Source organism: Oncorhynchus gorbuscha, linkage group LG18, assembly GCF_021184085.1.
Source record: "Oncorhynchus gorbuscha isolate QuinsamMale2020 ecotype Even-year linkage group LG18, OgorEven_v1.0, whole genome shotgun sequence".
In the NCBI taxonomy this organism is placed as follows: Eukaryota; Metazoa; Chordata; class Actinopteri; order Salmoniformes; family Salmonidae; genus Oncorhynchus; species Oncorhynchus gorbuscha.
The window spans coordinates 67,788,177-67,851,534 of record NC_060190.1 but is presented as its reverse complement, the minus strand read 5'-3'; the positions used below and the strand labels follow the sequence as shown (position 1 = coordinate 67,851,534).

Genomic DNA, 63,358 nt, shown 5'->3' with positions numbered 1-63,358 from the left:
CAAATGAAACCTCAGTTTAAAATAAGCAGTCTAAGGCACTGTGTCTCAGTGCTTGAGGAGTCACTACAGACACTCTGGTTCGAATGCAGGCTGTATCACAACTGGCCGTGATTGGGAGTCCCCTAGGGTGGCGCACAATTGGCCCAGTGTCATCCAGGTTTGGCCGGTGCAGGCCGTCATTGTAAATAAGAATTTGTTCTTAACTGGCTTGCCTAGCTAAATAAAGGTTTGAAAAAAGTCCCGTTACTTGAAAGCTGCAGCTCTACCCTTAAGCTCAGTGTAGATGTTGCCTGTAATCCATGGCTTCTGGTTGGGGTATGTACGTACAGCCACTGTGGGGACGACATCATCAATGCCCTTATTGATGAAGAAAGTGATGTGGTGTACTCCTATATGCCATCGGACGTATCCCACAACATATTCCAGTCTGTGCTAGCAAAACAGTCCTGCAGCTTAGCATCTGCTTCATCTGACCAGTTTTTATTGACTGAGTCACTGGTGCTTCTTGCTTTAGTTTTTGCTTGTAAGCAGGAATCAGGAGGATAGAATTATGATCAGATTTACCAAATGGAGGGCGAGGGAGAGCTTTGTACACATCTCTGTGTGTGGAGTAAAGGTGGTCTATAGTTTTTTTCCCTCTGGTTGCACATTTAACATGGTGGTAGAAATGAGGTAAAACGGATTTAAGTTTCCCTGCGTTAAAGTCCCTGGCCACTTGGAGCGCCGCCTCTGGATGAGCGTTTTCCTGTTTGCTTATGGCCGTATACAGCTCAATGAGTGAGGTCTTAGTGCCAGCATCAGTTTGTGGTGGTAAATAGACAGCTACGAAGAATATAGATGAAAACTTTCTTGGTAAATAGTGTGGTCTACAGCTTATCATGACATAATCTACCTCAGGCGAACAAAACCTTGAGACTTCCTTAGATATCGTGCACTAGCTGTTGTTTCCAATTATACATACACCGTCACCCCTTGTCTTACCAGAGGCTGCTGTTCTATCCTGCCTATAGAGTGTATAACATAGACCGTCACCCCGTGTCTTACCAGAGGCTGCTGTTCTATCCTGCAGATAGTGTATAACCCGCCAGCTGTATGTTATTCATGTCGTCGTTCAGCCACGACTCGGTGAAACATAAGATATTGCAGTTAATGTCCCGTAGGTAGGATATACATGCTTGTAGTTTGTCCTATTTTATTATCCAATGATTGTACGTTGGCTAATAGGACTGATGGTAAAGGCAGATTACCCACTCGCAGCGGGATCCTTACAAGGCAACCCGACCTTTGTCCTCGATATCTCCATCTCTTTCTCCTGTGAATGACGTGGATGAAGACCTTGTTGGGTGTCTGGAGTAAATCCCTCTCATCCGACTCATTAAAGAAGATATCTATGTACAGAAGCTCTTGTTGGTCATGAGAGATGGTAGCAGCAACGTTATGTACAAAAGTTACAAACAATGTGAAGAAAAAACAAATGCACAGTTGTTTAGGAGCCCACAAAACGGCAGCCATCCCCTCCGGCGCCTAATAGTGAGTGAAATTTTTGGTTTTCTTGCTGGGGAGCGTAACACAGAGTCAATTACAACCAATTGATTACAGCAACACCCCCAGAAAATGGAGGAGGCAGCGGGAGTAGGTCAGGAATTGGTCTTTCTGCCCAATATAAAGAATCAAAACAGGCAGAGGAAAATGGCAGAAATAGGACAGTATACCAGTTCCTTTTGAGGGCCAGGATGTGGACTGCTGTGCTATACAGATTGCAAAATAGCTGAGAAGAAAATAAATACACTGATTCCATGGCACAGGATGTATGAGTTGATATTTCAACCGACGCAAGATTCAACACTTCGTACAGCTCCTGCTCAACCCAGTCAAAGCTCTCCCTTCCGTGATCTAATACTTGCACTTAACTCTTTCCACCTACTAGCTTGGAGGATAAATGTAGTTAATATGACTGAGATGTGTGGTTGTCCAACCTAGAGATCTTAAGGTGAACGCACTAATTGTAAATCGCCCTAGATAAGTGCGTCTGCTGAATGAGAAACATTTATGTAAAATAAATATGCTCAAACTTTATGTTCACATTAATTTAATGATGATCCCATCAACTACAGCAGTGGAACTGTGTGTAGAAAATGCTCATAATATCAAGGCACAAGGTGAGGCCCAAATGCAAACACAGGAGGCAGATGGTTGGTCTTACAATGTCTATTCATCCAGAGGAAGGGAAGAGAATTGTTGTGGATGGGCAAAAAGGTCAATCAGATCAAAGTCCAGGGGGTACAGAGTGGCAGACAGGCTCATGGTCAAGGCAGGCAGAATGGTCAGGCAGGCAGGTACAAAGTCCAGAAACAGGCAAGGGTCAAAACCAGGAGGACTAGAAAAAGGAGAAGGCAAAAAGCAGGAGAACATGAAAACCGCAGGTTGACATGGAAACATACAGGATGAACTGGCACAGTGAGACAGGAAACACAGGGATAAATACACTGGGGAAAACAAGCGACACCTGGAGCGTGTGGAGACAATAACGAGGACAGGTGAAACTGATCAGGGTGTGACACATAATGCAAATCACTTGTCTGATCTAAAACATGGAGTTTTAAGTTCTGTGCTTAGTTTTCTAAGATAACGGATTGTGTTGTCCGTCACCTCTTGTCCTGTGAATTGTTATTTAGTCATATTTCATGTTGAAAACCTCAAATGAAAAATGTTACCATCTAAAATGGGCCGTAAATGCTTTCACTAAAGCAGCACAACAGCATGTGAAGATAAGATTTATCATGCCGGTATAATGAAGGTAAGGTCATACCAAAGCGTTCAGTGAAAGGGACTGAAAGCAGAGAATAATTGTGTTTTTGTCCATCAACACGGTTTTACACATTCGACACAAAATGTGCAGACAATGCAGATGAAATTTACAGACACAAAACATCAAGAGGCGCATTTTAAGGTGCGCTCCATTAAAGTGATATACAATAATCTGTTTCTTTATTCAAATGTCCCTTTTACTTTTTGCTGTGCTAGCCAGCATTTACACACAAATACACATTTGGCACCAAATCAGATTATTTGCCAATCAGCATATTTCTACATACTGGTAAGTAAAACGCTTTATGGTTAACGGTTAATGATGACAATAGTTACAGCATAGTATTTGGTGCAACTTCTTTATTCCTTTGAATTATACATGTTCTTACATATTGTATAAAAAAATATAGCAAAAAGCTAAAGGAAGGCATGTGGGCGGTAAGGAGGAATATAGGTATATTATATATTAAGTTGGCCGAATCACTGATAGTGGATACTGATTGTGCTCTGCTTGTTCAGGCCTGATTAAACCTTTGTACAAGTACATCTCTTTCCAACAGGAAAGCTTGCAGGGAACAGAGCTGATACTCAGAACCTTTTTAAGGGAGTGTACTAAATGTAGTCACTTAGGAGTATACACCTCACTTGGAGGAGACCTTGGGTTACAGATATATAGGTCTTGGCTAATCTAAAATATAGGTCATAATTCAATCCAATGACCTATGCACAGCGATAGGCTTTTAAAGGCAATTTCCCAGACATCACGCAGCGGATGGCAGCAGAGTCAGAAATCGCCTTTAAAGGCGATCCACAATGCACCGGGTCGTTTATCTGCATTTGTTTGAATCCCGGCCATAGTGGGTTACAAAATGGGCTTAAACGGATGACTACCTGTGGCCCCAAGACACAAAGTCAACCAAATGAGGGGTATGAGGATATGACTGATTTTTGAAGCATCGGTGTGTGAGAGCGAGGTTGACCCATGTAATCCAAACTTTCAGTGTCACTAAAGGCATTTTGTTCAAATGAAAAATTAGCAAATGAGCGAGAGCTAAACAATCCAAAATGTCCTCTTAAAATGAAGCCATCCCTCCTAATGCGCCTGAAGAAAGCATACCAACTCCATACACCAAATCAAACCGTGGCATTCTTTAACAAACACAGAATAGAGTAGCATTTTTTCCCCCTTTGATGCCTCTTTTCCCCCTACCCTCTCTGTCTTTGCAGTAACACAGTAACAATGGCTGACACATTGTCCTCTAAGCATTCTGCATCTCCTTGCCAATCTTGTAGCTGAGGATCTTGTTCCAGTCAATCTTGGTGCGGGTGACAGGAAGCTGCCGGCGCAAGGCTTTGAATGTGGTGTCAGACATGGTCTGGTAGTTCTCACTGATGGCCGTCTGGAAACAACGAAAACAAATGTTTAGACTCTTGCCCCCCTCATTGAGGGAAAAAAATACATTCAACTGATTTATTCCAATTATGATAATATTACTGTGAGGAAACATGTTGCATACCTGGTATTCATTTTCTGCATCCTCAATGATTTTCACAAACTCCTTTGCAGTCTGAGTCTCACTCTGCCAAAACAAGACAATGAATGCTTTTGACAATTGAATTGCCTGTAAACTTGACATATTGAAGACCATCCTCTATCATATAAAGGACATTTCACTTGTTATTTTACATCATCCTACTTCTCTTGCACTAATGAACAGCACTAGGGTTGCAAAATTCCTGGAACATTCAATACATTTGAGGATTCCCAGAATCAGGAGGAAATAAGCAGGACATCCGGAATTCTACAACCAGGATTTCTGTAGAACCAGGAAAAGGTTTTACACCCTTCTCCCTTTGAATGCTTATGTTCAGGTCCAAAATATCCCACTGAAAGGGGAACTCACATTTACAGTGAGGGATTCCTGTACTTCCTTGTGGCTGACCAGCTGCACATTTCCATCCTCGTAGTAATGCACCTGCAAAAACAAGATGGCGGTTGAGGGAGGCTATATACCATATGACAAAACAATATCCATTTTCAGTTCATCAATTTAACTTGCATGGGCCTGTGCCCTAGTCTCGTACGAACAATCCTGATCTCACAAGCTAACATTCTGCAGGCTACCTGTGCCCAACCAGTTGTCTTTGAACAGGCTTTTAGACAGCCTGACAAAATGGTGGACAACCCTTGGAGATGGACACTACTAGCCTACCTGTATTTTGAGGACCCCAACGACTTGAGCTGTAGATTGGGAGATGCTGAACTTCCATTCAGACCGACAACGACCATTCCTGAGAACAGAAATCAAATATTAGTCCTTTCCCAAAGGTATAGTGCATTTGTGTTATGTCTAAGACACTATTATAGACAGAATTACATGTTTAATACAAACAATGGACATATAGTATAATGCTTCAAAATGCACATTTTAGCATACTCCTTCCCTGATAAATGAAAGGTTAGATAGAAAAATGATTAGTAACCATGAGACTACACTTACCAGAAGTTCTTTGGTTGAAATTGATGACCTTCAATACAAGCAATTATGGTTTGCTGGCCGTCAATAGTTTTCCCATAAACCTGTGATAAATAAAACAAGGTCCTGTCATTGTTTAACATGCTCATGTTAAAGATAACGTTATTGTGTCCTGCAGGTGAAAGACGGGACGTACAGTGCAGACGCCGCTGGGGTAGTGCTCCTTGACGTAGGCCCTCAGAGCGCTGTCACACGCGTCTCTCCAGGGTCTGAGAGCTGCCTCTCCCTCGTGGGGCTGGGGGTCACTGGCCTCCTTCCTCAGGTGGTCAAATTTGAATGACCGCTTGTTGCGGGGGTCAAAGAAACGGCCATTGCCCAGGTCTCCATGCTCTGTGATCAGAACCTGGAGGGGAAATGGATCACAGGGACACAGATAGAGGTCCTCAGTTGCTGCATTGATCTTACAGGGATTTTTCTGCCATAAAAACTCTTGGGCAGGCCTCCTAAGCATTTTTGCAGGACACCTAAGTCCAAACTGTCTGTAAAAAAAAGTTTATAATGTATAATGTATATATATTAATTAGAAAAAAGTTTTTATATATACACACTTTCGGGATGGAAAAACGCTTTCAGCATAAACGCTTATAGTGTGAATTTAAATGACTAAAACCAGATAAAAGATAATGGACCTATATTTTTTATTATAATATAATATTTGAGAACTAAAACTACCAAGATAAAAGCTAGACAATCAGTGGAATTGAAATCCAAAAACAATGACTTTAACAGTATTGATTTTGCTATTATGTCTAAGCAAAGGAAAACAGCATTAGCCATGGCAAAATGCACAGGAAAATAACTTTAAATTGCGAAATTCTCTCTCAGTTCCATTGCAGAATATGTAGAATCCCTGGAAATGTGCTTTAAACTGCAAAGATTTCTTGGCTCCATGGAGAAATTCCAGGCTTAAAAATGCTTTATCACCAAGATGGGGGGCATTAAAATTCAAAAATGTTGCAACGGCAACCATTGCCACGCCCCCTGCCACACCCCCTGTCACGCCCCCTGCCACGCCCACCACCTAAGCCACCTTTTTATCCAGAAGAAAAACTGTATTTTAATGATGCGTTCAATCTACACTGACTGCAAAAAACATTAAGGACACCTACTCTTTTCATGTAAAAGACTGACCAGGTGAATCCAGGTGAAAGCTACGATCCCTTACTGATGTCACTTGCTAAATCCACTTCAATCAGTGTAGATGAAGGGGAGGAGACAGGTTAAAGGAGGATTTGTAAGCCTTGAGACAATAGACATGGATTGTGTATGTGTACCATTCAGCTGGAGAATGGGCAAGACAAAAGATGTGCGCCGTTGAACAGGGTAGGTATGGTAGTAGGTGCCAGGCACACCGGTGTGTGTCAAGAACTGCAACGCTGCTGGGTTTTTCACCCGCAACAGTTTCCCGTGTGTATAAAGAATAGTCCACCACCCAAAGGACATCCAGACAACTTGACACAACTGTGGGAAGCACTGAAGTCAACATGGGCCAGCATCCTTGTGGGATGCTTGACACCTTGTAGAGTCCATGCCCCGGCAAATTGAGGCTGTTCTGAGGGCAAAAGTGGATGGTGCAACGCAATATTAGGAAGGTGTCCTTAATGTTTTGTACACTCATTGTATATATCACAGTATGAAACCAACAAGACTCAAAACAGCTGGGAAGGAGTCACAGCTCAAATGACTGAGCATCTTACCTGATCATCATACCCTTCAAGTTTGGCAAGGGTGAACTGATCCATGTTGTACTGGGCAAAGGCACTGTTTTCCAATGGAGAAAAACAAACAAAATACAGCATTTAACACACAAATTTGCACAACAATACAGTAAATAAATCAATAAAATACTTCTCACTGTGCTGCACCCTCCCTGAGAAGATTGTCATTGTTGAGCAGTAGCCGCACATCTGAAACCAAGAGACTGCCTTATAAAAGAGATTGCCAACGCCTTAACAGACTATAACAAATCAAGTGTATTGGTAAATAAACAAGTAGTACAAAGAATACGATTTCTAAGCACACTCACCGTTGAAGACTTCATTGAATTCTCCAGGTGGAGCATGGACAACAAAATTAGCCGCAATGCGCACCTGAGGGAAAGAAAATACGAGGTAAATAGACAACTATATCCACTTTTTGGCTAGACAGCTTTTACACCTGAGTGCCAACGGAACATTTTTGGTACTATATGATAAAATGTTTACTCTATTCTACCGAGTCATTTGCTTTATGTTCATATTCTTAACTTTTCTTATTTATGTTGCATTGTCGAGAAGAGACATGCAAGTAAGCATTTCATTGGATGGTGCATTACATGTGTATCCTGTACACACGACTAATAAAACTTGAAAAGATATTGCATATGCAGTATACGAATATTTCTACCACTGATATGAGACCCAGAGACAGTGTAATTATGCAGCCAAGTCATTATTACACTGGCCACCAGGGTGAAGCAGAGAGCAGTGACTAACTTGGCTTCCTGACTAGCCTACCTCTGCTCTGCCCACGCCACTCCTTAGACGGCAAGAGCTTTTCTTAGCAGCTGTAATGCATGTGTAAGCATGTGGTGTCAGATCAGAACCAAAAACAGTGAGGAGGAGGGGGGGGACTAGGCAATCTTCATTAGGGCTCCCCTGAACCTGAAAGTCTAGAGTTGCACTGAAATCAGTACGCAGAACGTCAGTATTTTAGGCCCTAATGTATGTCTTCATGTCCAGAAACAGACCCAAAGGTTGCATGGGTTACACAAAACACTTCACAGTACATTGTAATACTACCAACAGGTTCTGGAACTTCTGGTGTGTGTGTGCTGTTGCCATATAGTTAGATGCTCCCAAACACTGTTCCTTCCCATGCTAAGTATTGTATTTACAAAATACCTATGCCCATTCTACTGGTCTGTACATGTATCTGACCGCATCCCTGCTGTGGGCCTGCCATTGAAGCATACGGAATGCGAGACACCAGTAGGCAGCCTCAAACATGTATCTATCTGCATGCTGCTGACAGCAACAATGGTCAAACCCAAGCTCTCATATTAAGGTTGTTTAGTTTTTGGTGATTCAATCTCAATTGGTTGAAAATGCCCACAATCACTTTTATCGTGTATGACCTTCAGAAGGCTTGTAAATAGGGTTGTATGTATTTGTGGACTTTTTCATGAAATCATGACTTCAATGATTCCTACACCAAATAATTGGTCAATCGAAAGTTTGTGTTGTAATGCATTACAGTCAATAGGCCAGGGGCCATCCCAAGACAGAAAATTGGATTATAAAGTATGCCTAATTTATTCACAATTGTTTCTAGCAGGGTGTGGAGGCTGTTGCAATCAATACAGGAAGTAGTGGCCTTTTCTAGCATATTAGTTCATATGTTTTTAGACTAAAGCCATTTGCAAATAACCCATGAACAATTGTATGATCATGTATTGCTAGATAGTAACTACCTGACCCAGGGGGACAATTGCCATTGTAATGTTAGCTAGGCACCGTGCAAAAGCCCAAATGTGGCAAAGCCCAGTTAAAGTCAGACTTGACAATGCTAAGGCACATACTGTACTAGCTAATATTTGGCTAAGGAACATGGCTAACATTTACAAACATTTTAGCTAGCTAAGCAGTAAGCAAACTGCTTCTTCTGTATGGTATGTTTTAGCATGGTGTATGGAGTTGTATCTAGCTACTGTATTTAACTAGGTGATACAATGTATTCCCGTGTCAGTTTGTTCGCTAACTGTAGCTAGAGTGTGTAGTGTTAGTTTAGCGAGCTAGTTGTAGCTTAGCAAACACTTTTTTTTTGCGGCAAAAATATTTGAGTAAGGACACAAACATCCGAATTTACTAAACTTCGTAAAACAATGTGCAAAGCTTCTCAAGACTATACCTTCTCTTCCTCAGTGAGCTGTTCTTCGAAATCGGCCATCTTGGCTCATGAGACAAACCTCTTCTGATCCGCGACTGACTGCAGCGGACGGTGAGGAAGCGGATCTTGACAGTGCCACTGGCACATGATTCCTCTGTTTACAGCCATCCGTTAAAAACATGGAGGACGCGACCAGCAGTAATCCTCAATCTCTTGGATTTACAGATAAATTAAAATCATGGTTGTCCTGGTCATGGACATACATATGTGCCGTTTGGTTTGCTATGGTTTTAACTATGATCTATGTTCTGCGAAGCCCCTTGAAACTGCAGGACACTCTTACCTCAGGTGAGTTAGCTAACGCTAGCTTTCTAAGAGTGGGCTAGCTAGCGAATGTAATGTAGCTAGTTAGCCAGCCTTCTAACGTTAGCGAGCTAGCAAATAGAAATCGAGAGACAGTGGAGGAACTGAAAGTTTGACAGGAGGCTGGCTAACTGTATGACAACACATTGCACAAAAACATATCCCAGGTTGGTTTATTTATTGAATGGTAGCGAGACATATTAGCTAGCTAATATGGCTACTAGCTATCTACGTTAGCTATTTTAGCTACTAGCTGTTAATGTTACTATTGTGCATAACTAGCCAGCTAGCTAACGTTAGCTAACATCATTCAAACAATGCATAATACTAGCTAGAAGTGCATTAAAAAAATATATATTTAACTAAGCAAGTTGGTTAAGTCTACCTGCCGTCCGCGGAAGTTTATTTGTCAGTGTGTCTATTAGCTTGTTACATAACATTAGCTATAGCTATAACATTAACATCATGGTACTTCAACATCACACACCGAATCAGTCAGCATCTGTCAGTGTGGTGGGCTCTGCATGATCAGCAAGCTACTAGCTACCTTCAGAGTTGCCAGTCTGAATCTCTGTTAGGCAAGTGTCATTCATTTTTTGTGCGATGTGTTTGAGCTAACTTAGCGTTCATTGTTGTTTCAGCATCTGTGTTCTTGAATACACTGACCCCTAAATTCTATGTTGCACTCACTGGAACATCCTCTCTCATCTCTGGCCTAATCTTGGTGAGTTGTAATGATCAGAGTTATTTGTAGTTTGATTATAGACACTACATTTGGAAATGTGGATTTCAAATACCAACACCAAAGGTAGCATATATTCATTGTACAGTTAGTGCACAATAATGATATGATAATCAAATAAATTGTTTGTGTAGAAGATTTGTGTACCGGTACATTGCTCTCTGTATGACTGTCCCAATCCCCTGTCCCCAGATATTTGAGTGGTGGTACTTCCGTAAGTATGGAACCTCATTCATCGAGCAGGTGTCTGTTAGCCATCTGCGACCCCTCCTAGGTGGGGTGGAGAGCAGCTCAACCACTGGCCTGTTCTCCTCAGTCAATGGAGAGGCTGAGCCCAGACCCAGTGTCTCAGGTAAACATTTCACCAACTAAAATGTTTCCCCGTTTTGCAACAGAAAACTAAAATGGCCGTGGGTTAAATATGTGATTCGGGTTTGCAAGGCCATCAATGTAACAAAGTAATGATACAATGACACTGTCTTTTGCAGAGTGTAAAGTTTGGAGGAATCCATTAAATCTATTCAGAGGAGCAGAATACAGCAGGTAGGGTGAGACCCCACAGAATGTCACTGTCTTCATGTTGTACTTTAGCCTAATACTGTCTTCATGTTGTACTTCAGCCTAATACTGTCCATGTTCATGTTGTACTTCAGCCTAACACTGTGTTGTACTTCAGCCTAACACTGTCTTCCTGTTGTACTATACCCATCTAAAGGTACACCTGGGTGACTGGAAAGGAGCCTTTGACGTACTACGATATGAACCTGTCTGCTCAAGACCACCAGACTTTCTTCACTGGTGACACTCAGCAAATCAAGGCTGAAGATACTGGTTAGAATCCAAACTTTTTCATCAGCATATCATTGAAAAGTGTTAGCCAAAGTGTAAATGTCTGCGAAGGAATAGAACACTTTAATTCCTTTTGAAAGACTGCTTTGGTCCTCATCGGCCTCATTCCTACTCCTGTGTTGATATTTTTCTGGATCCGTCTCTTTATAATGCATTCAGTTGAGTCTTTGTTGTCTGGTTCTGGCCTGTTACAGTGATGCAGAAGGCCTGGAGGGAGAGGAATCCCCAAGCCAGGATAAGAGCAGCTTATCAGGCCATAGAGATGAACCACGAGTGAGTTCCACCGTAACAGTTTCTGTTTAAAAGACTGCATGCTCATTCAGGAAAATCCCAAATTAAGTTTCTCATTCAGTAAAACAAGTATGCATATTCCTATGAACTAGATTGCATAGCAAATGTCTTCCCCGTGGTTTTTAGGTGTGCTGCTGCCTATGTGCTACTGGCAGAGGAGGAAGCCACTACCATCACAGAGGCTGAGAGGCTGTTTAAACAAGCCCTGCGAAGTGGTAAGAGAGAACAGAGTACAGGACACCGTCTGACCCTTAGTTTAAAAGCATTAGTCAGGGTTGCGATTGTTATAATAAAATGTATTCATTTTCCTCTCTTCCATAGCTGGCAAAGACATCAACTTGCTGGTATACATCAAACGCAGACTGGCCATGTGTGCACGCAAGCTGGGACGCATCAAGGAGGCAGTGAAAATGATGAGAGATGTGAGTGTTGCCATTTCCTTAATCAGGGGTGTTCAAATCAGGGCCTTGAATTCTGCATTATGGCTGCTTTTCTTTGCTCCCTAGTAGCTGATGTCATTGATTGGCTAGGGGGAGTGTTCACACACATGTTGTCCCAGGTCTGAACCAGTCGCTGTTTAGAGAATAGAAGAACAACCATAAGTATTGTTGAACTGGAGGCCCTGGGGCGCACTCAGCAGGACGCAACGTTTTGGAACCTTTGGATATAAATATGCTATGTAGAACAAACATGCCTTTGACATGTAGAATGACAAGGAATCATGATGGCTCTATTAGAAGAATTTCCATCTGCAACGTTCATGAACGTTTGACTACTGAACGTAGCCCTGATATGTGTAGTTGTGTCTTTAGTCCTCTTCTAAGCTCCTTTAATACTGGTTAGTCCTGCCATTTTTATGATTCCTTCGTTCACTCACTGTTCCTTACTTCTCCCAGTTAATGAAAGAATTCCCACTGTTGGGAATGTTGAATATACATGAAAACCTCCTGGAGGCACTACTGGAGCTGCAGGCCTACGCTGATGTACAAGCAGTCCTCGCCAAATACGACGGTAAGATATGTGCCATGTAGCAGATGCTTTTATCCAAGGCGACAGTAGTGAGTCTGTGGCCGGCAGTGGGAATCAAAGCCATGATCATGGCGTTGAAAGCATCATGCTACCAACTGAGCCACGCAGGACCACATCAGCAAAACAGGATTCAAGCCAACTAACTACTACAACTTTGAACCAGTCCTTTGTCACTTTACCCCTACCTACATGTACTAATGACCTCCGCTAACCTCTATCCCCGCACATTGACTCGGTACCGGTACCCCCTGAATATAGTCTCGTTATTGTTTTTTGTTGTTTTGTTTTTTTTACTGTCATTTATGTAGTAAATCTTTTCTTAACTCTAATTTCTTAACTGCATTGTTGTTTAAGGGCTTGTAAGTAAGTATTTCACGTTAAGGTCAACACCTGCTGTATTCGGCTCATGTGACAAATTTGATTTTGATACTCATGATTTCCAGACTCCTCGTTTGAGTTTAAAGTGAAATAACCGTCATGTGTTCTCGTTGTAGATATCAGCTTGCCAAAGTCAGCCACTATATGCTACACATCTGCACTGCTGAAAGCACGGGCTGTATCAGAGAAGTATGTCCCTGTGGAAAGACAGAACTGTGATTTAACATTTTTAAGATATAAACAAACAGTATGATCTATACTTGACATGGATGCATCTGTCTTTATAGGTCAGACTAATCTTTAAGACTTGTTTGTGGGACATCAAACCCCCTATTTGTGACTGAAGTGCATGACATCTCCTACTTAAAGCTGTCCTGACTCCTGTGTCTTACCATGGGTGTGTCTTCTCTTTCTCTTATCTCCCAGGTTTTCTCCTGAGGCAGCATCCCGGCGGGGCCTGAGCACTGCAGAGATGAACGCTGTGGAGGCTATACACAGAGCCGTGGAGTTTAACCCACATGTGCCAAAGGTCAGTCCAGACCCTCAGTCACAGATCTAGTATCAGTTTACCCAATCCAAATCCTAACCTTAACCATTAGTGGGGAGAAATGTACAGATCTAGGATCATCTTAGCGTATCCTATCTAACTCCTGACCTAAACCAATGGTGGGGTTAACACGACTGATATACGACATTGTCTGTATATACAGTTCGCTTTATTTGAGCAAAGTCTCATATTTTACACAGGTGATAGCTATTTTAGTTGTCTCTCTACGCCATACTCTTCTTGAGTGATAACTGCAGAGCTGACTTTGCTCTACTGTATTACCTGTAATGATCTATGTTAGCCAGCGGGTGTCAATATTGCACTGCATAGTAAACGTAGCTGCTGTTGTCAGGACTGGACCTGTGAGCCACTTCTACTCTCTCTCTCTGCTGCACAGAAGAACATGGTACCAAACACTTCGTGGATTTTACTAAAAGAGACACTATTAGTCTAATTATTATTCCTTTGTCATGGCTATCTATCAGTGGACTATAAAGAGTTCATAGTGAGATCTGGGTCGTGTTCAGTACGGCACATTGTAGCAAAATCTTTTGCAATGGAAAATACAAATCTGTGTTATTATTGCACAAGGTCAGGTAGTACATCCCCAGTTTCAAAACGTTTTCTACCTACTGAACAGGAAGTGCACCCTCCCTGATCATACGTCTGTCTGGGCTCTGGGCGACAACAAGGGGCCCCTACCTCTCTGATGTATCTCCCTGCAGTAGACGGACAGAAACAATTCCTGCACATCTCTTCCCACAGGGATTAGGCTTCGATGCCCCATACTAAAACACACTCACTCTCACACTCACTCATATGCACACACACACAGGTCGCAGTACCCCCTACAGCAAAATGTAGTCTGTGTGTGTTGCATCCTGTGTGCTCCTTGTGTGTGTGTGAGCTGCAATGTGTGGTAGTCACAGGCAGAGAGGGGGAAACTCAGCTCTTTGATCCAGGCTTTGATGACAGGTCCCTCATCCTGAGTGTCACCCGCCCCCAGGGGCACTGCTGCCCCCCCGTTACGGCGTTGACATACACACAGGGAGGGTCAGACTATAAAGTAGTGATCCCAGAGATAGTTCACATCTACAGTACCTCTGCTTTCAACTGGTGATACCCTAGACCGTTGAGGTAGAAGAGATTAGTCTCTCCTATCTGTCAATCTCTGTCCCATTGAAGCACAGCCTCTCCCTCAGTCTTTCACATGGGCTTCACGTCTCATAATAGACAGGCAGACAGACAGACCGGCTGAGCTCTGAGTCTGAGACAACCCGAGGAGGAGGAACTCAGCTGTGCTGTCAAAATGGCCGCTGACATGCAGCGCTGTTGATGTGACGACCTGTAAAGGGTTGTCGGTCTGAGTATTCTAGGGAGTGAAGCATGTTCTGTGGCCTCACCGTGTCAACTCACCTCATTGACTCCACTAATGTTCTTATAGTGAAAGCTTTTGCCTGTTGTTGACTGAAATTTAGCAGTTAGTGGGAATATTTCCATTTATTTGTGTCAGACCTGTCTTTCTTTCTTTATCAAGTTGAGTCCCATTGAGATCTTCTGTATCTCTTTCGCAGGGGAGCGCTGTCTATGTCTGTCTAAATGGTCAGTGAGTGCATCTGTAGCCGTAGAGCCTGAGGCATGCCTGGCGTGGGCTGTTTTCTGCCCAGAAGCCAGTGTTCACACACAGATACCAGTGGTTCACTAGACTGGAGCGAGCTGATCTGGCTCTGTTGTGGGTGGGCTTCCATTCACAGCAGCTTCCCCACATTCTCCGCTTCAATCAACGAGTAAGACCCCCCTCCCCATCCACCCCAATTCCTTTCTTGGCCTTGGCAACTTGACCCCTCAGCAGCCAGCTAACCCCCCCCACCAGCCAGCTAGCCAGCCAGCCCCCAGCCAGCTAGTCCCCCAGCCAGCCAGCCAGCCCCCCCCAGCCAGCCCCCCAGCCAGCCCCCCAGCCAGCCCCCAGCTAGCCAGCCAGCTCACCAGGCAGCCTGGGAAGGGCAGTGTAATGAAGGCCAGATTTCTGTGTATTCTGGTTCAGGCGTGGGGAGTGTTAGGGCCAGCATCGCAGCAGGCCTGAAGGGATAATATATGGACATCACGCTACATCACATGAACAGACGGCACTAAATGCTCCACACACCCAGCTGTTTCAGTGCTCAACAGCCATGCTTGCTCCACCTTTAGCCTGTCTGTCCCAATCAATCTATCTCCCCCTTTCATTTTCCTTCTCTCTCATGCACTCTCTACCCCCTACTCCAAGGTACGGTAGAAAGGTTGAGCAACCGGACTGAGGGCAGCCTGCTGGTCATGTGTTAAGGACACCTGAATGTGTTTTAAATTTATCACACTCCTGTGGTAACAATTCCTCACGCCTTTGGAGTGGGCTTCTTTGTGCCTGGTAGCCTGTGTTGTGGCGATGGCCTCCTCAGCTCTGTTCAGGATTCAGGGGGATGGAGGCTTCACATAGGTAGTAGCAGGTGTGACGCTACACCTGGGACAGAGAGTAGTAGTTATAGACTGACTCTAGTAGGAAGAAGCCTTAGCACAGATCTAGGGTCAGCTTCCCTTCACCAGACCCTAATCATCGGATGAAACCATTCAAAACTGACTTAAGATCAGTGTCTATGGTCAATATCATTCTCCTACTCTGCCCAGTACCATCCACAGATGCCTGAGGGTGACCTAACATGGTAGATGGCCTCAGAGGTCATCTGTATCCTCACCTGCACTGTGAGCCAATGAGACGATGGCTAGATTATGTCATTAATGTCGAAGTGTTCCATTGTGCTAAATGCCGAAGATAGAGGCTTATGAGTTAAACTCCAGTTCATCAGTGTTCCAAGATAAAAGGGGAGTCAATGAAACACAATCTCTTCGTCAAAGAGGCGACTGGGGATGGGCTGGGGGGGTGTTACCCACCCTTATGCCAGGACATGCCAGGCAGGACAGCTGCCAGTCTAATGCTTTGGTAAACATCACCTCTACCCTCTTATTAAACTCTGGGATACCTGGGTAAAGATGCTGCTTGCAACAGTATAGAGAATGACCAGCACCTTTTTGTAGTAAGTGCTGACCCACGTTAAAGTCTCAATTTTGGAGAGGACATGAAAGTCGCACGACTTGGCAGTCAAATAAAACACAGCAGTGAGGAGTGGTGTGTGTGCAGAACACGTTTGAACACTTATCCAAGCATACCCATCATCACCACATCCACACTGTAGCCAGCTAGCTACCACCACCTAACTGTCCCTGAGAGAAGAGCAGAGGGTTGGGGCTTGTCTCCCTCTCCTGCCCCTGGGTGCGCCCCAGGGCGGCTCTTCACTAGGCTGCTCTGCACTGGGCTGGCTGGTTGGCTGAGCTTGTGACCATGGGGGGGATTAGACAGGATTAGCATTATGGTAACCTTCCCAAAGTGTCAGACTGAGACTCATAGTCCTGTGAAGCAGGCGGCCTGGGAATCCAGCAGGCCCAACGCCAATGGCCCCCGCGGCCTCTACAGCCCAGGGGACCAGTTCAGAGGGGATTAACACCACAGCCACGCCGCCACACACACACACACACACACACACAAAACACACACACACACACACACCGTGTCTGCTAAATAACTATGATGTAAATGCCTTTGACTATAATGTTATCTAATCGTGTTACTTTCCTGTCTCCCTCTGTCTAGTATTTGTTAGAGATGAAGAGTCTGATCCTGTCTCCCTCTGTCTAGTATTTATTAGAGACCAATAGCCTGATCCTGTCTCCCTTTAACTGTAGTATTTATTAGAGATGAAGAGTCTGATCCTGTCTCCCTCTGTCTAGTATTTATTAGAGACCAATAGCCTGATCCTGTCTCCCTTTAACTTTAGTATTTATTAGAGATGAATAGTCTGATCCTGTCTCCCTCTGACTGTAGTATTTATTAGAGATGAAGAGTCTGATCCTGCCTCCCTTTTTGATTGTAGTATTTATTAGAGATGAAGAGTCTGATCCTGTCTCCCTCTGTCTAGTATTTGTTAGAGATGAAGAGTCTGATCCTGTCTCCCTCTGTCTAGTATTTATTAGAGATGAATATTATGATCCTGTCTCCCTTTTTGATTGTAGTATTTATTAGAGATGAAGAGTCTGATCCTGTCTCCCTCTGTCTAGTATTTGTTAGAGATGAAGAGTCTGATCCTGTCTCCCTCTGACTGTAGTATTTATTAGAGATGAATATTCTGATCCTGTCTCCCTTTAACTGTAGTATTTATTAGAGATGAAGAGTCTGATCCTGTCTCCCTCTGTCTAGTATTTATTAGAGATGAATATTATGATCCTGTCTCCCTCTGACTGTAGTATTTATTAGAGATGAATAGTCTGATCCTGTCTCCCTCTGTCTAGTATTTGTTAGAGATGAAGAGTCTGATCCTGTCTCCCTCTGTCTAGTATTTGTTAGAGATGAAGAGTCTGATCCTGTCTCCCTCTGACTAGTATTTGTTAGAGATGAATAGTCTGATCCTGTCTCCCTTTGACTAGTATTTGTTAGAGATGAATATTATGATCCTGTCTCCCTTTAACTGTAGTATTTATTAGAGATGAATATTCTGATCCTGTCTCCCTTTAACTGTAGTATTTATTAAAGATGAATAGTCTGATCCTGTCTCCCTCTGTCTAGTATTTATTAGAGATGAAGAGTCTGATCCTGTCTCCCTCTGTCTAGTATTTATTAGAGATGAAGAGTCTGATCCTGTCTCCCTCTGTCTAGTATTTATTAGAGATGAAGAGTCTGATCCTGTCTCCCTCTGTCTGTAGTATTTATTAGAGATGAAGAGTCTGATCCTGTCTCCCTCTGTCTAGTATTTATTAGAGATGAAGAGTCTGATCCTGTCTCCCTCTGTCTAGTATTTATTAGAGATGAAGAGTCTGATCCTGTCTCCCTCTGTCTAGTATTTATTAGAGATGAAGAGTCTGATCCTGCCTCCAGAACATATCCTGAAGAGGGGGGACAGCGAGGCGGTGGCCTACGCCTTTTTTCACCTGCAGCATTGGAAGAGGGCCGAGGGAGCCTTAAACCTGCTCCACTGCACCTGGGAAGGCAGTACGTACTAGGTGTAGGACATTGATTGATTGATGAATTAGTGGGTTAATTGGTTGATTTAGTTAAAGGATTATGCACTCGCATTAAAAGTCATTGATGTGTTTTTTTTCTTCATTTCTCTCCTGCAGCTTTTCGGATAATTCCCTACCCTCTAGAGAAGGGTCACCTGTTTTACCCCTACCCTGGGTGCACAGAAACAGCAGATCGGGAACTGCTGCCCTGTAAGTAGTAGGACAAGTCACTACTATACAGTATACTCAATGCAATGGTCAATTCTGCTGTCCACTCATGATATGTGCCTCTCTACCCCCACCCCACCTCTCTCACTCTCCTTCTCTTCTGCAGCCTTCCATGAGGTGTCTGTGTACCCGAAGAAAGAGCTTCCCTTCTTCATCCTCTTCACAGCAGGCCTTTGCTCCTTCACTGCCATGCTGGCCATGCTCACACACCAGTTCCCTGAGCTCATGGGTGTCTTTGTCAAAGCAGTAAGTCCTGCACTTCTCTTCCACTGATCCTAGAATAATTGTTTGATATTGGCCTGGATCTGTTTAAATTAGAAGTTAGAGTTTTAATGGGAACAATTCAATTACTGAGATGTGTATACATGGCTTCAGTGCCTCTCATTACCAAATACACATAGCATCAGCAATCCAGCAAAACACCGTTGGTTGTATGCATGTTATTATGTACTCTGACCCGGTTGACCTCTGGTGTAGTCGCTGCCTCTCGTCTCTGTCAACAACGAGGCTCATGGGATGCCTGGGTCTGGTGGTCGAGGCGCCGGTTTGTTTCACTGCACATTCACTCCCTACACCTCAACTGCTGCTCTCCAACAACTTGTTGTGCATCGCAGTTAAGCAATCCAGCCAAAATCGTGTATGATTTAATATCTTATTTCATGGGTCTGTTTTGATTCCAAGGTTTGAGAATGAAATGAGGCCTAACCATATCCTTTTGTAGATTTCAAGAGTACTGTATGACTTGGCGCAGAATAGGGATGGCACAATTACCGTATAATTGTGTATCCGACAATTATGGATGAAGACCATAATGAAAATAAAATAACTGTCATAACCGGTATGAAAAAAATAAACTGGAACGAGCATCTGACTGACGACGGGATGGCCGGAAATTTGTACGGTTGAGTCCATTTCCGCGGTAACATGGACACTTTACAACGTGATGAAAATGTGTTGCTCCTTGCTGAAGCAAGCAAGGTGTTGTAGCAATCAAGTCTTTGGTTTCCTAGGCAACGTCCCCTCCCTGCAGTCAAGAGCGGAGGTGGGGGGAAGAATGTGTGTAAATAACAAACTGACAATTATAACGGTGACCTGCGGTCATTTGACTGACAAATAACTGTCCTCCAAAATTCCATGAACGTCACAGCACAGAAGCAGCATCTCCATCTAAGTTCTGTCCCAGCCAGGTAGTTAGTAGTTCAGTTCACTGTATTGGATAGCAGGACTTGAAGACCATCCAAGAACCAACAGCTAGGAGGGCCACTCGTGGGTACTAGTTCAGATCTAGGATAGTAACAGTCTTAACTGTTCCAAGTCTCATGGGAAAGACGGAAACGTTGGTTCAGAACAGGCAAACGACACCTCTGTTCAACAGCACTGTACTTGGATAGTATATCAGACCTGAGGATGTAGCTTGCTTTGATGATGCCAATTTTTCACAGACCCGCACCCTGTCAGGAGTGTCAGCTTCAGGATGATAGAGTGCCTGTCACTACGACAACAGGCTAACACCGCCACTCAGTCATTTTCAAAGGGCTGTTCCCAGGCCAGCCCAGGCTCAATTTCTTAGGGCACAATGCCAGTTAAACATCAAAAGCAAAGAAAACTGCAGTCCAATTGCCCCCATAGACGAATTCACTAAGCCCCTTTTCCTTGACGTTATGGCCATATATGGTGGCCGAAAGAGTGTGCAGCAGCTGATAACACAATGCAACATATACTCTATACCCTTGACAGACAGAATTAACGGTATGTTGCCAAAATAATACAAATCTGGCAATGTTTTTTAGAGACAAATTCATACAGTCCCATTTTGACCACATTCTTTCCGGGACAAGCCTTTTATATGTACCTTGTTTGTGCCTGCGAGTTTAGGAGTGTGCCAATGTGGGTGGACATATATTTGAATAAATCCATTGAATATACACCATTACAAAGAAATCCATTTATTAATGTGTTTTAGGCAGGTTTTAAGAAACATTATTAGACTAAAATATATTTTCAAAAGTATAGAATGGCACATTTTTTGTTAAATGATGTTACTGGTCTGTGCAGCCTATAGGCTACATGGCTGCACAGGAAATCAATAGTGATTTTGTTCATTAAACAGACAAGACACACTTAGGCTACCCTGATCACAGTCAACACATATTTTATAATGGGTTAAGAATATAAGGAAATATAACAGAATCAAATACAAGTCATATTTTTCCCACACAACTTTTGTGTCACGGCAACATTTGGAACCGCTGTCATATAAAAAAAAGTGATATTTTGAAACAAGCCCAGGCTTTTTACCCACGTTTCATCTGTTTCCTACCCTCGCATTCACTTTGTTAGGGAGCAGGCGTAGGGTCTTACATTGAGAATATCATGATACCGATAGAAAATAATAGGCCTACACTTGATTAAGACTACATTATTGCATGCTAAATGGTTCTGATCAGCGATCGATGAGTAAACAAATAGATGAACTACCACCTCCAATTGTTTGCCAGCCAGAAAATTAACCAAATATACAGATGGAGAATCAATGAGAATACAAATCCCATTGATTAAGACAAATACAGGCTTTTGGCTGCCTGCAGGCCTAGGCTACTGTGAGTGAAGTGAAAAACAATCCACTTGTTAAACTACATAACATGCTGACAAAATGTTCTGATCAGTGCTAATGAATGAGCCAACTCGACATTTCCACAGCCTAATTCTAGCCTAACTTATATCCAAACAGATTCAGTAAAAATACAAATCTGACATCGATTGATTATCAAGATGACTCTCCACGGTAGTCTAAAAGCAGCAGGAAATGGTGCTAAATAGTGAACACACTGGCAGGCTATTGTTTCAAATGTATTATAACATGTGGATGACTTTGGGAGATTCAATATACGCAACAATTTGCCTTCCACTTGCATTCGCCTTCTTCATTTCTTCCACTTGCATTCGCCTTCTTCATTCCTTCCACTTGCATTCGCCTTCTTCATTCCTTCCACTTGCATTCGCCTTCTTCATTCCTTCCACTTGCATTCGCCTTCTTCATTTCTTCCACTTGCATTCGCCTTCTTCATTTCTTCCACTTGCATTCGCCTTCTTCATTTCTTCCACTTGCATTCGCCTTCTTCATTCCTTCCACTTGCATTCGCCTTCTTCATTCCTTCCACTTGCATTCGCCTTCTTTATTCCTTCCACTTGCATTCGCCTTCTTCATTTCTTCCACTTGCATTCGCCTTCTTCATTTATTCCACTTGCATTCGCCTTCTTCATTCCTTCCACTTGCATTCGCCTTCTTCATTTCTTCCACTTGCATTCGCCTTCTTCATTCCTTCCACTTGCATTCGCCTTCTTCATTTCTTCCACTTGCATTCGCCTTCTTCATTCCTTCCACTTGCATTCGCCTTCTTCATTCCTTCCACTTGCATTCGCCTTCTTTATTCCAATATTTACGTCAACCAGTGATATTTATTCCCCCAGTAATTCTTTATGGATCCATCCAGTTGTGGTTAAGAAAACAGTGCCTCTGGTGGACTATGTGAAGAGACTGGTGAGGTGACATGCCTCGCAAAGTTTAGAACTGGCAGGAGGATAGTAGTAACGGGCGCTGCCTAGCAACCATCAAGAGCTTAATTAAGAGCGTAGTTGGTGCGTGCCAATGCCGCCTCAGCATTACGACTACATTTCATACTAGGCTGTAGGCAGAATTTTGCAAAATTCATGACTAGGTTGGTTGCTGGAAATACACTGAACAAAAATATAAATGCAACATGCAACAATTTCAATGATTTTACTGAGTTCCAGTTCATATAAAGAAATTGGTCAATTTAAATAAATTCATTAGGCCTTAGTCTATGGATTTCGCATGACTGGGCAGGGGCGCAGCCATAGGTGGGCCCGGGACGGCAAAGTCCACCCACTGGGGAGCCAGGCCATGCCAATCAGAATGAGTTTTAGCCCCACAAAAGGGCTTTATTACAGGCAGAAATTCTCCTCATCAGCTGTCCGGATAACTGGTCTCAGATGATCCCGCAGGTGAAGAAGTGTGGAGTGGAGGGCCTGGGCTGGTGTGGTTACACGCGGTCTGCGGTTGTGAGGCCGGTTGGACGTACTGCCAAATTCTCTAAAACAATGTTGGAGGGCGGCTTATGGTAGAGAAATTAAGAACATTAAATTCTCTGGCAACATCTCTGGTGGACATTCCATTCCAGTCAACATGCCAATTGCGCTCCCTCAGCTTGAGACATCTGTGGCATTATGGTGTCGGGCAAAACTGCACATTTTAGTGGCCTTTTATTGTCCCCAGCACAAAGTGCACTTGATATACCACACCTGTCAGGTGGATGGATTGTCTTGGCAAAAGAGAAATGCTCACTAACAGGTATGTAAACAAATTTGTGCACAAAATTGGAGAGAAATATGTTTTTTGTGGGTATGGAACATTTCTGGGATATTTTTCTTCAGCTCATGAAACATGAGACCAACATGTTTTAATGAATGTGATTTAGTCCAATTTCTTATGTGTTCATAAGACACGTGTTGCAGACTCTGCGTTTCTGTTTTTAGCTTGTTTGGCTAGGCCCTCTCTCACACTAGGCTAATCCTCTGTTTACAGTGGCCCTGTTTATTAGCTCTCACCTTACACAGCAGGGCTATTAGCCTGGGTAAAAGCAAGCCCTCAGAGACCGTCTCATGCTCAGACTTTTGTTATGGGAAAGGCTACCTCTAGATAGTGGAGAGCCTGGTTTTTACATCACGGCGGAGAGCCTGGTTTTTACAGCCCGGTGGAGAGCCTGGTTTGTGTAAGGGCCAGATAGAGAGAGGCACTACATGAAAGCCTCAGAGGCTGGAGGGAAGAACGGCCAGGCCCCCACCATTCTCTGAGGTTAACTGCCCCCCTGGCTTCCTCTTATTCACTCCTATTCCCACTACATGACAGCTGTAATCTACTCCTAGTCACACTACATGTTAGCCATAGCTGTCCTCATCTAGGACTGGGCGGTATACCGTATTTTACTATATACCGGTATTGATGCATGGACCAGTTTGGGTTTTTACTTTACCTTCTATAACTATTTGAATGTTTGGTTTGTTAAATGTGATATTCCGTGTGTAACGTCCATTTTTATTGTTTACACTGCTACAACTTAGACCGCTGTGCCACTCGGGAGCCCTAAGGCACTGCATCTCAGTGCTAGAGGCATCACTACAGACCCTGGTTCGATTCCAGGCTGAATCACAACCCGCTGTGATAAGGAGTCCCATAGAGCAGCGCACAATTGGCCCAGCATCGTCTGGGTTAGGGGAGGGTTTGGACAGGGTAGGCCGGCATTGTAAAAAAAAACAAATGTACTCAACTGACTTGCCTAGTTAAATAAAGGTTAAATAAAAAACATAAAATAAAAAAAAAAAAAAACTTGAGTCATCCCCCCATCCTTTCCATCTCTCCATGCCGCTTTCCTCACATACTTCGCCCCGCCCCCTATCACGCAAGGAGCGCATTTGTTGTTGCTTGACCACCAGACACTTGTGTTCAGCCTGCATCGTCAATGAAGCACATGCAACAATTTTGATGACATTTGCTTAATATAAATCCACAAGCGTTCTATAATTACACTTCGTTTCTTACATCTGCAAACATTTAGTTTCTCTTTTCTTAGTTAAGCTAAATCGTGTTATCCGCTAATTCTAATTGTTAGTTAGCTGGCTAGCTAGCTAATAAATGTACTGAGTCAGAGCAAACGTAGCTTGCTAATACAGCCAAAGATTATAGTGTCCCAGATGAAACACTGATCATCACGTTGGTTCTTACCCTGTCACAATAACTCCTGCCTGCAATTTTAATTCATTGTCATGTCAAACAACACTATACAAAGTGCCCACTATTATATTCTAACTATAGAATTAGAATGATTATTCTAGTTCCATGATTCCTACAGTTCACCCAAGTGTTTTGACCTAAATCGCAAGTCAAATTGCAATTGTTGGTTAGAAATAAGGCTTAGTTTTTCCCCCATATTGTGCAGCCCTACATGGCAGTGTGAAAATGACCTCAAATAAGTGCAGTAAATGCAAAAATGTATGGAAATGCAGGAAATTGAATTGAACAGTATTAAACAGTCAGAATGGAGAAAGACCCATTTGAAATCACTTAGAATGTATGTGTTACCACCCTAGGGTCACGCACTACTCATAAAGCAAGTTTAGAACTTTTATTATTTAAAAGAAACATAAAATATCATCATACTGTCAAAAAATAGGTAGCCTATCATTGGTGGCAGTTGGTCAGTAGAGACTCGCCTAACTCAATGTGTGCTTTGTAACTCTCTCCATCTTATGGAGGATGTTTTCAGTTTTCAGACGTACAGTGTTCACCCCCTTGGCATTTTCCCTATTTTGTTGCCTTACAACCTGGAATTAAAAATAGATTTTTGGGGATTTGTATCATTTGATTTACACAATGACTATGACTACCACTTTGAAGATGCACTTTTTAAAAAAAATTGTGAAACGAACAAGAAATAAGACAAAAACGGAGAACTTGAGCATACGTAACAACCCCCCCCCCCCTCCCAAGTTAATACTTTGTAGAGCCATCTTTTGCAGCAATTACAGCTGCAAGTCTCTTGGGGTATGTCTTTCTAAGCCTGGCACATCTAGCCACTGGGATTTTTGCCCATTCTTCAAGGCAAAACTGCTCCAGCTCCTTCAAGTTGGATGGGGTGTACAGCAATCATACCACAGATTCTTAATTGGATTGGGGTCTGGGCTTTGACTAGGCCATTCCAAGACATTTAAATGTTTCCCCTTAAACCACTCCAGTGTTGCTTTAGCAGTATGCTTGGAGTCATTGTCCTGCTGGAAGGTGAACCTTCGTCTCAGTCTCAAATCTCTGGAAGACCGAAAAAGGTTCCCCTCAAGAATTTCCCTGTATTTAGCACCATCCATCATTCTTTCAATTGTGACCAGTTTCCCAGTCCCTGTCGATGAAAATCATCCCCACAGCATGATGCTGCCACCACCATGCTTCACTGTGTGAATGGTGTTCTCAGGGTGATGAGAGGTGTTGGGTTTGCAACAGACAGCGTTTTCCTTGATGGCCAAAAGCTACATTTTAGTCTCATCTGACCAGAGTGTACCTTCTTCCATATGTTTGGGGAATCTCCCACATGCCTTTTTGGTGAACACCAAATGTGTTTGCTTATGTTTTTCTTTAAGCAATGGATTTTTTCTGGCCACTCTTCCGTAAAGCCCAGCTCTGTGGAGTGTACGACTTAAAGTGGTCCTATGGACAGATACTCCAATCTCCACTGTGGAGCTTTGCAGCTCCTTCAGGGTTATCTTTGGTCTCTTTGTTGCCTCACTGATTAATGCCCTCCTTGCCTGGTCTGTGAGTTTTGGTGGGTGGCCCTATCTTGGCAGGTTTGTTGTGGTGCCATATCGTTTCAATTTGTTAAGAATGGATTTAATGGTGCTCTGTGGGATGTTCAAAGTTTGATATTTTTTTTATAACCCAACCCTAATCTGTACTTCTCCACAACTTTGTCCCTGACCTCCTTTGTCTTCATGGTGCTGATTGCTTGGTGGTGCCCCTCGCTTAGTGATGCCCCTCGCTTAGTGATGTTGCAGACTCTGATACTGAGATCATGTGACAGATCATGTGACACTTATATCGCACACAGGTGGACTTTATTTAACTAATGATGTGACTTCTGAAGGTAATTGGTTGCACCAGATCTCATTTAGGGGCTTCATAGCAAAGGAGATGAATACATATGCATGCACCACTTTTCTGTTTTTTAGTTCATAGAATGTTTTTGAAACAAGTAATCTTTTTACATTTCACCTCACCAAATTCAGCTATTTTGTGTATGTCCATTACATGAAATAAAAATCCATTTAAATTACAGGTTGTAATGCAACAAAATAGGAAAAGCGTCAAGGGGGATGAATACTTTTGCAGGGCACTGTAGGTGATTGAGTGTTATGACGAAAGAGAAAGTTGTTTCCTTGTAGATCTTATCTGATGGAGTGTCTTTAAACACTTTGAAACATCTGACTGCTCGTCACTGCACACTGTTCTGTTTGGGTCTGGGTGGACGTGTCTGTATATTTCTGATTATTGAAATGTTTACCAAGAGACGTGTTTTTATAAACACAAGCAAATAGTTGGCCAAAATACTCTTCAACAAGGAATGTATGAAGACCACACTCCAGATGAAAACGTAGTCACAACTTTGCAGTCTTGTATAATGTCGCTTACCTGAATGTGAAAAACCATAATCAATTGTGCCGATATCTTAAAACCATGACAATTAAGCTGAGATCTTAAAACCATGATCAATTAAGCTGATATCTTAAAACCATGACAATTAAGCTGATATCTTAAAACCATGATCAATTAAGCTGATATCTTAAAACCATGATCAATTACGCTGATATCTTAAAACCATGATCAATTACGCTGATATCTTAAAACCATGATCAATTGGGTTGATATGTTACGTGAAGTATAGACATTATACATTCCAGTTGTTGTACTAGGCATGAAGAGTAACCTATGTTATCATATTGTGTGGTGTCTTCGCTGTATTTTGCACAATTTCCTCATTACAGTCCCCTACTTCATTAATGATTGAGTGTGTAGGCTTGGGCGGTATACCGTGTATGTACTGCATACCAGGGTATTTTGAAATACCGACAGACAGTATGATTTTCAATACCGTTTGGGGCATCCTAAAGCTTGAGGGGTGCGTGCTATGCCCTTGCTTAACTATCTTAGGTGTGCAAAATAAATGTTCTCCAACTCAGGGCTCCAGCTATGCATTTGGTCGTGACACCCTGTTCTGTTTGAGTCTGGCTTGACGTGTCTGTAGACCTGTGACTATTGAAATGTTTACCAAAAGGCTTGTTTTTATAAACGCAAGCAAATAGTTTGCCAAAATACACTTCAGCAAGGAATGTGTGAAGACCACACTCAAGATGAAAATTTGCAGTCAGTACTTTGCAGTCTATAATGTTGTCTACCTGAATGTGAAAAACCATGTTAACATGAAGTATAGACATTATACATTCCAATTGTTGTACTAGGCATAAAGACTAGCCTATGTTATCATATTGTGTGGTGTTGTCGCTGTAGGTTGAGACTGTGTGTTTTGCACAATTTCCTCTACTTCACTAAGGAGTGTGTGTATATGTTAGGCTTGGGCAGTATACCATATACATTTTGAAATACCAACGGTATGATTGTCAATACCGTTTGGGGCATCTTAAAGCTGGGGGGGGGGGTGCTACACCCTACCTTAAATTATTTGTCAAATCTAAGATAGTTGGGTGGTCCTTCTGTAGCTCAGTTGGTAGAGCATGGCGCTTGTAACGCCAGGGTAGTGGGTTCGATCCCCGGGACCACCCATACGTAGAATGGCACACATGACTGTAAGTCGCTTTGGATAAAAGCGTCTGCTAAATGGCATATATTATTATTATTATTATTATAGCTCAGGGCTCCAGCTATGCATTTGCTTTGTTAACTTGCTAGCTAAGTGACTCTTGCAAAATCCAGACTCTTGGTCACAGTAGAGACAATCAATCCCCTCCTGGATGAAGATCTTTACTGCTTAAATTTGCTTTGTGAGTAAAAAAAAATCTGTAAAAATGTAAATAACTCATGGTGTGATTGTGGTAACGTTCAGGAACACAAATCCTTTTGTTCTCCCGATCTGGAATATTTCACCATCAAATGCCGAGCACATTACCTCCCGGGATAATTTTATTCTGTTATCTCTGTTATCGTCACGGTCGTGCATATCCCCCCCAAGGAACTAGACTGGACTTTGTGGAAACTGCATATCCTGAGGCCACATTTATAGTAGCTGGGGACTTTAATAAAGGAAATAAGAGGAAAAGGTTAACTAAGTTTTATCAGCACATCTCCTGTGCTTCTCGCTCATCGTGCACTCTTGTTCATTGCTACTCCCCCTTCCTGGATGGCTATAAGGCATTGACCCCCCTTCCTTCGGCACATCAGATCACACCTCCATTTTGCTTCTTCCCTCTGTTGCGTCTTTACTATCATTAACTGAAGAATGATAGTTTTTTATCAAAGATTCTCTGTAATTAGTTATTACGCGATCAACTGATTAATCACGTAACTAATTAACGGCCTTACCAAGCCGTGTCCTCAGAGCATGTGCAGACCAACTGGCTGGAGTGTTTACGGACCTATTCAATCTTTCACGATCCCAGTCTGTTGTCCCCACTTGCTTCAAGATGTCTTAACATTGTTCCTGTACCCAAGATAAGCGACAGTCATTTAGTTCAGTTACCATCGCCTTACAGCACTTACTCCTGTCATCATGAAGTGTTTTGAGAGGCTAGTTAAGGTTCGATCCCAGGCTGTGTCACAACCGGCCGTGACCAGGAGTCCCATTGAGTTGCGTCCGGGTTAGGGGAGGGTTTGGCTGGGGGGGGGGCTTTACTTGGCTCATCGCGCTCTAGAAACTCCTTGTGGCGGGCCGGGTGCTTTCTGGCTGACTTCAGTCGTCAGTTGAACAGTGTTTTCTCCGACACATTGTTGCGGCTGGCTTCCAGGTTAAGCGGGCGAGTGTTAAGAAGCACGGTTAGGTTGGCTCATGTTTCGGAGGATGCATGACTCGACCTTCGCCTCTGGCGAGCCTGTTGGGGAGATGTAGTGATGAGACAAGATCGTAATTGGATATCATGAAATCGGGGAGAGAAAGGAGGGTAAAATACACAACAACAAAAAATAAGAATGCTCAGCCTTCAACACCATAGTGCCCTTCAAGATCATCACTCAGCTCAGGGCCCTGGGTCTGAACCCCACCCTGTGCAACTGGATCCTGGACTTCCTTATGGGCCAACCCCAGTTGGTGAAGGTAGGCAGCAACACCTCTGCCACATTGATCCTCAACACAAGGGGCCCTACACGAGTGCATGCTCAGCCCCCTCCTGTACTCCCTTTTCACCCATGACTGCGTGTCCACGCACGTCTCCAACTCAATCATCAAGTTTGCTGATGACACAACAGTACTAGGCCTGATTACCAACAATGACGAGACAGCCTACAGGGAGGAGGTGAGGGCCCTGGTGGAGTGGTGCCAGGAAAATAACCTCAACGTCAACTAAATGAAATACCTGATCTTGGACTTCAGGAGACAGCAGAGAGAGCACACCCCCATCCACAAATGGGGCCGCAGTGGAAAGGGCGAAAATCTTTAAGTTCCTCTGCGTGCCCACCACTAACATCCTAAAATGGTCCATCCACACAGACAGTGGTGAAGAAGGCTTAACAGCGCCTCTTCAACCTTGGCCCCTAAGACCCTCATACACTTCTACAGATGCACCTTTGAGAGGATCCTGTTGGGCTGTATCACCGCCTGGTACGTTAATTTCACCATCCACAACCACAGGGTTCTCCTGGAGGGAGTGGTGCGGTCAGCCCAACACATCACCGTCGGCGCATTGCCTTCCTTCCAGGTCATATACAGCTCCTTGTGTCACAGGAAGGCCAAGAAGATCATCAAGGACCTCTGCCACTTTGGCCACGTCCTGTTCACCCCACTACCATCTAGAAGGAGGAGACCGTACAGGTGCATCAAAGCTTGGACAGAGAGAGCTGTTTTTCAGTCTATCTCAGGCCATCAGACTGTTAAATAGTCACCACTACCCGGCCTCTGGTAGCCTCTTAGTGGTAAATGGTGGCATTCTGGCATTGCACCACACTATCACAAGGGGGAGTTAGAACGCTGATCTATCGGTAGTCTAAACTGTGGCAATTAATGGAGGTGTTTTCGGTCTGAGCGTCTCCTGGCACTAGAGTCCTGCATCAGTCAACAACAACAAAACTGTCGGTGGTCCTGGAGTTAAGAGAAAACTTGGGTAAAAACAATGGGGTTATTTCACTTGACATGTGGACTGACGATTTCGAAAAATAGCAACGGTGGGCTTTTGGTTTCTCTCCCTCTAAAAACAGAAATAAATAACAAACTGGCTTTATTGTCTCACCCCATGTTCAATAATGTCCTTTTTACCTTTATTTGGATTACAGTTGCTCACTTGAAACAAAATCATCTCCAAATTATTGTTATTTTTTAAACAAGCCATAGAAAGTTGGTTGCAAAAAAAAAGTAAGGAACTTGTCTGTCGGCCCTGCATTAAAGACTAAAATTGGTTAAAGAAAATTGTGATAAATAAAAAATATATACCAGTTTCATTTAAGGACCAACAAATTGACAGCAGTGCCATATAGGTATTTTCAATGTATCGATTACATGGCATATGGTTTATGAATTGACATGCAATTTTCCGCTCCTCCTGAAAGCCCTAATATTAAAAACAGTCAAATGCATGCTCTCCGTCGCCCACACGCACTTTAAACATTTGCATAATAAAGCATTTAAAGGCTGACATTAGTAGATTTTAGTACTTCTGACAGCCAAAATTCTTACTCCACCCATAACTTCTGGACTTTTAAACATTCCCAGAAGGCATGGATTATTATAACCTACTTCAGGCCTAAAACTTATGGGTGCAAACAAGGTTTCCATGATGGGCTCTTAGCAGGACAGTAGACTCTTCAACCTTTACAAAAGGATAGCTCGGGCTAGGTGTGGAAATAAAATCCCCCTAACTTGCAATGTAGTAAGTACTCTAAAGTTTTACATTTCTAACTCCAAACATCATGCAACTGCAAAATGTCGGGTAAAGCATATACTGTACTCAATTTCTTCATCAACATCTTAATGCTTTCGTTAATAAAATAATGATTAAAAAAACTTTTTCAAAATGCAGATGTTTATTTCAACTATCAGCAGGATAATAGACTCTTGCCGAGTTTAGGGACTTTAAATATATTAATGGATCCATAACAAATTACTATGGGAATAAATATCACTGAATGACATTGCATGGGGTCTGGTCTTGATAAATCAATCATGGGCCTATTAATATAATGAATATGAATTCAGAGGGCAGAAATGATTAAATATTAAAGCATTAGACCTCTCACTAAAGGAGTCAGTCATACAAAAGTTATACTACTATCCGAACAGGTTTTGCAGTTTGTCACGAATCATTGGGTCGAAACTACAGAACAGTACAAAACAAGAGAACACACATGGTTAATGTTCTGGAAATAAATAGAAAATATATATATTTTTTTCTTTAATGTATATGTACAGTGGGGCAAAAAAGTATTTAATCAGCCACCAATTGTGCAAGTTCTCCCACTTAAAAAGATGAGAGGCCTGTAATTTTCATCATAGGTACACTTCAACTATGACAGACAAAATGAGATGAAAAAATACAGAAAATCACATTATAGGATTTTTAATGAATTTATTTGCAAATTATGGTGGAAAATAAGTATTTATCGCTGTATTTGGGGAGTTTGTCCCATTTTTCTATGCAGATCCTATCAAGCTCTGTCAGGTTGGATGAGGAGCATTGCTGCACAGCTATTTTCAGGTCTCTCCAGAGATGTTTGATCGTGTTCAAGTCCTGGCTCTGGCGGAGCCACTCGTGCGTTGTCTTGGCTGTGTGCTTTGTGTCATTGTCCTGTTGGAAGGTGAACCTTTTGCCCCAGGTCCTGAGAGCTCTGGAGCAGGCTTTCATTAAGGATCTCTCTGTACTTTGTTCTGTTCATCTTTCCCTCTATCCTGACTAGTCCCCCTGCCGCTGAAAAACATCCCCACAGCATGATGCTGCCACTACCATGCTTCACCGTAGTGATGGTGCCAGCTTTCCTCCAGACGTAACGCTTGGCATTCCGGTCAAATAGTTCAATCTTGGTTTCATCAGACCAGAGAATCTTGTTTCCAAGTGGGCTGTCATGTACCTTTTAATGAGGAGTGGCTTCCGTCTGGCCACTGTACCATAAAGGCCTGATTGGTGGAGTGCTACAGAGATGGTTGTCCTTCTTGACAGTTCTCCCATCTCCACAGAGGAACTCTGGAGCTCTGTCAGAGTGACCATCGGGTTGGTCTCCTCCCTGACCAAGGCCCTTCTGCTCAGTTTGGCCGCTCTAGGAAGAGTTTTGTTGGTTCCAAAATTCTTCAGTTTAATAGTGGAGGACACTGTGTTCTTGGGGACCTTCAATGCTGCATAAATGTTTTGGTACCCTTCCCCAGATCTGTGCTTCAACACAATTCTGTCTTGGAGCTCTATGTAAAATTCCTTCGACCTCATGGCTTGTTTTGTTTTTTATATAGACAGGTGCGTGCCTTTCCAAATCATGTCCAATCAATTGAATTTACCACAGCTGTACTTCAATCAAGTTGTAGAAACATCTCAAGGATGATCAATGGAAACAGGATGCACCTGAGCTCAATATCAAATCTCTTAGCAAAGGGTCTGAATACTTTTATGTAAATAAGGTATTTCTTAATTTGAAGTTTTATACATTTGCTAAATTTTTTACAATTCTCATCACTTGACTTTTTTCACATTTAGTTGTTTTACAGCCTGAGTTTAAAATGAATTATATTGAGATATTTTCTGACAATACACCTTAATGCAAAGTGGAATTATGTTTTGTTTGTTTGTTTGACAAATGTATAAATTAAATGCTGAAATGTCTTTTAGTCAATAAGTATTCAACCCTTTTCTTATGGCATCTACAAAAAAATTCAGGAGTCTGCGCTTAACAAGTCACAAGTTGCATGGACTCACTGTGTGCAATAATAGCGTTTAACATGCTTTTTGCTACTTCAGTCGATCAGTGAATTTAAAACACAGATTCAACCACAAAGACAAGGGAGGTTTTCCAATGACTTACAAAGAAGGGCACCAATTGGTAGATTAAAAAAAGAGCAGACCTTGAATAGCCCTTTGAACATTAAGTTATCAATTACACCCAGTCACAACAAGGATACAGGCTTCCTTCCTAACTCAGTTGCTGGAGAGGAAGGAAACTGCTCAGGGATTTTGCGATGATGGTGACTTTCAAACAGTTACAGAGTTTAATGGCTGTTATATGAGAACTGAGAATGGATCAACATTATAGCTACTCCACAATACTAACATAATTGACATAATTGATTGAAAAGAAGGAATGCAAATATCCCAGAACATGCATCCTGTTTGCAACCAGGCACTAAAGTAATACAGCAAAATAAATTTTGTCTTTTTGTCTTGAATTTAAGTGTTATGTTTGGGGCAAATCCAATACAAAACATTACTGAGTCCCACTCCATATTTTCAAGCATAGTGGTGGCTGCATCACGTTATGGGTATGCTTGTAATCGTTAAGAACTGGGGAGTTTTTTTCATGATAAAAAAGAAACAGAATGGAGCTAAGCACAAAATACTAGAGGAAAACCTGGGTCAGTATGCTTTCCACCAGACTCTGGGAGATTAATTCACCTTTAGGTAGGACAATAACCTAAAACACAAAGCCAAATCAACGCTGGAGTTGCTTATGTTCCTGAGTGGCCGAGTTACAGTTTTGACTTAAATCTGCTTGAAAATCTATGGCAAGACCTGCAAATGGTTGTCTATCAATGATCAACAACCAATTTGGACTGGGAAGTTTATTATAAATAAATAAATTGTTTCACCGAATCTGCAATAGAAATAATAAAATGTAGCTCCTGTAATATGGGTCATATTTGAGCAGTTTGAGATAGAGGCCATTAAAATACAAAAATATTTTTTCACAAGCTACTCATTTACAGCCTGCATATTTTGTTATTGTGTAGGCCTAATTAGAAACACAGTAATGTAATTGCGTTTTGGTTTTTAGAACCATGCATTTTTGATTCATTACTGATTTCATTCATCATTGCTACACTTATGATGTATATAGTGCTATTTCTGTTGTTCTATGTATTACCATTTTCATTGTTTTATTTTTACTTAGTGTCCGAGCTCCAACATGTATGACTAAGATGTTTACTGTACCCTGCAATCACACCTGCAGTCCTGTACATGTGACTATTAAACACTGAATCTGAATTATGAGAACAAAAATCTTTCTACTGTAGCCTACCTTGAGAATCTTGCCTTTTTTAAGATGAGTGAAAATTAAACGGTTTTACGTTTTAACAAATCTGTAGCCTGCAACTACTATCAATAATTTTTTAAATTGTCATTCTGTTTAATAGTGGTCTTTTTGAACAACTACCACTGTGAGGAGAATATAAACAGAATAAGCATGAAAAGTATGAGGAATAACAAAAGTGTAGTCTCAGCAAGCACACTAGTGTTCCGCTTCAACTCTGACATGGACTTTGCTTGGTGCCATCGTTTGAAGGTCCGTCTCCATGAACATGTTTAAATTGAACAGCACCGTACATATTTGATGAGAAGAGGGTTGAAATGAGTTTTACCTAACCAAGCAGTGCTGTTTTATCGTGATACAAATATCCTGTGCTTTTTCATTTGGGCGTAGGTGCATTTGGGCGTTGGTAACTCTGAAGCGGCCACAGTGCACTGGCATATGGGGCTCACCCAGGAAATGATACAATGAAAATGATATGTAACAACACCATTGGACCAAACACTCTGACATGAAACAACAATACAAATGAAACGACAGCGCAACAAAATAGATGTAAATAAATATTTAGCAGGTCATATTGAACACCAGCGGTGCAACTAGTGCTTTGTAACTTTACAGAACATCACAGAGCACGCAGGAGTGAAGACTTTCTATTGGTCAATAGCGTTCATCTTGAGGCAACGGGGAGTGGGTTCAAATTGTATTATTATATATTTTTTTACTGACTTAACCATTATTTAACTAGGCAAGTCAGTCCAGAATAAATTCTTATTTACAATGACTGCCTACCCCGGCCAAACCTGGACAACGCTGGGCCAAGTGGACCGCTGCGCTACTTGGGAGCCCAAAATGCAATCTGTTAAATATTATACAGTGTCATATATAAAATGGACATATCTATTTTAATACAGACTACTTTAAAATATTACTAATCATTGGAAATGACATTACCCAATACATCATGATCATTTCTTGGTACAAAAGTGAGGGTGCAAAAACATACGTTTGCAACCCTATTTTGAAAGTGTGGGTCCAGCTGCTCCATTGCTCAGGCACCTATACGTATACCCCAGTATGGTACAAGAATGGTATGAACATCTGGATACCACCCAGCCCTAGTTTGTGTATCTATTAAGAGAGGGTTAGAACTGGGGAAGAGAGACCCATTACATGGCATGCTTGGCCATAGTTCCACATACTAGAACAATGCTGCTTCCCACATCCTGTCAAAACCATCTGTTCACCTCGCGAATGTATTGCTTCATAAACACAAAGTGTTGTTTATGGTGGATTGAACTATTGGGGTTGAACATATTTCAGATGTGTGATCGTGGATGATTTCTATTGGTTATCCTGGAGAGGGAGAGGCCTCAGTAAGGGTTATGGTTCTCCTATCTCTACTTACTTACTTGTTTTGGGAGAGCATTTTATAGAATTACACCTGGGTTCCCTAGTAGTAGTAGTCGTAGTGATGCAAACTCTGGTATTCAGCCTTAGATGAAGGGTACATTCTAACGTGCCCCCTGTCCTCAATACAAGTCCCATGCTTCTGCTGGTATTCAGCCTTAGATGAAGGGTACATTCTAACGTGCCCCCTGTCCTCAATACAAGTCACCATGCTTCTGCTGGTATTCAGCCTTAGATGAAGGGTACATTCTAACGTGCCCCCTGTCCTCAATACAAGTCACCATGCTTCTGCTGGTATTCAGCCTTAGATGAAGGGTACATTCTAACGTGCTCCCTGTCCTCAATACAAGTCCCATGCTTCTGCTGGTATTCAGCCTTAGATGAAGGGTACATTCTAACGTGCCCCCTGTCCTCAATACAAGTCACCATGCTTCTGCTGGTATTCAGCCTTAGATGAAGGGTACATTCTAACGTGCCCCCTGTCCTCAATACAAGTCGCCATGCTTCTGCTGGTATTCCCACTTTAATTTATCCTCCCTATGTGTAACCTTTATTTAATTAGGCAAGTCAGTTAAGAACAAATTGTTATTTATAATGACTGCCTAACCCTCACAATGACGGCCTACCCCTCACAATGACGGCCTACCCCTCACAATGACGGCCTACCCCTCACAATGACGGCCTACCCCTCACAATGACGGCCTACCCCTCACAATGACGGCCTACCCCTCACAATGACGGCCTAACCCTCACAATGACGGCCTAACCCTCACAATGACGGCCTACCCCTCACAATGACGTCCTAACCCTCACAATGACGGCCTAACCCGGCCAAATCCGGACGACACTGGGCCAATTGTGCACCGCCCTATGGGACTCCCAATCACGGCTGGATGTGATGCAGCCTGGATTCAAACCAGGGACTGTAGAGATGCCTCTTGCACTGAGATGCAGTGCCTTAGACTGCTGCGCCATTCGGGAGCCCAACTATATAGTGCTCTAAATAACCCCAATTCATGTTGTTAAATTCTAAAGAAAACAACATAAAAATAGCTGACACCATTCAAACCAATGGGGGTTCGGAATTAGCCAATTATCTCAGAATCATATTTTTTGCATATAGAACCGTATATATCCCCATCTCTGGATGGGCTTATTGAATGTGGTGTATTGAAATGACTTTGTTTTGTTCCTCAGTTCTTCAGCACCCTCTTCACACCCCTGGGTTTCTTCGCAGACAAGATGGAGAGCTTCATGCCATCCAGTTTCTGGCATCAGCTGACTCGAATCTGACCCCATCTCACACACGTACACATACACACCCCTCAGACACCAACACTCCAAAACTACAGACAGAAATGTTTGCTCTCCTGTCTTCAGCGTGCACACACACTTGTTGTTTTGGTACTGATTATGTTGGCCAAGTCTTGTATCAACATCCAGATGCAACTCAGAGATGCAACTGCTAAGAAGCCAGGTTTTTAAAGTAAACATTTACCAGATATTCACGCAGTTATTCGTTTATTATTATTATAGGAACTTGAAGTTATGTTGAGTTACACAGAACGGTAAATAGAAAGTATTTCAGCCTACATTTTACTTCCAAGTCCCACCTCTAAATTACGTCAATCTCTCATACACTTCTGAATTAAGTGCTGAAACAATAAATGTATTATTAGGTCATGTTTCATTATTGTGAAGGCTAACACTACAGTTCATGGAAGTAGTATCCCTCTGTTCTAGTTAGGGTTGCAAAATTTCAGGAACCTTTGATAAATTTCCTGATTTTCCTGAGATCCTGGTTGTAAGAATTCCAGATTTCCTCCTGATTCCTCTACTGATTCTGGGAATCCTCCAACTGGGATTTTGGGAAAAACATGGAATTTATTGAAAGTTCGCGAAATTTTGCCACCCTGGTTCTAGTGTTGCTATTCATAATATCTTGCCAAATGTATTGTCTGTTAGCTGGTGCAGCAGGAGACAGATGGATATCTATAGAAAAGCATAGTAGAAGGACTGTTTTCCATGATCGCATGTCTGAACAGACACATTAATGTTCACTAGAATAAGGTAGAGCCATGTATTTAGAGAGTTGGGACATTGTGGTTTCTGCTTTATGATGCATTTACTTGAGACAACAATACATGGCAGCCAATATAATTTTAAAAAATCTAAATACATGGCTCTGGAATAAGGTATGTGTGTCATGCCAGTTCAGATGAGTTGAAACAAAGCATAGCCTTTATGGTACATAGTCATCCTATGGGGCAGAGTTTAAGTTTGTGAGACCTTCTAAAAACAGATCCTTGATTTACTGCTTCACTCTGTAGTGTATACAATGCCTGCAGTGTTTTGCCAGTTGTTGCCACAGCATGCCACCTCCGCGCTATATCACTGGCAACCTGTGCCCCCTCAAACGTAGCATAAACATGTAAGTGGGATTATGACCGGTTACGGCATGGGTAGTCATGGCATCACTCACAGCCAATCACATAACTGAATGCTGCGTTTCCAGGTCCTCTATGAGTTGTAGTCAACTCGTATTGCTCAGGTGTAATCAGCCAATCACAACAGGCCGCTTTGTTTGAATCACTGTGTGGTTTCACCGTAGCCTCAACAGCAAATACTCTGAACCGTGATCTAAGACTAGTCAATAGCCTACAGTATATATTGTGGCAGGACTCGATATTTGATCATGAATAGCACAAAGGGCCTTTTGTACCTCATTGGCTCAACAGACAGATTGGATTTAAGCAGCTTGACGAAATTAAAAGCTATTTCTCACAATACTCCCAGATATGTATTGTATTGATGAACCAATGTTTCGGCACACAGTGGTTTCAGAACCTGCTCATTCATTTGCTAATTCCTTCAACTATTTTATGTATTTTATCATACTTAAACCCAATTATGAGTAAAGATGGCAGCAAGAGCTGACTGTTTATTGGTTGCTGGTAGTGCATTGCATCCAGGGCCGGACTAATGCATTTTGGGCCTCGGGGCCCCAAAAAATATATATTTTGGGAGGAGAATACAGCTAACTTTCTGCATTTCAACATGTGCAGTTTTATAATGCAATTCTACACATTTTGTCACGTGCCCGTTTGGTAATCCCGCCCTGTTTGCATAATGTGATATTTGTGCACTGTGCTTGAACAGCACTTATAATTGGTATGCTACTTTCATTCAATGTATGTGTCAGAGCCATCAACACTCCTACCTGGTAATACTGTACACTATCTGGGTGTAATTACTGTACACTATTTTAATTCCATACTGTTGGATTATATTTGGGATAGTCCAGAATAACAAGATGAAATGCTGAAGACAGAAGTCCTATTTGAATTTACTACCATATGAGTTAGATAGCTCACAATAAATTGGTTCTTGAATGTAAATCTAATGCGTTTGTGTTTGAATTTTTGTTGTACTTTGTGAACAAATAAATCTAAAAAACAGATTCAAGACTGATTTGTATGTTTTGGGGATGTGGCCTAGGCCCTATGGTTTACCCTAGACCAGGGATGCCCAACCCTCTTCCTGGAGATCTACTGTCCTGTAGGTTTTCAGTCCAACCCTAATTTAGCACATCTGATTCAGCTAGTTAAGGTCTTGTTGAGCAGCTAATAAGTAGAATCAGGTGTGTTAAATTAAGGTTGGACTGAAAACCCACAGGATGGTAGATCTCCAGGAAGAGGGTTGGGCAGCCCTGCCCTAGACAGTGAACATACATGTAAGACAAGCTGAGAGTACCTACATTATACGTCCTTACCATTTCGCTATATTTGGTGTTTGGATGAAAAGCAGCTTTGACGTTATGACCCACATCAATGTTCCCTTTCCCCCACCGCGAGAGAGAGCCCATCTCCTAACACTAGACTAGGGGTTGTTCAACTGTTATATTTACATTTATACTTGCAGTTTGGCGCTTAGAGGAAGTTGGCCACTTATTGAAGTTGTATCAGGTCCAGGGGTTTGTGACAGTTACTAATGATGATGTTTGTGTTTGAACCAACAAATTGCTGGTGAATGTTCCTCAGACTCTGGGGCCGTGACAACAACAGCAGGGACAAAACACTCTCATCGGTCCCCTATAAAGATACACAAACAGCCACTTTGTCTTTGTCAGTAGAGATACACAGAGACTTATAGAGAGTGGTTACCATGACTCATTGGCTTGGAGCATGGTGCTTGGGTTAGGGTTAGTGCTTGCAACACCAAAGTGGGGGGTTTGAAACAACCCTTATCGCCTCTAGGTATTTGTGTATATCTGAAAGGATTGGGTAAGCATTACTACAAAATCCCACTTCACACTCCATATCCCCAGATGGCAGTAGCTATACTGTTAAAGCTACTGTTCTATATACTCTCAAAGCTACTATTCTCTATACTCTCAAAACTTCAAACTAGTTTGGGACTTGCGGAGGCTATGTGGTGGGATAGAGATGGACGTTTGGTGTGCTCCTGCACATGGAGACTGGATGGACTGATGTGGGACCCAAGTCCCTGTGATGAATCTCATAATTTATTGTATATACCTGGTATCACCTCATCTACAAACCAAACAATACAGGAGCTGGCCGGCCCGGATAGTCAACTCTGTTAATCAGAGGTCAGAAGCTGGAGAGGAGAGGGTAAGCTGACTACCTCGGGGTAGACAGACTGAGGCATGTAAGATAAACCACTAGCCTGGTCCCAGATCTGTATATGCTTTAGCAAATTCTTGTCTGTTGCATATGTAGGCTATACAACAATAGTGAGAGGTGTTGGTTTAATACAGATCTGGGGCCAGGCTAATAATCCACCAAATGGCAGGGAGAATAAAACCCTTGTCACACTACTGAGTCAAACAAAGAGTTGCTAGTGTTGCTGGAACCATACTGGAAGAGACAGAAGAAATCTGAGCCAGCACAGAGCGGTTCAAGTTAATCTCTCGTAGACAGACTACGTAAACATAAATGGTAACACAGATCTGTCATGATACAACGGCATGCGTGAGATAACCAGCAGCATTAGTTGTGAGATAACCAGCAGCATTAGTCGTGAGATAACCAGCAGCATTAGTCGTGAAATAACCAGCAGCAATAGTCGTGAAATAACCAGCAGCATTAGTCATGAGATAACCAGCAGCATTAGTCGTGAGATAACCAGCAGCATTAGTCATGAAATAACCAGCAGCATTAGTCGTGAGATAACCAGCAGCATTCGTCGTGAGATAACCAGCAGCATTAGTCGTGAGATAACCAGCAGCATTAGTCGTGAGATAACCAGCAGCATTAGTCGTGAGATAACCAGCAGCATTAGTCGTGAAATAACCAGCAGCATTAGTCATGAGATAACCAGCAGCATTAGTCGTGAGATAACCAGCAGCATTAGTCGTGAAATAACCAGCAGCATTAGTCGTGAGATAACCAGCAGCATTAGTCGTGAAATAACCAGCAGCATTAGTCGTGAGATAACCAGCAGCATTAGTCGTGAAATAACCAGCAGCATTAGTCGTGAGATAACCAGCAGCATTCGTTGTGAGATAACCAGCAGCATTCATTAGTCGTGAGATAACCAGCAGCATTAGTCGTGAGATAACCAGCAGCATAAGTCGTGAAATAACCAGCAGCATTAGTCGTGAGATAACCAGCAGCATTATTTGTGATATAACCAGCATCATTAGTCGTGAAATAACCAGCAGCATTAGTCGTGAGATAACCAGCAGCATTAGTCATGAGATAACCAGCAGCATTAGTCGTGAGATAACCAGCAGCATTAGTCGTGAGATAACCAGCAGCATTAGTCGTGAAATAACCAGCAGCATTAGTCGTGAAATAACCAGCAGCATTAGTCGTGAAATAACCAGCAGCATTAGTCGTGAGATAACCAGCAGCATTAGTCGTGAGATAACCAGCAGCATTAGTCGTGAGATAACCAGCAGCATTAGTCGTGAGATAACCAGCAGCATTAGTCGTGAGATAACCAGCAGCATTAGTTCTGGTTCTTTGGATCATACACTATTTCACAGGTGTTAATATATTTTGAATTTCGGAAGGGGAGGGCCAATTTGGCCTATAAACTTGCCCGTAACTTGCAAAGAGAGAGGGTGGAGCTCCTCGTTCCGGTTCCGATCTCTTCTCGGCCCAGAACATAATCGAGCATCTAACTAATTACACAAGACTTTAGTTCTAGGTCGAGCAAGATTTGGCCTGGGTCAGCACATTCGTGGAAAAAGGGTTGGCCTATAACTGAGCAGACGCTATCTTCGTATCCATCTTCTGTTCATCCTCTCTACAGAAACAGACAGTTACACAAAAACTTGGCGAGAGACGCATTCTTGACAGTTGACTCACTAGATAAGGGTTTTCATGTGTTAATCCGCTGCCGCCAGCCCGGTAATCTCACCCGGACAGCGAACGTGTTAATAGACCATGAACCTCGCCTGGGAACTTTGCCATACATGTCCCTGAAGGTCACGTATATATATTACAATTAACTCCCCTATAAATCTGCCCCAGGGACCTATCCCTGGCACTGACCCTAAGCCTGCTGCTATGCTGCGCTGTTGTGGACTGCGGTCGGCTCGGACAGACAGGTAAGTAGCAAACACATGGCTCAACCAAACACTGACCCACCACCCAACTCTAAAGCAGCACCCTAGATCGCAACGCGGTGGGACCAGGTGTGGGATGTGTATTGACTATGGGTTTACCACAATATGTTATATCAATATGCTATATCTTGTTGAATTCATGACAGATTTGGCAAGGAGTGCATAGTGAACCGCAGAGGCCCCCAGTAACTTTTTGTAGTAAATAAATAGAAATTACAATAATTGATACTGGTAAAGATGCTTTTGCATGTAAACTAACTGTTGTATGATTAAAGAAGTTAATACATTACAATACTTGTTTATTTTTATTGTGTCACTAAGTGCATTGAGGTCTTCCACCCTCAGCTTTCTTTCCCGAGACAATTTTAGAATGATCGTCCTGTCACTAAATAGATGCCCATTAGATATCACTATGATGGGAGGAGAATGCAGGCAGTGACAAGCTGGTTATTTTAAAAGACTGAAGTGAGAAAGGCAGGTGTTTCCTGTTCCATGTTCACTACATGAGATTTGGCAGGACATTTCCACAAGGACACAACTGCACTGCCCTTTAAAAAGATTTAGAGACCAATAAAAGCTTTTTTCAAAAGTGATTAATATGACTAATCATTTTACAATAATGCTCTGTGAAAAGAAAACAGTCTGCATAATATCCCCTGGTTTATACAGTCTATGAAATAGAGAAATAATTCAAACTTCTGGCATTGGTGAGGAGTACTCTGTTGTAATTGGAGGGCCTTCACCACGGATTTGGCAAGTGCTGAGTCTGGCGCTGACATTAGGAGGACTTTTTTAAATCTATCTTAATTTAATGAATTACTCAAGAACAGTGTGGAGTAGCCTACATTCAGTGAATATCAGCTCCTGTATCTCAGTGACATGGGCAGCAGTATGAGGATGGAATAAAACTGATGTGAATGACAGAAGGATCAACAAGGTTTAATATAGAACAAGTGTGGTATTTTTGGGTCTTACCCAAGGTGACAATAACCCTTCAACTAACATGACAATACAACTTACCCACCACTCCCAACCGTTCGAGAACATTGCATTAAAATCATATCAGTTACCATTTACATTTGAAAATGTTGATCTTTTTAACATAAACTGACACCTCATTCAGCTTCAAAAGTAGTTGTGATCATCACATGTATTTTACTGCTTTTGTTCAATTACAGCCTTGTTCTAAAATTGATACAATTCTACACACAATACCCCATAATGACAAAGTAAAAACAGGTTGTTAGAATTTTTTGCAAATGTATTACAAATAAAAACCTGAAATCTCACATTTACATAAGTATTTAGACACCTTTACTCAGTACTTTGTTGAAGCACCTTTGGCAGCAATTACAGCCTTGAGTGTTCTTGAGTACGACCTTAAAACCTGGCACCTCTGTATTTGGGGAGTTTCTCCCATTCTTCTCTGCAGATCCTCTCAAGCTTTGACAGGTTGCACAGCTATTTTCAGATGTCTCCAGAGATGTTTGATCGGGTTCAAGTCTGTGCTCTGGCTGGGCCACTCAAGGACATTCAGAAACTTGTCTTGGCTGTGTGCTTAGGGTTGTTGTCCTGTTGGAAGGTGAACCTTCGCCCCAGTCTGAGGTGCTGAGCACCCTGCAGCAGGTTTTCATCAAGGATATCTCTGTACTTTGCTCCATTCATCTTTCCCTTGATCCAGATTAGTCTCCCAGTCCCTGCAGCTGAAAAACATCCTCAAAGCATGATGCTGCCACCACCATGCATCACCGTAGGGATGGTGTCAGGTTTTATACAGATGTGACACTTGGCATTCAGGCCAAAGAGTTCAATCTTGGTTTCATCAGTCCAGAGATTCTTGTTTCTCATGGTCTGAGAGTCCTTTAGGTGCCTATTGGCAAACTTCAAGCGGGCAGTCATGTGTCTTTTTCTGAGGAGAGGCTTCCGTCTGTCCACTCTACCATAAAGGTCTGATTGGTGGAGTGCTGCAGAGATGGTTGTCCTTCTGGAAGGTTCTCCCATCTCCACAGAGGAACTCTGGACCTCTGTCAGAGTGACCATTGGGTTCATGGTCACCTCCCTGACCATGGCCCACTCCCTTGATTGCTCAGTTTGGCCAGGCGGCCAGCCCTAGAAAGAGGCTTGGTGGTTCCAAACTTCTTCCATTTAAGAATGATGGAGGCCACTATGTTCTTGGGGACCTTCAATACTGCAGACATTTTTTGGTATTCCCCAGATCTGTGCCGTGACAAAATCCTGTCTCGGAGTTCTACGGACAATTCGTTCAACCTCAGAGCTTGGTTTTTTCTCTGATATGCACTGTCAACTGTGCATGTCAGATATATAGACAGCTGCGAGCCTTTCCCAATCACGTCCAATCAATTTCATTTACCACAGGTGGATTCCAATCAAGTTGTAGAAACATCTCAAGAATGATCAATGGAAACAAGATGCATCTGAGCTCAATTTCAAGTCTCATAGCAAAGGGTCTGAATACTTATATAAAAAAGGTATTTCTGTTTTTTATTTGTGATACATTTTCAAACATTTGTAAACACCTGTTTTCACTTTGTCATTATGGGGTATTGTGTAGATTGATGAGAAAATTGTTAAGAATAAGGCTGTAATGTAAGAAAATGTGAACAAAGTCAAGGGGTCTGAATACTTTCTGAATATACAGTAGAAGCTAGCAGCTTCAGTAATTGGAAACCAGTGATAAATAATAAGAGATGACAGCTCCCATCCATCACACCGTATACATTTAGGAACACGTACAATAATAGATTGATAGCACATACTGTAAGAGTACCTGTCACACTGAAGAGAGAGGAGACATACTATCCATCTCAGTCGACAACGTTTGTTTCACTTAACTCTTATAACAGAAACATGTATTTAAATGAATTTCTTTGCTTCGTATTTAGCTACAGTAACAGTCAGAATTTTGGACACCTACTCATACCAGGGTTTTTCTTTATTTTTGCTATTTTCTACATTATATAATAATAGTGAAGACATCACCACTATGAAATAACAGATATAGCATCATGTAGTAACCAGAAAAGTGTTAAACAAATCTAAATATATTTTAGATTCTTCAAAGTAACCACCCTTTGCCTTTATGACAGCTTTGCACACTCCTGGCATTCTCTCAACTAGCTTAATGAGGTAGTCACCTGGAATGCATTTCAATTAACAGGTGTGCCTTGTTAAATGTTCATTTGTGGAATTTCTTTCCTTCTTAATGTGTTTGAGCCAATCAGTTGTGTTGTGACAAGGTAGAGGTGGTATACAGAAGATAGCCCAATTTGGTAAAAGACCAAGTCCATATTATGGCAAGACCAGTTCAAATAAGCAAAGAGTCCATGAGTTTAAGACATGAAGATCAGTCAATCCGTGCAGTCACAAAGACCATCAAGCACTATGATGAAACTGGCTCTCATGAGGACCACCACAAGAAAGGAAGACCCAGAGTTACCTCTGCTGCAGATGATAAGTTCATTAGAGTTACCAGCTTCAGAAATTGTCGCCCAAATAAATGCTTCACAGAGTTCAAGTAACAGACACGTGAACATCAACTGTTCAGAGGAGACTGTGTGAATCAGGCCTTCATAGTCGAATTGCTGAAAAGAAACCACTACTAAAGGACACCAATGATAAGATGAGACTTGCTTGGACCAAGAAACACGAGCAATGGACATTAGACCGGTGGAAATCTGTCCTTTGGTCTGATGAGTCCAAATTTGAGATTTTTGGTTCCATTCGCAGTGTCTTTGTGAGACGCAGAGTAGGTGAACGGATTATCGCTGCATGTGTGGTTCCCACCGTGAAGCATGGAGGAGGAGGTGTGATGTGGTGGGGGTGCTTTACTGGTGATGCTGTCTGTTATTTATTTAGAATTCAAGGCACACTTTACCAGCATGGCTACCACATCATTCTGCAGTGATACGCCATCCCATCTGATTTGTGTTTAGCGGGACTATCATTTGTTTTTCAACAGGACAGTGACTCAACACACCTCCAGGCTGTGTAAGGGATATTTGACCATTAGGTGGAGAGTGATGGAGCTGCTGCATCAGATTACCTGGCCTCCACAATCACCAGACCTCAACCCAATTGATATGGTTTGGGATGAGTTTAACCGCAGAGTGAAGGAAAAGCAGACAACAAGTGCTCAGCATATGTGGGAACTCCTTCAAGACTGTTGGAAAAGCATTCCAGGTGACGCTGGTTGAGAGACAGGCAAGAGTGTGCAAAGCTGTCATCAAGGCAAAGGGTGGCAACTCAAATATAAAATATATTTAGATTTGTTTAAAACCTTTTTGGTTACTACATGATTCCATATGTGTTATTTCATAGTTAAGATGTCTTCACTATTATTCTACAATGTAGAAAATAGTAAAAATAAAGAAAAACCATTGAATGAGGAGGTGTGTGTAAGTGTTTTGACTGCTACTTTACATTAGTGTCTATAGAGCAGCTCTCTGGCCCGCGGTAAACGTTGATCGTTAGACTTTCTGCTGTACATCCATCCCCATGCACTTTACCAGTAGGGTAAGTCCTCCATTTTTAAATATAATTTTTTACTCCTAACAACTGAATACATGTCAGTCTTTCCATTATATCAAGCAGAGTACAATTTCAGTTCTTCATCTCCTTCTATTATAAGGCCAATGAAACACTGAACAAAGTGATCACCGATTTAGAGAGAACATAGTCTTAAACAAAGCAAAAAAGCAACAACACATACACCAGCCAACAATCCTAACTCAATCTCTGGTGTGCTCACAGTACAATGTCCTGTTCTGCATTTCCACAACAGATACTGTGTGAATGAATGTCTGTAGAAAAATTAGTGTCCTCGGCACCTTGGAAGCAGCACACAATCAACACAAACAAACAAAAACATAAATAGGAACTATCCCCTCTCCCAGCTCAACCATTCTCTTAGAAAGCCTTCCCACCGAACAGTCCCATACAGCACTGCACCATCCAAACCAAGTTGGGATACGGCGCCTTGGGAAAGGTTCTTTAGGATGTCACTTTAGAAGGGGTTGTCAGATGTAATGGAGGTCCGAAAGGAGTGCGTAAGGAGTCAGGAGTAGGAAATACATATCCCACAATGCAGTTGACCACTACTACGTCCTTTTAAAGAATGGGCCTCAGCGTCTGGTTTGGTCCAGCCAATCGGGTCGCCTGTGGGGCTTACAGGTGTGAACGTCCACAGTGTTCTCACAGTCCTTACACTCCACGGCGCAACACCACTTGAACTTGCACTCGCACTTGGTGACTCGCTTGGCGCGCATTGTGTCGTAGCCCCGTCCGCAACACATGACCTCGCAGCTGTCTGTGCCTCTAGAAGACTTGTTGCAGACTCTCCCTGCCGTTCCCAGGGAGCCTTTGGAGAGGGCACAAGACAGACGCCATGGTTAAAGACAAGCCGGCCCGTGAGTGAAGGGGTGTGAGTGGAGGTATTCCCCTTGAGCATTTGGGAGTGGAGCTTAATAGGGACCACAGAAGGATTTGAAAAATTACCCTGGTATATCCTTAGGTTGTGAATTCCTATACAATAGGGATTAGCGGATACGAGAGCTATAAGCCCTTTAAAATCAGCCCTTCTGCACCTTGAAGTAGTCTAGGGGCGTAGTGTAGCTTCTCTTCTTAATTAACATTAGTTCACTAGGTGTCAACCTATAACCATAGGTCTAACAGAGATTAGGAAGATACCAGTAACACACAATACATCCAAGGTATCATAACCAGAGCATGTTAGCTGTTCTAGAGCTCTTTGAACTCTCTGCTGAAGTGATAGGACATGAGGGGCATGAGAAACAGAGATTACCAAGACAGAGAAAACACAGTTGGAATTAGAGAGAAGTTAAAGGTCAAATAATTGAACTCTAAGCTAGGGAAGTATGCAGGCCTTCGGCAGATGAGTCTGGTATTCTCATAGACGTGTTTAGTAGGCCGCTATATTATCTACCTTCTGGGTAACAGTCTTGACTCAGAGCAGCTAGGTTTCTGATTGCAAAATATACGTTTGGTGATAAGTATTTGAATAACATCCATCAAACTATGTATGACTAACTGTGATATTATTCTGAATCATATACTCAAATTTTTTGCATAAAGAGATTTCCTCTTAGCTAAAACATCTGTGTTTTTCTCTGTCAGGTCATGTGTTGAAGAAAAACTCCTGGCCCTACCTAACACCTTGAACTGGTTGAGTTGACCCACCTGCTGCTCTGTCCATGAGGCAGTAGTCAGGGGACTTTTCTACATACACCAGCTCATTCTTGGTGGTTCCCTTGAAGTCCTTGTCAGCCACCATGAACCCGGTGCCATCCTGGTTCATGGTCACCTCGATGGCCGTGTTGTACTTCTTCCGGAGGTAGTCCCCGGTCCTCCGGAAGTCCGACATGGCCAGCCAGCAGGTTCTAAGGGCACAGGAGCCGCTGACGCCATGACACTTGCACTCCAGTTTCATAAAGCGCTTCACTGCCTGAAATCGAAATTGTTGGATAATGTCATTGGTGGTTAAGACACAGGCTCACTTGTGACCAACCCAGTACACTCACTATTCAGGTTTAGAGCATTTACAGAATGTCTGTTCAACAGTGGCTTGAATTTTACCAGCAATGTCTGTTCCATTGTAGTAACCATGTTGTTACACAGTAGTTATAGCATGCTCTGTTAGTTGAAAGGGACTGCCTGTCAGCCAGTTAGCTGTGTGTATCATGTCCAGATGCATCACAGTGCACATTTCAAAAAGTATAATGCCCCTTAACCCCTACGCCATTGCTCACCATTCGTCCACAGCGGTTGTTGTGTAGATTCATCAGTGCCCGAGCGTCCTTCACCATCTTTTCTCTGGCATCAACAAAGGTCTTGGTGAACTTGATGCCATAGTTGATGTTGTCGCTGCAGCCGCCCCAGTCAAATTCGCCCCTGTCGTCACTAGCCTGGCCCCGCTTTTGGGCGTCGCAGCTGCAGATCTTGAGGTCCCCCTGGCTGCAGGCCCTGGTAATTGCATAGACCACGCCCGCCGAGGAGATGGCGTACACAAATGCTGCCTCCCGGCTACCTGGGGTGATATGATGGAGGAGATTTTGTGTTAGAAGATGTCATCGTTAAATAGCCTCTGTTAAGGTCAGGGAAGGGAGGGGCAGATGTGTTCCCATAGCTGTGGGAAGTAGGGGTGCTGCAGCACCCCAATTTTTAAAAACAAATAATAATAACTTTATTAAAAAAGTTTAAAATAATTGAAAAATATATTTTTTCACAAAAGTAGTGCACTGGGCCTTTACTAGTCCTGTATTAGTAGACCAATAAAGACCTCTGTTGCGTGGGCAAAAAAAATGTTTTCAGCATCTCAGCTTTGGCAAAAAAATGTAGTTGTATAATTAAGAACAGTATCTTGCAGGATTCAGTAGTTGGAATTGTCTACACTCCCTGATTCATGAATGTAATTTATTATGGAATTGATTGAATGGATTGAGAGTACACACACCTCATTTCTCAGTTCTATAATCAGTCACCAAGTTGAAGAGTAGGAAAACCGTAGACAGTCCACATGGAACAGAGCTGGCCGAACCTGGTTATGGCCAATTCACAATATAAATAGATGTTCTGAATTGGTGAAAGTGAGGCTGGAGCTGTTTTTATCTTTGTTTTTTTTGTTGGTCAAAACAAAGTCTGTCTCAAACAGGCAAAACAAAGTCTGTCTCAAACAGGCAAAACAAAGTCAGTCTCAAACAGGCAAAACAAAGTCAGTCTCAAACAGGCAAAACAAAGTCTGTCTCAAACAGGCAAAACAAAGTCTGTCTCAAACAGGCAAAACAAAGTCAGTCTCAAACAGGCAAAACAAAGTCAGTCTTAAACAGGCAAAACAAAGTCTGTCTCAAACAGGCAAAACAAAGTCTGTCTCAAACAGGCAAAACAAAGTCTGTCTCAAACAGGCAAAACAAAGTCTGCCTCAAACAGGCAAAACAAAGTCTGTCTCAAACAGGCAAAACAAAGTCTGTCTCAAACAGGCAAAACAAAGTCAGTCTTAAACAGGCAAAACAAAGTCTGTCTCAAACAGGCAAAACAAAGTCAGTCTCAAACAGGCAAAACAAAGTCAGTCTTAAACAGGCAAAACAAAGTCAGTCTTAAACAGGCAAAACACAGTCTGTCTCAAACAGGCAAAACACAGTCTGTCTCAAACAGGCAAAACAAAGTCTGTCTCAAACAGGCAAAACAAAGTCTGTCTCAAACAGGCAAAACAAAGTCTGTCTCAAACAGGCAAAACAAAGTCAGTCTCAAACAGGCAAAACAAAGTCAGTCTTAAACAGGCAAAACAAAGTCAGTCTTAAACAGGCAAAACACAGTCTGTCTCAAACAGGCAAAACACAGTCTGTCTCAAACAGGCAAAACACAGTCTGTCTCAAACAGGCAAAACAAAGTCTGTCTCAAACAGGCAAAACAAAGTCAGTCTTAAACAGGCAAAACAAAGTCAGTCATAAACAGGCAAAACAAAGTCAGTCTCAAACAAGTGGTTACACTATACTAGCAGAGTTTGTTTTGTTGTAGTAATCATGTCGTTCCACTGTAGTTACATCAGTCTAGAGCCAACTTCATGCTTTGAACACTAACATATGCCCAACTGAAAGCTTTCGACTTGCATAGTGCAGATGACATTGCACAGAAACAAACATGCCTATATTTGATTAAAATCTGTTTGTGTGCACTATATCCCATGCAATCTAAATTTAAACAGTGTCTACGTTCCTTGGAACTTGGGCATGTTTGTCTCTGTACAATGTTCCTGTACAATCCGTCCATGTACAGCAGGCCTATGGTGGATAGCTAGAACAAAGAAACATGGCTACCAACAGCCCATTTAAGGTGCCTCTCGTTTTCACCCTTTAATTTGCACAGATGGCAGCTTTCTCAGTCACTAGGTATCTTTTCATCTGAGAGGAGAGCAGATACAGGGTTATTTGGTCTGCTTTTCCCACCCACCTCTAGTTTTCATTCCTCCTCACGCAATGAACCAGAAAACAGGCTATATGTCAGGGAGCACGGCTTTGTCTGCCTGCCAGAAACATCTACCCAAATATTTACATCTCCTATTACTGTTTAGACATCACCATGTGGATCTCTCTATCTGCTACCTGTCTTCAGAGAATACCCACTTTCTGCAACTCTCCTCATTCCTGAAGAAGGTGAAACTATTACTGAACAAAAATGTAAACACAACATAATCCCATTTTTCATGAGCTAAAATAAAAGATTCCAGGAATGTTCAATACACACAAAAAGCATATTTCTCTTAAATGTTGTGCATAAATTTGTTTACATCCCTGTTAGTGAGCATTACTCCTTTGCCAAGATAATCCATCCACCTGACAGGTGTGGCATATCGAGAAGCTGATTAAACAGCATGATCATTACACAGGTGCACATTGTGCTGGGGACAATAAAAGGCCACTCTAAAATGTGCAGTTTTGTCACACAACATAATGCCACAGATGTCTCAAGATTTGAGGGAGTGTGCAATTGGCATGCTGACTGCAGGAATGTCCAACAGAGCTGATGCCAGAGAATTGAATGTTAATTTCTCTACCATAAGCCGCCTCCATCTTTTTAGAGAATTTGGCAGTATATCCAACCGGCCTAACAACCACAGATCAAGTGTAACCACATTTACATTTACATTACATTTATGTCATTTAGCAGACGCTCTTATCCAGAGCGACTTACAAATTGGTGCATTCACCTTATGACATCCAGTAGAACAGTCACTTTACAATAGTGCATCTAAATCTTAAAGGGGGGGGGGGGGTGAGAAGGATTACTTATCCTATCCTAGGTATTCCTTAAAGAGGTGGGGTTTCAGGTGTCTCCGGAAGGTGGTGATTGACTCCGCTGTCCTGGCGTCGTGAGGGAGTTTGTTCCACCATTGGGGGGCCAGAGCAGCGAACAGTTTTGACTGGGCTGAGCGGGAACTGTACTTCCTCAGTGGTAGGGAGGCGAGCAGGCCAGAGGTGGATGAACGCAGTGCCCTTGTTTGGGTGTAGGGCCTGATCAGAGCCTGGAGGTACTGAGGTGCCGTTCCCCTCACAGCTCCGTAGGCAAGCACCATGGTCTTGTAGCGGATGCGAGCTTCAACTGGAAGCCAGTGGAGAGAGCGGAGGAGCGGGGTGACGTGAGAGAACTTGGGAAGGTTGAACACCAGATGGGCTGTGGCGTTCTGGATGAGTTGTAGGGGTTTAATGGCACAGGCAGGGAGCCCAGCCAACAGCGAGTTGCAGTAATCCAGACGGGAGATGACAAGTGCCTGGATTAGGACCTGCGCCGCTTCCTGTGTGAGGCAGGGTCGTACTCTGCGGATGTTGTAGAGCATGAACCTACAGGAACGGGCCACCGCCTGCCCAGGACCTCCACATCTGACTTCTTCACCTGCGGGATCGTCAGGTGGCTACCTGGACAGCTGATGTATTAAATACTCCTTAGTTTCATCAGGTATTCAGTCAGTTAATTGAAATAAATAAATTAGGCCCTAATCTATGGATTTCACATGACTGGGCACAGGGGCAGACATGGGTGGGCCTGGGGGACATAGGCCCACTCACTTGGGAGCCAGCTCCACCCACTGGGGAGACAGGTCCACCCTCTGGGGAGACAGGTCCACCCTCTGGGGAGCCAGGCTCAGCCAATCATAATGAGTTGTCGCCATAAAAGGGCTTTATTGCAGACAGAACCCTTGCACGATTATCTATTTATTCTAAAAGAAGTTGAAATTGAAAAAACTTTTCATGTTCACATTTTTGGTATTTGTTTGATTTACACAGAACCAAGAAAAATGACCTAAACTGAATTTGAGATTTTTCACTTCATAGTAAAAAATTGTGAAATTATAAAAAATTTAAAAATTCAAATTCATTGGGTTGGAGGAAAGTTTTCTCATTTACTATGTAATTTATCTCACCTGTGGTAAGTTGCAGGTGCTTACAGGGTAAAAACAGCCATTCCATTGAAAAGAAAAAACAGAACATTCTGCTACATTGCACACAATTGCAAGCGGTGCCAATATATTTGACCGCATTTGTACATAGAGATGATAAACTGTTGTATGAAGTGTTGAACTGAGATATGTATATAACATGCATATACCCTTAAAGGGAAATTTCACACCATCAGCATATGTAAAAATATCATGATTTTATGTTTTGTAAAAAAAAAAAGATAGAGGAAGATCTGTGTTTGCAATGACATCAACCAATTAGTAGACAATAACAGGAGAATTGGTAGACAAATTAGTAGGCACTTAGTAGGCAACGACTCCTCATAATTGGTAAGAATTACACGATGCACACCGATGATGTCTTGGAAAAACACATATTCCTCTATCTTTTTTCCTACAAAACATAGAAACGTGCCATTTTCACGTATACTGATGTTAGAGAGGTGCTGGAGATGATGAACATGAAGTTGAACATTGTTGGACATTTCCCTTTAAGGCTGGGATGTCTGTAAGTCTAAAAGGAAACTGAGCAGTCCCGTTATAGTTCTGTAATAGTCTACAACAATCCATCACTTTTATGTACTGTATCAAATTCATGTAGTGAATGTTACATCCAAGATTCAAGTGGTTGAATACTAAACCTCTTAACACACACGCACGCACACACACACACACACACACACACACACACACACACACACACACACACACACACACACACACACACACACACACACACACACACACACACACACACACACACACACACACACACACACACACACACACACACACACACACACACACACACACACATGGAAACACACACACACGCAGACTTACTGCGCAGCATGACCCTGCCAAAGACGGTGTGGTCTCGGTCCAGCGTGCTGCAGTTCCAGCGATGATGGCGGAACTGGTGCTGGCACTCGCGGATCCACTCCTTGGCACCCTCCCCAATAGACTGCATGAGGTCCGGGTGGCGCTGGCACAGCTGGCGCTGCTTGTTCACCAGGCCTGGAATGTTGTCACAGATCACCCGTGCACCCAGGGCTCCAATGTACCTGCAGATCAGATAGACAGGTGCACTGTCAGTGGGAGGCCAGGGAAACTTCCAGGGACGATTATTATGCAAAAACAAATGTGTTTCTTTCTAGTTTTCTTTCAGAAAGACAAGATACTGTATATTGTGAAGTCAGGTCCAGTCAGATGCGTGACAAGCTATATTTTTCAAGAATCAATGGGTATTCATCGTCAGTTTAATTGACTATTGAACAGCAGGAATTCTTACAAAGTGTGCATTTAACCATTCTGTCCCGCTTCATTGTAATCCCACGCTGTGAAACATGCCATAAAAGTGTTATGAAGTGTGAGATCTTCAGAAGCACTTTCACAGACAGGGAAGAGTCCACACAGTTAACTAAGAGTGACCCCTGACCACTGAGACTGGAATAGGAACACAGAGTGCAGTGAAGCAACCATACAGTGTGACATGGTCTCCTATAAGACTCCAGTCTCCTATGAGTGACCAGTCTGGTATAAGTCGCCAGTCTCCTATGAGTGACCAGTCTGGTATAAGACTCCAGTCTCCTATAAGACTCCAGTCTCCTATAAGACTCCAGTCTCCTATAAGTCTTCAGTCTTCTATAAGTCTCCAGTCTCCTATAAGTCCCCAGTCTCCTATGAGTGACCAGTCTGGTATAAGTCCCCAGTCTCCTATGAGTGACCAGTCTGGTATAAGTCCCCAGTCTCCTATGAGTGACCAGTCTGGTATAAGTCCCCAGTCTCCTATGAGTGACCAGTCTGGTATAAGTCCCCAGTCTCCTATGAGTGACCAGTCTGGTATAAGTCCCCAGTCTCCTATGAGTGACCAGTCTGGTACAAGTCACCAGTCTCCTATAAGTACACAGTCTCCTATAAGTCCCCAGTCTCCTATGAGTGACCAGTCTCCTATAAGTCCCCAGTCTCCTATGAGTGACCAGTCTCCTATAAGTCCCCAGTCTCCTATGAGTGACCAGTCTCCTATAAGTCCCCAGTCTCCTATAAGTCACCAGTCTCCTATAAGTCCCCAGTCTCCTATAAGTCACCAGTCTCCTACAAGTCACTAGTCTCCTATAAGTCCCCAGTCTCCTACAAGTCACTAGTCTCCTATAAGTCCCCAGTCTCCTACAAGTCACTAGTCTCCTATAAGTCCCCAGTCTCCTACAAGTCACTAGTCTCCTATAAGTCCCCAGTCTCCTATAAGTCCCCAGTCTCCTATAAGTCCCCAGTCTCCTATAAGTCCCCAGTCTCCTATAAGTCACCAGTCTCCTATAAGTCCCCAGTCTCCTATAAGTCCCCAGTCTCCTATAAGTCACCAGTCTCCTATAAGTCACCAGTCTGGTATAAGTCCCCAGTCTCCTACAAGTCACTAGTCTCCTATAAGTCCCCAGTCTCCTACAAGTCACTAGTCTCCTATAAGTCCCCAGTCTCCTATAAGTCCCCAGTCTCCTATAAGTCCCCAGTCTCCTATAAGTCACCAGTCTCCTACAAGTCACTATTCTCCTATAAGTCCCCAGTTTCCTATAAGTCACCAGTCTCCTATAAGTCCCCAGTCTCCTACAAGTCACTAGTCTCCTATAAGTCCCCAGTCTCCTATAAGTCCCCAGTCTCCTATAATTCCCCAGTCTCCTATAAGTCCCCAGTCTCCTATAAGTCCCCAGTCTCCTATAAGTCACCAGTCTCCTATAAGTCCCCAGTTTCCTATAAGTCACCAGTCTCCTATAAGTCCCCAGTCTCCTACAAGTCACTAGTCTCCTATAAGTCCCCCGTCTCCTATAAGTCACCAGTCTCCTATAAGCTGGCATGCTCCTCTAATTTTCCCGCTCCCTACGATGACCGAACATCATTACTGCCAGGCTTAATCACAGCTACATTGTGTGTCGTGCCACTGAGACAGCAACAGAAAAGGGTTTCCATTCCAGTTATGGCTGTCCCTGTCCCTTCCCCCCAACAATCTGCCTTCATTCCCTGCTGCCAGAGCCTGAGCAGGAAAGCAGAGCAGAGACACAGTGTTTATTCTCTCCATAGAGAGAGTAGAGAGCTGAGCCAAAAGACCCTGACTGTTTCTACGCCTCATACATAGTTTGGAGGGAGGACAATCAGTCCAGAACACCAGAGAACACGTTGCTGCTTATCTGAATGATCAAGATCATGATGAGAAAAAAAACTGGACTACATAAATCATATTTCGACCCTTAGTCTGGAGAGAGCTACCATGTCTCCCCGCTCTGCCTCACTTCACTGTTTTAATTACACACACTGCCTTATTTTTATTCAGTCATACAATTCCTCAGTGTTGTTTACATAAAATCATGTTTTGAGTTGAGCCCACTTGAATGATTTAATCTACCACTTGAATGATTTAATCTACTTTAACTAGTTCAACTATAAAAACAGAATAGAAAATTAAGATTTTGCCCCTAGCTGAAAGCTGATTTATCATGTTTTGCGCAGTAAGATTGGAGTGTTGGAGGTAGGCACTTCCTTTATACACCCTGGGTTCTTACCCTCAAGAGAAATCATCAAGGAACACTTTTTCATGCACCACTGCCTGCATCTGCCATTTCCAATATGCAAGATTGATAGTGGAAAGTCCCTCAGTCCATGTATCTTCATGAACACAATGTGCAGCTGTTTGATTTGATGTTTTAAAACTCCAATCCACACACATCCCCCCATGTGGCTGTTTGAATTGGAGTTGGCTGCGATCTCTTTACAGGTTCCAGCAGGGTATAAGTCTAATTCTAAGGTGTGATGGAGGTATAGACTTCAAAGGGTGTATTGAGTTAAACTATTTGAATATTGAATGTGTTTGCCACATAATAGTGATATAGCCTATCATTTAGTGTTTCTTATTGTTCCCATCTCCTGCATCCCGAGGATAATTCACATTTCTCAAGACATAATTGGCAATCTCAGGCTTGGGATAAACATAGACATGAACTCAGGTTTCAGTGAAAAGCAAATGTAGCCTCCTCAGAATATACTCTTACAAAATGAATTATTATTATCTAATTTTTGATTGTATGCCTAAACCATTTCCCTAAAACCTTCATTGAAATCCAAACATGCTTTACATTTGATCTTGACTTTGTTCAAGACGTTTCGCATATTTAATGAGTTTATAATGATATCTTTATTTCTTACATTCATATTTAATGAGTTTATAGTGATATCTTTATTTCTTACATTCATATTTATCCATCATATATGCATTAGGCAATATGACTTCTTCCCACTTATATTTTCGACTCCCAAATAGCCAACATAAATAGGGCTAGCTTTTGCAAGGTCTTGGAATATTCTAGAATTAGCTCATTAAGAAGACAACTGGTCATCCAAAACCACTGGAAACTCAGATCTAATCTTGGATATCAATGACAGAGCTCTCCTAGACATAAATTAAAGATGTAACCTTGGATAGAAACGATATGATTATTTCAGCAGGATCAAGCGCACATGAAAGAAAGCACTCACCACCAGGAAGAATCCACTCTAGGCGTGAAGATGAGAAGCAGCAGAATAAAGGTAAAGTATAGCCTTGAGGTTGAGTTGGAGGAGTGTCGGGATATTGTCCCATTTCTAGACCCAGTCCTGGTCCTGGAATATCCTCGGGGTTTGAAGAAACAAAACATTTCTATTTTCATGAACAGAAGGCATACAATATAAAATGAAGAATACAAGTCCTGGGCGTTGGTTTGCTGTTCATAATTGGGGGAAAACCTGCCTATCTATAGAAGTTGAACAAGTTGAACAATTTTATCCATCTTGTTTCAAAAGGCTAATTTGATATCTTGTCAGTTCATCAATGCCATTGTTTGTCTCTGATTTATTCGAGACGAGGCAGTGCTCATCAAAAGTCAGTCTGGTAAAAGTAAATCGAATTAAGACAAATCTTCTGAGAAACTGTCAAATGTCCAGCCAGATGTTCGGGTTGCCAACGACAACACTTTCCTTCGTTGTTGCGTATTGTTTTTGTAGCCTAGGCTATTTGTTTGACATTCGACGTGAATAACAGGTGAAGCTGAAGAAGTTGCAAACCCAAACACAGGTATCACAGACTGTGAAAAAAGATGGCACTGAAACCACTGCTTGTCCCTGGCAGGTAAAGTCAGTCACTCATCTGTCCGAGGATGAGACAGATAGCTACGCCGCGGTCTTCTTCTCAGTCGGGACTGAAGATGCGCCGCAGGACAAAATACTGCACCAGCACGTCAGCTGTCCATGCCCCCCTTTTGTTAGACAATTACGAACACCGGTATGTGCACGGTAGGGTCCGGGACGTTATATTTAGATGTCGACAAGTAAAAGTTATCTACCTTACATAGCCGTCTAAATATTGGTGATCCCCATATTGGAAATAATTTGACAAATCAAATCGAATTTTATTGGTCACATACACATGGTTAGCAGATGTTAATGCGAGCGAAATGCTTGTGCTTCTAGTTCCAACAGTGCAGTAATATCTAACAAGTAATCCAAACAATTCCCAACCACTACCTAATACACACAACTCTATAACAGTAATCTAACAATTCCCCAACAACTACCTCATACACACAACTCTATAACAGTAATCTAACAATTCCCCAACCACTACCTAATACACACAACTCTATAACAGTAATCTAACAATTCCCCAACAACTACCTAATACACACAACTCTATAACAGTAATCTAACAATTCCCCAACAACTACCTAATACACACAACTCTATAACAGTAATCTAACAATTCCCCAACAACTACCTAATACACACAACTCTATAACAGTAATCTAACAATTCCCCAACAACTACCTAATACACACAACTCTATAACAGTAATCTAACAATTCCCCAACAACTACCTAATACACACAACTCTATAACAGTAATCTAACAATTCCCCAACAACTACCTAATACACACAACTCTATAACAGTAATCTAACAATTCCCCAACCACTACCTAATACACACAACTCTATAACAGTAATCTAACAATTCCCCAACCACTACCTAATACACACAACTCTATAACAGTAATCTAACAATTCCCCAACCACTACCTAATACACACAACTCTATAACAGTAATCTAACAATTCCCCAACAACTACCTAATACACACAACTCTATAACAGTAATCTATCAATTCCCCAACAACTACCTAATACACACAACTCTATAACAGTAATCTAACAATTCCCCAACAACTACCTAATACACACAACTCTATAACAGTAATCTAACAATTCCCCAACAACTACCTAATACACACAACTCTATAACAGTAATCTAACAATTCCCCAACAACTACCTAATACACACAACTCTATAACAGTAATCTAACAATTCCCCAACAACTACCTAATACACACAACTCTATAACAGTAATCTAACAATTCCCCAACCACTACCTAATACACACAACTCTATAACAGTAATCTAACAATTCCCCAACAACTACCTAATACACACAACTCTATAACAGTAATCTAACAATTCCCCAACAACTACCTAATACACACAACTCTATAACAGTAATCTAACAATTCCCCAACAACTACCTAATACACACAACTCTATAACAGTAATCTAACAATTCCCCAACAACTACCTAATACACACAACTCTATAACAATAATCTAACAATTCCCCAACAACTACCTAATACACACAACTCTATAACAGTAATCTAACAATTCCCCAACAACTACCTAATACACACAACTCTATAACAGTAATCTAACAATTCCCCAACAACTACCTAATACACACAACTCTATAACAGTAATCTAACAATTCCCCAACAACTACCTAATACACACAACTCTATAACAGTAATCTAACAATTCCCCAACAACTACCTAATACACACAACTCTATAACAGTAATCTAACAATTCCCCAACAACTACCTAATACACACAACTCTATAACAGTAATCTAACAATTCCCCAACAACTACCTAATACACACAACTCTATAACAGTAATCTAACAATTCCCCAACAACTACCTAATACACACAACTCTATAACAGTAATCTAACAATTCCCCAACAACTACCTAATACACACAACTCTATAACAGTAATCTAACAATTCCCCAACAACTACCTAATACACACAACTCTATAACAGTAATCTAACAATACCCAACAACTACCCAATACACACAACTCTATAACAGTAATCTAACAATTCCCCAACAACTACCTAATACACACAAATCTATAACAGTAATCTAACAATTCCCCAACAACTACCTAATACACACAACTCTATAACAGTAATCTAACAATTCCCCAACAACTACCTAATACACACAAATCTATAACAGTAATCTAACAATTCCCCAACCACTACCTAATACACACAACTCTATAACAGTAATCTAACAATTCCCCAACAACTACCTAATACACACAACTCTATAACAGTAATCTAACAATTCCCCAACAACTACCTAATACACACAACTCTATAACAGTAATCTAACAATTCCCCAACAACTACCTCATACACACAACTCTATAACAGTAATCTAACAATTCCCCAACAACTACCTAATACACACAAATCTATAACAGTAATCTAACAATTCCCCAACAACTACCTAATACACAAATATATAAAGGGGTGACCCTTCATTGGCTGATGACAAAGCCTCCTTATGAAGAAGATTATCCAAGTACTTTTTCATCTCAATGACTTTTCATTAAGTGAACTAAGTCATATGGAAATAATTGAATTAAGGAATTGAACTATGTGTTTATGTGGCCAGACCATGCATAAAATAAGAGCTCCCTTTTCTTTGCAAGTTTTATAACCAATAATGAAATGCCTATGTTTTGGCTCCAACCAAATTAAAACTATATAAATGAGTTCAGTAATTTATGGATGGATGAAAGGGGTGACATTCTAGTTTCATGTTGTTTGGTGTTGGTGTCCTTTTCATCCCAGCCTTTCATTTCCTTTGCCACTATTTTCCACATGAAACACAGCCAAATAGATCAAATACATTTCTATATGTGTTATACAAATACATAGCAATCTAAGAAACAACCCAAAACTGTAATATATTTCACTGCTTACATATGCATTATGGTGTTGTGTTAAGCCCATAAAACCATTACTATGAGGACCACATGGTGCGATGGCTGGGACCACACAATCTGTAGTTTATTTTAGGAGATGACATTGCACACTGCTTAGGCCTATGAAATGCATCTGAAATTACCAATTAAACAGAAATGACTGAATAAACAGACCGCTATTGACAGTGTATTGTAAGACAGTTAGTGCACGGAGCTTAAACAAGGCCAAAAGGATGAGCTTTCCAATGAGGTGAATATTAATCATAAATCTCATCGCTAACTACTCTCATCTCTTGATTTTCTTGAGATGACATCAACTTATCTCATCTAGATGTTTTACATTTGGCACATAGCATTGTAAGCTATGATGTGGGAGTAAAACAGGTATGTGTCTGGAGTTTCATTGTGTCAGCACAGCAAGCGCTGGAGAAAGTTTTGCTTGGGGCACCTTCAACTATGAGAGGTTAAGCTTTCATGCTTTGACACATCATTAACTAGGAACTTTGTTTCTCCATAGAGATAGACTGAAAGGCCTCATAATCTGTCCGGGGAAGGGGGGGGGGGGTGGCTGTTTCAGCACATGCTTAGCCTGGCCTGGCCTGGTTGGCTGTTTCAGTACATGGCCTGGCCTACCATTGGATCCCAGCTGGATGCCTTTGAGAGTGAATGGTTGTCACCATGGGGTGGCAGGTAACCTAGTGGTTAAGAACGCTGGGCCAGTAACCAGCGCTCTTGAATCCCTGAGCCAGCAAGGTGGAAAAATCTGCCGTTCTTTCTGCCCTTGAGCAAGACAGTTAACCGCCAACACCAACTGTTCCCCAGGCGTCGATGACGTCGATTAAGGAAGCCCACCGAACATTGAAAGGGAATGGGTTAACTGCGGAAGACACATTCAGTTGTGCAACTGACTAAGTTTTCCCTTCACTATCAGACCATAGTCTACTACAAAGGACGGAGTACACTGTCTCTCAAATATATTATTTTAAACGCTATACCCCTAACCCTAACCCATACAGTAACCTCACCTATATAACCTTCAACCTTTAGAGAAAATACCTTATGGATTTGGCATATCAATTGTGAGGATAAAGTAAGTGTTTTCCTTTGTAGCATGGCCCTCTTGATAACTCTTGAGAAGAGACCGTGGTCTAAACAAAACATGTAGAGGTGTATTTATTTGAAGAGCAGGAGATCAGAAAGGTTGAGAGGGAAAAAACAAGAGAACTTGAACCTTAAGGCCAGGAAAATGTATGTCCTGGGTCAGCATATAGAATAATACATGTATGTCCTTGGTCAGCATATAGAATAGTACATGTATGTACTGGGTCAGCATATAGAATAATACATGTATGTACTGGGTCTGCATATAGAATAATACATGTATGTCCTGGGTCAGCATATAGAATAATACATGTATGTCTTGGGTCAGCATATAGAATAATACATGTATGTCCTGGGTCTGCATATAGAATAGTACATGTATGTACTGGGTCAGCATATAGAATAATACAT

General features: G+C 42.2%; 3 protein-coding genes across 4 annotated transcripts; 1 reads left to right on the top strand and 2 right to left on the bottom strand.

The window, feature by feature from the left end:
- Positions 1–3,153: 3,153 nt before the first annotated feature.
- Positions 3,154–9,363, bottom strand: LOC124004108 (F-actin-capping protein subunit alpha-1). The gene is made up of 10 exons (XM_046312903.1): positions 9,234–9,363; positions 7,372–7,435; positions 7,201–7,252; positions 7,043–7,106; positions 5,482–5,688; positions 5,310–5,389; positions 5,022–5,100; positions 4,713–4,784; positions 4,326–4,388; positions 3,154–4,208 (listed from the first exon to the last, which is right to left on the bottom strand). The coding sequence occupies exons 1-10, from the start codon at positions 9,270–9,272 to the stop codon at positions 4,068–4,070; spliced, it is 861 nt and encodes a 286-aa protein (XP_046168859.1). The 5' UTR covers positions 9,273–9,363; the 3' UTR covers positions 3,154–4,067.
- Positions 9,203–39,600, top strand: LOC124004107 (suppressor of tumorigenicity 7 protein-like). Of its 2 annotated transcripts, XM_046312901.1 has the most exons (15): positions 9,221–9,560; positions 10,217–10,299; positions 10,510–10,669; positions 10,806–10,860; positions 11,033–11,148; positions 11,361–11,439; positions 11,584–11,672; positions 11,779–11,879; positions 12,354–12,468; positions 12,981–13,053; positions 13,291–13,393; positions 18,335–18,485; positions 18,614–18,706; positions 18,831–18,970; positions 37,338–39,600. In XM_046312901.1, the coding sequence occupies exons 1-15, from the start codon at positions 9,392–9,394 to the stop codon at positions 37,431–37,433; spliced, it is 1,623 nt and encodes a 540-aa protein (XP_046168857.1). In that variant the 5' UTR covers positions 9,221–9,391; the 3' UTR covers positions 37,434–39,600. The 2 variants fall into 2 exon arrangements, with proteins under 2 accessions (XP_046168858.1, XP_046168857.1); XM_046312902.1 differs by lacking the exons at positions 18,335–18,485; positions 18,614–18,706; positions 18,831–18,970; positions 37,338–39,600 and adding an exon at positions 17,325–17,702 and having other exon boundaries at positions 9,203–9,560.
- A 7,422-nt stretch (positions 39,601–47,022) lies between these two features.
- On the bottom strand, positions 47,023–58,960 carry LOC124003332 (protein Wnt-2b-A-like). The gene is made up of 5 exons (XM_046311489.1): positions 58,244–58,960; positions 54,569–54,789; positions 49,524–49,801; positions 48,955–49,219; positions 47,023–48,115 (listed from the first exon to the last, which is right to left on the bottom strand). Exons 1-5 carry the CDS (start codon positions 58,411–58,413, stop codon positions 47,880–47,882), a joined length of 1,170 nt encoding a protein of 389 aa, XP_046167445.1. The 5' UTR covers positions 58,414–58,960; the 3' UTR covers positions 47,023–47,879.
- Positions 58,961–63,358: the final 4,398 nt, after the last annotated feature.

Excerpts from the sequence above, each read along its gene's own strand:
- LOC124004108 (XM_046312903.1), bottom strand. The coding sequence starts at position 9,272 with ATGGCCGATTTCGAAGAACAGCTCACTGAGGAAGAGAAG. Across the intron at positions 5,689-7,042 it reads TTGAAGGGTATGATGATCAG|GTTCTGATCACAGAGCATGG; the intron begins GTAAGATGCTCA and ends TTTCCCCTCCAG. Across the intron at positions 5,101-5,309 it reads TTTCAACCAAAGAACTTCTG|GAATGGTCGTTGTCGGTCTG; the intron begins GTAAGTGTAGTC and ends TTCTGTTCTCAG.
- LOC124004107 (XM_046312901.1), top strand. The coding sequence starts at position 9,392 with ATGGAGGACGCGACCAGCAGTAATCCTCAATCTCTTGGATTTACAGAT. Across the intron at positions 10,300-10,509 it reads TCATCTCTGGCCTAATCTTG|ATATTTGAGTGGTGGTACTT; the intron begins GTGAGTTGTAAT and ends CCCTGTCCCCAG. Across the intron at positions 13,394-18,334 it reads TTAACCCACATGTGCCAAAG|TATTTATTAGAGATGAAGAG; the intron begins GTCAGTCCAGAC and ends CCCTCTGTCTAG.
- LOC124003332 (XM_046311489.1), bottom strand. The coding sequence starts at position 58,413 with ATGAAAATAGAAATGTTTTGTTTCTTCAAACCCCGAGGATATTCCAGG. Across the intron at positions 49,802-54,568 it reads TGGCAGGGTCATGCTGCGCA|GTAGCCGGGAGGCAGCATTT; the intron begins GTAAGTCTGCGT and ends ATATCACCCCAG. Across the intron at positions 48,116-48,954 it reads CCTCATGGACAGAGCAGCAG|GCTCCCTGGGAACGGCAGGG; the intron begins GTGGGTCAACTC and ends CCCTCTCCAAAG.